General features: G+C 36.5%; 3 protein-coding genes across 3 annotated transcripts in view; 1 reads left to right on the forward strand and 2 right to left on the reverse strand.

Moving 5' to 3' along the window:
* Positions 1–19,424: 19,424 nt before the first annotated feature.
* LOC311618647 (olfactory receptor 6C68-like) lies at positions 19,425–38,212 on the reverse strand (the record flags this gene model as incomplete). The annotated part of the gene is made up of 2 exons (XM_084876210.1): positions 19,425–20,101; positions 37,900–38,212. 2 exons carry the CDS (start codon positions 38,210–38,212, stop codon positions 19,425–19,427), a joined length of 990 nt encoding a protein of 329 aa, XP_084732336.1.
* A 10,320-nt stretch (positions 38,213–48,532) lies between these two features.
* Positions 48,533–49,516, reverse strand: LOC311618648 (olfactory receptor 6C2-like; the record flags this gene model as incomplete). The annotated part of the gene is made up of 1 exon (XM_084876211.1): positions 48,533–49,516. One exon carries the CDS (start codon positions 49,514–49,516, stop codon positions 48,533–48,535), a length of 984 nt encoding a protein of 327 aa, XP_084732337.1.
* Positions 49,517–72,053: 22,537 nt separating this feature from the next.
* The window catches only part of LOC311618746 (olfactory receptor 6C6-like), a gene marked incomplete at both ends in the record, with an annotated part of 957 nt that continues 921 nt past the window's right edge, over positions 72,054–72,089 (forward strand). Inside the window, one exon of the mRNA XM_084876326.1 lies at positions 72,054–72,089. This exon is cut by the window's right edge and continues 921 nt beyond it. Within this exon, the coding sequence (XP_084732452.1) occupies positions 72,054–72,089 (36 nt within the window).

Raw genomic sequence — 72,089 nt, forward strand, 5'->3', positions numbered from 1 at the left:
GCTGGATGCACATGAATAGATGTTTGGGGACCAGAACAGAGGATGGATACTGACACCTTCTTATCACATTGAAATAATGTAATTGTTCCAGAACCAAGCTGAACCTGGGTTGAGGGAGGCATGAAAATGATTCACTAGAGTAGGTAACTAGAGTTCATAGAATGGGAAGACTGATATTATGTTAAACATATTTAGTTTTTTAGAGTGAAATCAAGATTTGTAACTGAAACCTTAATTTTAATTCTTTCACTCACTCTTTTTTGCCCTTATTATAAAACTTAAGCTTCTTAGTTAGCATATGGAGAGCTTTCTAATATTTCTGCTATCAGTCCACAAAATTTCCCTCATTTCTTGTTCTTTCCTACTAGGGTACTTGCATTGGCTCATACCATATGCCAGGAAGGGACAGAATAGCATAGTGATTAAAAAAGTATGACCTATAGAGTCGGGCTGTTGGTGTCACCTCTCCTGATTCAATTTGCTTCCCTAGACTTATCTACTAGTGGTTTCCATTAGAGGTGATGCTGAAAATTACCTCTGGAGATTCTCAGATGATGGTCCTTGTGTTTTTAAAATCTCTACATTTGTAGTCTATAAGTGCTCTATCCCTATTTTAAGTTTTGATTTAGGCATTAATTCCATCAGGATTCTATAACTTTTTAAGTTAGATGTATCAATTCTTCTTACTCTTCCCATTGTAACTTTGATTACTATTTATTATTCTCTGATGACTAAATTGTATAAACAAATTTTATTTTGACATTGTTTTGTCCCAAGCAGCCAGCTTATCTCCACAGGCAAACTAAAAGTTCCTTAAAAGTTTGTGGAAATAAAGAAAGAATGACTATCATATTTGCCTCATTTGAAAAAAAAGTATTTTAAAGGTATTTTTGTTTCTGGAATAAGACTGCGGAGTTCTCATTTCCCTTTTCTTCCTTGGGTTCAGTTGCCTCTATAATATTTATGTGGTTCTCCTTGTAGAGATCTAGGAGAACAATAATTAAGTTGCTCCTTGAACTCAGGCAAAAAAGGCTTAGAAAGTCACATAGGCTTCCCATTGCAAAGGTTGGTATAGAATTATCAAAAGGGTATTCTCCTGTGTTCATGGAATCCTTGTGATTGTTGATTTCTGTAGTTCAGGCAAAGTCCCTGGCTGATAGTAAGTTAAAGTTTTCTCTCTTTTCACTTCCTCCTGCTCTATCCTCCAGCTCCTCCCCACCATAACCTGCTGTAATACTTGTGGTAATGTGTGGGGGCACTCAACAGTGACCACTACACTATTGTTTTTTCTGCATCCTCTTGTTTGTTTGTTAATCCTCACCATAGACTATTTTTCCATTGATTTGTAGAGAGAGTGGAAGTGAGGGAGAGGTGGGAAGTGAGTGAGAGACACACATGCATTGGTTGCCTCTGGCATGTTCCCTGTCTCAGGCCTGGGATGATCCTGCAACCCTGATACCACCCTTCACCAGGAATCAAACCCCAGACCCTTTACTCTAACCGCTGAGCAACAATGACTAGGACAGTTCCTGCATTCTTTATAAGCTTATAAATTTTGGTGCCTCTTATAACCTGTTTAATGTCCTGTGAAGAAATACTAAAGGCAGAGTTTAGAGCCTGCAATTTTGAACATGAGGCAATAGGTCCTTCACAATTCTTTCTCAACCCCCATTAACACTTAATTATTTCCATTTGTAAAGAGTCTATGTCTATTGATTTCTCTGCATTTCAAAGAGAAAAGAATTTTCATTGAGAAACTTGATTAGTTTGGTATATTAATGGCTTCACTTATTTGTAGCAATCTCTACCCCATAAGAAAGCTACATGTGTGTTTTTTTGAGGCAGGTGAATGAGGCAAGTTATTTCAATCAAGGCAGTAAAAACAGCATAAGATTGCTGGAGGCAAAGAATTACCTAGGACAGTGGTCAGCAAACTCATTGGTCAACTGAGCCAAATATCAACAGTACAAAGATTGAAATTTCTTTTGTGAGCCAAATTTTTTAAACTTAAACTTCTTTTAATGCCACTTCTTCAAGATAGACTCTCCCAGGCCGAGGTATTTTGTGGAAGAGCCACACTCAACAGGCCAAAGGGCCACATGTGGCTCAAGAGTTGCAGTTTGCTGACCAGGGCCCTAGGCAGGGTTTACAGGCATCTCTGCAGAAAAGGAGCACTCACTAATCTAGGCTGATGTTTAGAAATAATTTGCTGTTAATCAGGTGCCTTTTAGATAGGATCATATAGGCAGTAACCTTTTGAACCAAACTGAGAAAATTCTTCAGCTCTCAAACATTCACTGTAGCATTATAACACAGAGCACTGTCCACATTCCAAAATTCTCCTCCCTTTCCAGTCACCAATACTTACTTTATGTGATACCAATATTTAAGTGAATATTCTAGTAGACGACTTTCATTCAGGTGAATTTTCTATTTATTATATTTAAGGGAATATTTTCAAATATGATGAATCATTGATCTCTAATAGCAACATTTCTGATAATAATGTGTATAATGTTGCTATGAATACTCATGCATTCATTCAGAAGGCATTTATTGAGAATCTATGATATGACAGGTAGTGCTACAGATATTAAAGATAAAGAGTGAGCAGGTACTGATCTCTTTCTAGTGATGCATGTAATAAATATTTCAAATGTGTATAATCCCTTCAGATTTCTTTTTTATAATATAAAATAATATTAGAAATACTTTTATTTTTCAGAGATACCCTATATTACCATCTCTGATTTCTCAGCATATTCATCCTATTTTCCAGGACTAAGGAACTGGAACTTTGAATGATGAAAGAAACTGAAATTGCCAAACAAGAACATACTTACTCTTACGGAAGGCAATCCTGGCTTCAGTTGACTGTGTAATCCTGATTGTCCTGAAGGTGAAACTGAAAGTACAAGTAGGGTCAGTTAAGGTGCCCAGATGCTCCTCTCATGAAGACACACACATTCATTGATAATTATTTTCTAGTAGAAAGTATCAAAAGACTCTCACTAAAGATTCTATTTCATTTTCAACCCAGAGAACAATTTCTTATATAGGAAAACTGAAACAAAAAGTCATGTATTTTAAATGTCTGAGAAATATAAGGTAATTTTAAAAGAAGATTTTGAAAGAGACGATTTCTGATTTCTCTGGGAAAGATTTTTACACAGAAGGAAGACTAAGATGACTTTTAAAATCTCAGACTCATGGATATACAGGGGCCCTCTGTGACCAAGTTCAAACATGACTAATGATTTTAATATGCACTGAATTTTGGCAAAATACCTAGAGGAAGCAGTGGGAATAGTGTCCTTGGAGACAATAAGATGCAACAATTTTAAGAGACACATTCCAAGTGCAGAACAATAATTGTATGATGAAAAGATTTCTGGCTAGTCTTCAACCCATAGATAACAAAGTGTTAACAAAAGACAACAGAATTGCTTTGTCTGCTTTTTCAATTAAAAAAAAATCTTGAAAGTAATATAGAACCAACTTCTAATCTGACAACTGTATGTACTTTCTCAGGGTAAAAATATATGTTTATTTCATAGTTTTTCTGTATTGAAATCTTTTTATGTGTATGCCATTATCTTTTAAAGCTTCCCAAATTTCATTATTAAATTTGTATATTAAAAATCTCATTCTTAATGAATATAATTTTTTTTCTTTTTAAAGATCATAAGGGGAATTTCTAATGTAAAACCCACTTTATATTAGAATTTTGAAGTGTATTCCCACATTTTCCTTCAAATGTGTTATTCTGCATCTTATACACACAATTTTTGGGTCTCTCTCTGTCACTATTGGCACTCTGGGATCTGAAGGAATTTCACACTTATTTCTTGCTTGAGTTTTGAGTCAATAAGAGAGCAAAAAGTAGACAAGTAAATGGAGATTAAAATACCAATTTTATTATAGATAGAAATATTTAAAACGTGGCTTTGAGCATCCTCATAAGAACCTCCCGAGTTAGCCATTTTTCTCAGATAGACAGTTCTAGAAACCAAACTTTACCCCACCACTTGGGGCAGACCCTCTTGTTTCCTGAATTTGAACAATCAGACATCTATCTGTCTGTAGAAAAAAGAGAATATAAAACAGGAGAGGGAATACTGTAGTTCACAATCCACCTTTCAGATAAGTCTATTTTCAACCGCAGGCGGAAGATAGTAGGAGAGTGGCCAGGAGGATACACAAATAAATTATTGATAAAAGCCTTCCAAGTTTTAGAAATAAATCAGAAGAGTCACTTAATGAGTATAACATTTGTAGTAAATAGCTGTAAATATATTAATTAATTATGCAGGAAAATGCACAGGCATTTAACTTGGCTATGTACTTTTGACTAAACTTCAGACATTGTGAAGTGAAACTGTAGCTGTAGGTTTGTGTTCAGTAGAAAACATAACCTAAAGATCATAGTTTTAATGCACTATTGAATATTAGCCAGTTCAGTATCTATCAGATACCGAACAGCAGTCTTCTATTTAAAATTTTTATCTTTATTATTGAAAGTATTATCCATGTTCCACTCTTTTTAACATTGACCCCCCACTACTTAGCCCTGTCTACCCTCCAGGCCTTCATCACACTATTGACTGTGCCCATGATATGCACATATGCATATAAGTTCTTTGGTTTATCACTCCTCCCCCCCCCCTCGCCCCATTCCCATCCCCCCAATCATCCCCTATCTTCTCTATGAGAATCATCACTCTGTTATATTCTTCTATGTCTCTGGATCTGTATGGTTCATCAGTTTATTGTGTTCATTAGATTCCACATATAAGTGAGATCAGGTAACACTTGTGTTTCTCTGAATGGCTTATTTCACTTAGCATAATAGTCTCCGGGTCCCTTCATGCTGTCTTAATGTGTAAGAGATTATTTTTATTTAAAGCTGCATAATATAAATGGTATAAATGTACACCATGGTATAAATGTACACCATTTTTATTTTTTTATTTTTATGTTAAATTATTATCTGTGTACATATCTTACCACTGCCTCCCCCAATCACATACTTGCCCTCCCTTCCCATAGTTTTGTGTCCACTGGTTGTACTTATATGCATGTATACAAGTCCTTCTGTTGATCTCTTATCTCCCCGAGATCTTCCTACCCTCCCTGCTGTAATTTGACAGTCTGTTTGTTGCTTTACTATCTCTATATCTATCTTTTGGTTCATCAGTTTATAATGTTCTTTATCGTCCATAAATGAGTGAGGTAATGTGGTGTTTCTCTTTTATTGACTGGCTTATTTCACTCAGCATAATGTTCTCCAGTTCCATCCAGGTTGCTGCAAACGATGAGAATTTTTTTCTTTTTTATTGGTGCATAATATTCCATTGTGTAAATGTACCATAGTTTTTGGATCCAATCATCTGCTGATGGGCACTTAGGCTGTTTCCAAATCCTAGCTATTGTAGGTTGTGCTGCTATGAACATAGGGTTGCATATATCCTTTCTGATTGGTATTTCTAGTTTCTTGGGATATATTTCTAGGAGTGGGATTACTGGGTCAAATGGGAGTTCCATTTTCAGGTTTTTGAGGAAACTCCACACTGTTCTCCACAGTGGTTACAGCAGTGTGCATTCCCATCAGCAGTGCACGAGGGTTCCTTTTTCTCCGCAACCTCGCCAACACTTGTCATTTGTTGATGTTGGCCATTCTGACAGGTGTGAGATGGTACTGCATTGCTGTTTTGATTTGCATCTCTCGGATAATTAGTGACTTTGAGCATGTTTTCATGTGCCTTTTGAACTTTCTTCTGTCTTTTTCTGAGAAGATTCTATTTAGGTCCATTGCCCATTTTTTAATTGGCTCATTTATCTTCCTTTTTATTAGGTTGTATAAGCTGTCTGTAGATGTTGGAGATTAAACCTTTATCAGTGATAACATTTGCAAATATGTTCTCCAATACAGTGGGTTTTCTTGTTGTTTTGCTGATGGTTTCTGTTACTGTAAAAAAGCTTTTTATTTTGATGTAGTCCCAATTGTTTATTTTCTCTTTAGCTTCCATTGCCCTAGGGGCAGTATCAATGAAGAAGTTCTTTTGGCATACTGTATTTTCTGGTGTATAGGATGACTTTTGAAATGAAAAAAAGTCAACTGAAAATCGGGGGCAAAAGACCAAAATTGCACAAAAATTACCTGCAGATCTTGAAGGCAAAGTAAGTCTTTTCTTTGAAGTGGGGGTAGTCTTATACAGCGAATATAGGCCTAAACCTATGTTTTAACTGTAAGATTAGGGGGTCATCTTATACGCCGGAAAATATGGTATGTCTGAGATTTTGCTGCCTGTGGATGCCTCTAGTATTTTCATGGTTTCCCATCTTATGTATAAGTCCTGTATCCATTTTGAGTTAGTTTTGTGTATGGTGTAAGTTGGTGATCTATTGATAGTTTCATTCTTTTGCATGTATCTGTCCAATTTTCCCAACACCATTTATTGAAGAGACTGTCTTGACTCCATTGTATATTCGTGCCTCCTTTGTCAAATATTAATTGAGCATAGTGACTTGGGTTGATATCTGGATTCTCGATTCTATTCCATTGTTCTATATGTCTGTTCTTGTGCCAGTACCAGGCTGTTTTGAGAACAGTGGCTTTGTAATACAGCTTGAAATCTGGTATTGAGATCGCTCCTACTTTACTCTTCTTTCTCAAGATTACTGTGGCTATGTGGGGTCTTTTATTGTTCCAAATGAATTTTTGGAGAGTTCTTTCTAGGTCAGTGAGCTTTGCTGTTGGTATTTTAATGGGGAGTGCATTGAACCTATAAATTGCTTTGGGAAGTATGGACATTTTGATGATGTTGATTCTACCAATCCATGAATATGGTATGTTCTTCCATCTGTTTACATCTTCCTCTATCTCTTTTTTCAGTGTTGTGTAGTTTTCCACTTATTGGTCTTTTACCTCCTTAGTTAAGTGTATTCCTAGGTATCTTAATTTGTTTGGTGCGATGGTAAATGGAATTGCTTTTTCAGTCTCTGTTTCTGTAAGTTCACTGTTAGTGTATAGAAATGCCATAGACTTCTGGGCATTAATTTTGTATCCTGCTACATTGCCAAATTTATTTATTAAGTCAATTAGTTTTTTGATGGAGTCTTTTAGGTTTTTTATGTACAATATCATGTCATCTGCAAATAAGGATAACTTTACTTCTTTTCCAATTTGGATGTCTTTTATTTCCTCTTCTTGTGTAATTGCAATGGCTAGTACTTCCAGTACTATGTCAAATAGGAGTGGCAATAGTCGGCATCCCTGTCTTGTTCCTGTTCTTAGAGGGAATGGTTTTAGTTTTTGCCCATTGAATATGATGTTGGCTGTGGGTTTATCATATATAGCTTTTATTATTATTATTATTATTATTATTATTATTATGTTGAGGTATGATCCTTGTACTCCCACCTTGTTGAGAGTTTTTATCAGGAAAGGGTGTTGGATTTTGTCAAATGCTTTTTCTGCATCAATTGATATGACTATATGATTTTTATCTTTCAATTTGTTTATGTAATGTATCACGTTTATTGATTTGCGGACATTGTACCATCCTTGCATTCTCAGAATAAATCCTATTTGGTCATTATGTATGATCTTTATGATGTTCTTCTGGAGCCCATTTGCTAGAATTTTGTTGAAGATTTTTGCATCTATGTTCATGAGGGATATTGGCCTGTAATTCTCTTTCATTGTGTTGTCTTTATCTGGTTTTGGTATTAGGATGATGCTGGCTTCATAGAAGGAGTTTGGAAGTATTCCTTCCTCTTGAATTTTTTGGAATAGTCTGAGGAGGATAGGTTTTAGTTCTTCCTTGAATGTTTGGTAAAACTCTCCTGTGAAGCCATCTGGCCCTGGGCTTTTGTTTGCTGGAAGCTTTTTGATGACTGCTTCAATTTCTTCCCAAGTCACTGGTCTATTGAGATTTTTAGATTCTTCCTGATTGAGTTTTGGAAGGTTGCATTTTCTAGGAATATGTCCATTTCATCCAGGTTGTTCTGTTTGTTGGAACAGAGTTGTTTGTACTATTTTGTAACAATCCTTTGTGTTTTGGTGGGGTCTGTTGTTATTTCAACTCTTTCGTTTCTGATTTTGTTTATTTGGGTCCTCTCTCTTTGTTTCTTGGTTAGCCTGGCTAGAGGTTCATCAATCTTGTTTATCCTTTCAAAGAACCAGCTCTTGGTTTTGTTGATCTTATGTATTGTTTCTTTGGTCTCTATGTCTTTTATCCCTGCTCTGATTTTTATTATTTTCTTCTTTCTGCTTACACTGTGGTTTTCTTTTTGCTCTTTTTCTAACTCTTTGAGTTGTAGAGTTAGATAATTTCTTACCATTTTTTCTATTTTTTTGCAATAGGCTTGTAGGGATATGAACTTCCCTCTCAAACTGCTTTTGCTGTATCCCATAGATTTTGGATTGTTGTGTTTTCATTGTCATTTGTTTCCAGGATGTTTTTAATTTCTTCCTTGATTTCTCTGGTAACCCAGTCCTTGTTTAATAGCATGCTATTTAGTCTCCATGTGTTTGATTTCTTTGGATTATTTTTATTGTAGTTAATTTCCAGTTTATGCTCCTATGATCTGAGAAGATGCTTGATATGATTTCTATCTTCTTGAATTTGAAGAGACTTTGCCTATGTCCCAAAATATGGTCTATCTTTGAAAATGACCCATGTGCACATGAGAAGAATGTATATTCTATGGCTTTGGGGTAGAATGTTCTGAAGATGTCGATTAATTCCATCTGGTGTAGTGAGTGATTTAGGATTGATATTTCTTTGCTGATTTTTTGTTTAGATGATTTGTCCAAAGGTGACAGTGGGGTATTAAAATCTCCTACTATGATTGTATTGCTATTAATCTCTCCCTTAATGTCCTCCAGCAGTTTAAAAAAAATGTATTTAGATGCTCACATATTGGGTTCATATATGTTTATCAGGGTTATTTCTTCTTGTTGGATTGCTCCCTTTAGTATTATGAAGTGGCCTTCATTATCTCTTGTTATGTCCTTCACGTTGTGATCTAATTTGTCAGATATAAGTATTGCTACCCCAGCTTTTTTTTTTTTTTTTTTTTTTTTTCATTTCCATTTACCTGGAAAACCTTTTTCCAACCCTTAACCCTCAGTCTGTGTGCATCTTTTTTTCTGAAGTGGGTTTCTTTTAGACAACAGATATATGGGTCTTGTTTTCTTATCCAATCTGTTACCCTATGTCTTTTGATTGGAGCATTTAATCAATTTACATTTAAAGTTATTATTGATAGGTACTTATTTGATGCCATTTTTATTCTATACCCCTGTATTCCTTCTTTGCATCATATTTCTTTATTTTTACAGTAGACACTTCAGCATTTCTTGCATTGCTGGTTGTGTGATGATAAATTATTTTAGTCTTTTTTTTCTCTGTGAAGTTCTTGATTTCACCTTCAATTTTGATTGATAGCCTTGCTGGGCACAGTTTTCTTAGATTCAGACCCTTCGTTTGCATGACTTTGTATATTTTATCCCATTCCCTTCTGGCCTGATGAGTTTCTGTTGAGAAATCAGTTGCTAGTCTGATGGGGGTTCCTTTATATGTAACTTTCTGTCTCTCTCTGGCTGCTTTTAAATTCTTACTTTGTCGTTGATGTTTTTCAATTTGATTGTAATGTGCCTTGATGTTGGTCTTTTGGGATTCATTTTCTTTGGGACTCTGCGAGCTTCTTGTATTTGTGTGGGTTTTTTTTCTTTGCTATCTCAGGAAAGTTTTCTGTCATTATTTCTTCAAACAAATTTTCTATGCCTTCCTCAGTTTCCTCTCCTTCTGGAACCCCTATTATTCTAATTTTTTTTTTCTGTGTTGTCCCAAAGTTCCTTTAGGCTCTCCTCCTGCTTTTTAATTTTTTTTTCTAGAAGCTGCTCTACTTTGGTATTTTTTTCCATCTTGTCTTCTAGCTCACTGATTCAGTCCTCTGCTTCTTCTAGTCTAGTTTTGATGATTTCTATTGAGTTCTTTACATTAGAGATGTCATTTTTCATTTCTTCTTGGTTCATCTTCATTTCCTCTTAGTTCTTATTCATATTGTCAAATTTGTCTTCCATTCTTTTTAGCCATCTTATGATCATTACTCTGAATTCTTGCTCTGGTAGGTTGCTTGCCTCTAACTCATTTACTTCCTTTTCTGGTGATGCCTGCTTTTCTTTAATATGTGGGCTGTTTCTTTGTCTTCCCATGGTCTCTCTTTTCAGGATGTCTGGTTTTGTAGTTCTCTTTCTCCTGCATTGATTTAAAGGCACAAAATACAACACAACCAGGTACAACACACAAGGCACTGAACAGAAATGTACTTGCGATATTAATAACCTCCAATAAAAGTGACCACAAGGGAAAGGCAAATTAGGGGATAGGATAGAAAGTAGAAGAATAAAAAGAGAAGAGATAGGGAGAAAAAGAAAAAATAGGAGGAAAAAAAAGAAAAAAAAGGAGTGTCAAAATGAAATTTGGAAATAGGGAGAGAGAGAGAGAGAGAGAGAGAGAGAGAGAGAGAGAGAGAGAGAAAAGAGACTAAGAGAGAAAGGGGGACCAAACTATATATATGGGGAGAGAATTTCAATAAAACAACCACTCACCCCAGCAAATGATGTCAACAGTACCCGGAGAATAATACAAACTACAACACCAACTAATATCCAAGCAAGGGAAAACAGAAATAAAAGAATGAACAAAAACAAAGCAAATAAAAAATACTAGGCAATAGCAATAACAAAAGAATAAGCAAAATAATCTCACTAAAAAGCATAAAAATACAATATAATCAATCAATCTTCACGGAATCAGCATCAAAAGGACAGAGAGGAAATCAATTTTGTTTTGTTTTGTTAGTTAATACAGCTACAGGGGAGGTGTATATGCACTTGGGACAGGGGATTGGAAATTAGATATATAAGTAGGGTAGAAATTTTAGCAGGAGGAAGACAGAAAGACTAGGGAAAATCTAAAGCAGGAAGTGGTTAAGATAAATAAAACAGCAAAAGAGAAAATGTTAGAAAGAGAGTGATGGTGTAAAGATCGTGTTGAGATAGGGTTAAACTATGCTAAAGGAGAAATGACAATAGAATGAAGAACACTAATTCCAATGTAAAATAAAGAGAAAATAAAATGGCACTTAAAAAAGAAAAAAAGAAAAAAGGAACCAAAAAGGTTAAAATAGCAGTAGTACGAATGCTGATTGAACCTAAAAATGTAATAACTAAAAAGTTAAAATCAAGTGAGGAAAAAAGGAAAAAATTCGTTTCTTAAGTAAAAGATGCAAAAATGAAAAAAAAAAATTAGCTAAAAAGTGTGCCATTGTGAAGGTCATCACTTACTCCGTTATTCTGTTTGGCACGCCTGTTTTGCAGTCCAGACAGTAATGCAGTTCCCTGCATCCTGCTGCACCTCAGTTTTGTAAGCTAGTCCTTAATTTTTAAGATGGCAATTTCTTAGTTCCTTGGTTTTTGCTTAAATAAAACTAATAATAAACAGTCAGTTTGTACTCCAGCCCCAAGGTGGTAGTGTTTCTGGATTGATGTCCCTATCTTTTTGGCTGCTCTAGCCTTCTTTCTCTATGGCACTCAATACTGATTTTGCCTCGGAGCTGAATCCCAGATGGTCTCTCCCTTCTCAGCTTCCCAGCTTCCAGAAAAGCAGTTTCCTCCTGCCATCTCTCAAGGCCAGCCAATCTGGGTGGTCTCTCCTTTGTAATCAGAAGCAAAGGGTTGCAGGGGAACCAGGCCAGGTGCATGATGGGCCAGCCTGTGTGCAATTACAAACAGACTGCACATCTTTCCAACTCCTCTGTTCTCCCACTGCATAAGATCAGAATGGGTTGCTCCCTAGAGAATTCCACTATTAGCAACCTTGTGGACCCCCGTCCACTCTCTTGGATCACAGCAGACCCAACAACGAGGGGCTTTTGTGGACACAGATTCCCGCAGTCCCAGCACGGGTACTTTTGTCTCTGTCTCCACGGTGGCCGCAGCTTCTGCTGCCACAGATTCTGCAGTTGCTGCCTCCGCTGCCGGGACCCAGACACCCCAAGTTATCCCCAGCAAAATCCAACCTTTCTATGGAATCCATGTGTCCGCACCGAACGGGCCCCTACAGCTGCTCAGTGGTCTCCACAGTTGTGGTTTCCTCTGGTCTCAGATAAGGTCCCCAGTTGCAGCTCTGATGTGGATGTGAGAGGCAGCAAGTGCAGGTGTTTACCTATGCTGCCATCTTCCCTCTTCCCTGTCCACCATTTTTAAATCCACTAATCTATTGATGGGCATTTGGGCTGTTTCTAGATCTTAGCTATTATAAGTAGCACTGCTATGAACATATTCTTTCTGATTGGTGTTTTGTCTTTCTTAGAATATATTCCTAGAAGTGGGATCACTGGCTCAAATGCCAAGTCCATTTTTAATTTTTTGACTAAACTCCATATTGTTTTCCATAATGGCTATATCAGTCTGCATTCCCACCAGCAGTGTATTAGGGTTTGCTTTTCCCCATAACTTTGGCAGCACTTGTTATTTGTGTTTTGTTGATGGTAGCCATTCTGACATGTGTGAGGTGATACCTCCCTGTTATTTTGATTTGTATCTATCTGATGATTAGTGACTCTGAACATTTTTTCATATATTTCCTTGCCATCTTTACATCTACTTTGGGGAAGTATCTATTTATGTCCCTTGCCCATTTTAAAATTGGAATGTTTGTCTTTCTGATGTCAAGTTTTATGAGTTCCTTATATATTTTGGAAATTAATATCATATATCATTGGAAAATATGTTCTCCCATGTTGTAGTCTTTTTTATTGTTTTGTTGATGGTTTCCTTTGTTGTGCAAAAGCTTTTTATTTTGATGTAGTCCCATTTTTTTAAATTTTTTTATTTAGTTTCCATTGCCCTAGAGCAGTATCAGTGAAGAAGTTCCTTCAGTGGATGTCTGAGATTTCACTGCCTGTGGATTCCTGTAGTATTTTTATGGTTTCCTGTCTTATGTTTAAGTCTTTGATCCATTTTGAGTATGGTATAAGTTGGTGGTCTAGTTTCATTTTTTTTGCATGTGTCTGTCCAATTTTCCCACACCATTTATTGAAGAGACTGTCTTGACTCCATTGTATGTTCATGTTTCCTTTGTAAAATATTAATTGAGCATAGTGGTTTGGGTCAATTTTTGGGTTCTTTATTCTATTCCATTGATCTATATTATTGTGCCAGTTCCAGCTGTTTTGAGCACAGTGGCTTTGTAATACAGCTTGATATCTGGTATTGAGATCCCTCCTACTTTGTTCTTCTTTTTCAGGCTTGATGCAGCTATTTGGGGTCTTTTTTAAAATTCCAGATGAATTTTTGGAAAGTCCATTCTAAGTCTGTGAAATATGCCATTGATATCTTAATGGGAATTGCATTGAATCTATAGATTGCTTTGGGTAGTATGGACATTTTGATGATGTTGATTCTACCAATCCATTAACATGATATGTTCTTTCATCTATTTTTGCCTTCTTCTATCCTTTATTTTCAGTGTTCTGTAGTTTTCTGCATATAGGTCTTTTGCTTCCTTAGTTAAGTTTATTTCTAGGTATCTTAATTTTTTTTTTGTGCAATGATAATTTGAATTTCTTTTTTAGTCTCTTTTTCTTTAAGATCACTATTGGTGTAAATAATTGTCATAGATTTCTTGGAATTTATTTAATATTCTGCTACATTGCCAAATTCACTTATTAAATCTAATATTGTTTTGATAGAGTCTTTAGCATTTTCTATGTACAGTATCATGTCATCTGTGAATAAAGACAATTTTACTTATTTTTTTCCAACTTGGATGCCTTTTATTTCTTCTTCTTGTCTGTTCGCAATGGCTAGTACTTCCAGTATTATGTCAAATAGAAATGGTGAGAGTGGGCATCCCTTTATTTGTTTCAGTTTTTAGGGGAAATGATTTTAGTTTTTATCCATTGAGTATGGAGTTGGTCGTGAGTTTGTCATATATTGCTTTTATTATGTTGAGGTCTGATCCTTCTCTTCCCATCTTGTTGAGAGTTTTTCAACAAGGTTGTTAGATTTTGTCAAATGCTTTTTCTGCATCAATTGATATGACTATGTGATTTTTATTTTTCAATTTGTTTATGTGATGTATCACATTTATTGATTTGTGAATATTGTACCATGCTTGCATCATTTGGGATAAATTCTTCATGTCATCTGTGAATAAGGACATTCACAGATACATGAAGGATTTATCCAGATCTTTCTTGATCATACCAACTGATCTTTCTGATATACTGCTGGATCTGATTTGTTAGATTTTTGTTGAGGATTTTGGCATCTGTGTTCATGAGGCCTATAATTCTCTTTCATTATGTTGTCTTTATCTGGTTTTGGTATAAGGGTAAATGTAGCTTCATAGAATGAGCTTTGAAGTGTTCCTTCCTCTTGAATATTTTGGAATAGTTTGAGGAGGATGGATTTTAGTTCTTCCTTGAGTGTTTGTTATAACTTCCCTGTGAAGCCTTCTCTCCTTGGACTTCTCCTTGGAAGTTTTTTGATGACTGCTTCAATTTCTTCCTTATTTATTGGTCTATTGAGATGTTTATAATCTTCCCAATTGAGTTTTGGAAGGTTGTATTTTTCTAGGAATATGTCCTTTTATTCCTGATTGTCTAGTTGTTAGCATAGGGTTTGTCATAGTTTTTTTTTTTTTTTTTTTTTTTTTTTTTTTTTTTTTTTTTTTTTTTTTTTTTTAACAATCCTTTGTATTTCTGTGGGGTCTGTTGTTATTTTGCCACTCTTATTTCTGATTTTGTTTATTTTAGTCCTCTCTCTTTGCTTCTGGTGAGCCTAGCTAGAGGTTCATCAATCTTGCTTTTGCTTTCCAAGAACCAGCTCTTTTTTTTTTTTTTGAGGTAGACCTGTAGAACTATAAACTTCCCTCTCAGGACTGCTTTCATTGTGTCCCATAGATTTTGGATTGATGTGTTTTTATTGTCATTAGTTTCTAGGATATATTTAATTTCTCCTTTGATATCATTTGTAACTCAATCATTATTTCATAGCATGCTATTCAGCTTACAAGTGTTTGAGTTTTATGGGTTGTTTTCATTGTAGTTTATTTCTAATATTATGCCATTGTGGTCTAAGATGCTTGGTATGATTTCAATCTTCTTGAATTTGGGTAGACTTTGCTTGTGACCCAATATGTGGTCTATTTTTGAAAATGTCCCACGTGCACTTGAGAAGAATGTATATTCTGTGGCTTTGGGTGAAATGTTCTGAAGATGTAAGTTAATTCCATCTGATCTAGTGAGTCATTTAGGATTGCTGTATCTTTCCTGATTTTTTTTTTTTGTCTAGATGATTTATCCAGTGATGTAAGTGGTGTATTAAAGTCCCCTACTATGATTGTATTGTTATCGATCTCTCCCTTGATATCTTCCAGAAGTTGTTTCTATTTATTTATTTATTTATTTATTTATTTATTTATGTATGTATGTATTTATTTATGTATGTATGTATTATACGTATATATGCATGTATGTATGTATTTATGTATTTGGGTGCTCCTGCATTGTTGCATATATGTTTATCAGTGTTATATCCTTTTGTTGTATTGATGCTTTTAGTATTATGAAGTGGCCTTCATTATCTCTTGTTATGGCCTTCACTTTGAGATCTATTTTGTCAGATATAAGTATTGCTACCCCAGCTTCTTTTCTTTTCCATTTGCCTGAAAGATATTTTTCCATCCCTTCACTTTCAGTCTGTGTGAGTCCCTTGTTCTAAAATGGGTCTCTTGTAGACAGCATATATATGGGTTATGTTTTTTTTTTTAATCCAGTCAGCTGCTTGATGTCTTTGGATTGGAGCATTTAGTCCTTTTACATTTAAAGTTATTACTGAAAGGTACTTGTTTGTAGTCATTTCTATTTTCGTGCCTGTGTTCTTACCTTTTTATTTCTTCTTTTTTACAGCATTACCTTTAGCATTTCTTGCATTGTGGATTTGGTGGTGATAAACTCTGTTAGCCTTTTTTTTTTTTTCCCCCCCCTGAGAAACTCCTTATTTCCCTTTCATTTTGATTGATAGTCTTGTTGAATCAAGTATTCTTGGATTCAGTCCTTTGCTTTGCAACACTTTGTATACCTCCTTCCATTGCCTTCCAACTTGATGTGTTTCTATTGAGAAATCATGTGATAATCTGATGGGGGATCCTTTGTAGATAATTCTCTTGTAGCCTTTAAGATTCTTTGTTTGTTGTTAATATTTGCCATCGAAATTATGACATGTCTTGGTGTGGGTCTTTTGGGATTGATCTTGTTTGGGCCTCTCTGTGTAATATTTTTCTTCCCCATATCTGGAATGTTTTCTGTCATTATTTCTTCACATAGATTTTCTAATTTTTACTGCACTTTTTGTTCTTCTGGCAGCCCTATTATTCATATGTTTCTTTGTTTCATGTTGTGCCAAAGCTTCCTTAGGCTTTCCTACTGGTTTTTCATTTTTTTTCTCTAGTTGCTGTTCAGATTGAGCTTATTTCTCTACCTTATCTTCTAACTCACTAATTCAGTCCTCTGTTTTTAGTCTACTGTTGAAATTTTCCATGGTGTTTTTTTAATTTTTTTTATCATAGCTATATCACTTTTCATTTCTTCCTGATTCTTACATAGGTTGTTGATTTTCTCATCCATCCAATACATGATTGCACAACCATTACTCTGAATTATTTTTTGGTTATGTTCCTTACTTGGTAACTCCTCATTTTCTTTTATCTCCCCATTCTGACCCTGACCATCACCAGAAAGTTCAAACATCAAGTTGCGTGGACCTGGGCCATGTGCAGTTGAAGCTTTGCACCACCCAGGTGGTACTGAATTGTTTTGACACTAAGATGTGTGGCTGCCGTGTGTTGGTGGGATCTAGGCTCAGCAGGGTCTGTGTTACCAACACTCAGTATGGTCTAGTGTGCGCACCTAGAATCAGGAACTCTGCCTGCACTGTGCTGAAACAGAGACCCTGTTGGCGTGTGCTGAAAATCAGAATCCCCATGTGTGCATGGGGAGTCAGAGTTCCCCAGTGTCTTCACCAAAAATTTTGTATTAGAGTCTCTGTTGAGTCCTGCAGCCTCTTGGTGAGATTCAGGGTCCCTGTGTGTGTATGCACCAAGAGTCTGAGTCACTGTCTTTTAGTGTGAATGCACTGGGAGTCATGGATTCCAGGCGCATGAGATAAGAAATAGAGTCAAGTCAGTGGTGCTCAGTGCTGACTCCTCCCAGGAGAATCAGGGTTCTGGTCAGCTTGGGGGGCTGGGATGCACAGTAGCACTGTGTTGGAAGGAGGTCTGTTCCTGTACTGCAGAAAACAGACTTCCATGTATGCTTGCCCAGAATCAAAGTCAGATGGCACTGCCTCTCTGTGTGGGCTTAGGGTTTGGTTGCCCTTTTGCATTGCAAAGAATGTATTGATATTTTCAATGTCTGTGCTCCCAGGTTCAAATTCCTATAGTGGCCCTGTGACCAGTCCTAGAAGCGAGTCTATCAGTTACTATGGTGCTGTTTGTGAGCCTGCAGTGAGGGTGATAGGCTCCTGACTCACAGAAATCTGCAGCTGGGAGGTCTGGATTCTTATTATCTGTTGGTCTGCATTTGTGGTGACATGTCTCTTTCCCCAGTGGCTGTAGGGTCCTGGTTTGCATCTAAGACCAGACTGGGTGGTGCTAAGGCCAGGATCATAGACTCAAGTAACTCTGTTTCTCAAGATGGCGTGGTCTCTGTGTCTGCACTGGCCACCTAGAAGTGTCCTTGTTGCATGCTGGGCTCGGCCATCTAAGACTGCCTGGTTTGGCAGCCCCTTGGAAGACCTGCAGAATCTAACTGTCCCTAGCTTATACACACACACACACACACACCACACATCCACACACTCCTCTTTCACTCCCTCAGTCTCTCACACTCTCCCCTCCCTACCTTCCTGCTTGTCTCCATCTTCCAACATTGGTTACTTTAAACAGTGATTGAAAAATATTGAATAGCTAACCCTAGCTTATTTGGCTCAGTGGATTTAGCATTGGCCTGCTGACAGAAGAATCCCAGGTTTGAGTTTGCTCAAGGGCATTTGTTCGGTTTGGGCTTGATTCCCAGTAGGGAGAGTGTAGGAGGCAGCCAATCAATGATTCTTTTTCATCATTGATGTTTCTATCTCTCTCTCCCTCTCCCTTCCTCTCTGAAATCAATAAAAATATATTTAAGAAATATTAAGTAGCTAACATTTTATTTAGCTAATTTCTACCTCAGTGAATATGAGAGAAGTTTCAGTGGAACTTCCCTGGAAAGGTTATAAGACAGGAGATTGAAAGAAGGGTGAGTTGTATTAAAAACTTCTGTATATTATTTTTAATACTATTTTTCCTTATATGATTGTCTTGGCCAAAGTTTGAATTTATGGCTGGCTGAGTAAGAGTATGCCAATGGTCAAGACGTAATATACCATACAATTTAATTGTATGGCCTGGGCAGTGTCGGTAAGTGGTTGAGCATTGACCCATGAGTCAACAGGTCAGAGTTTCATTACTAGTCAGGGCACATGCCAGGGTTATGGACTCCCTCCCTAGTTGAGGCGAGCAAGAGGCACCTGGTCAATAATTTTCTCTCATCATTGATGTTTCTTTCTGTGTCTCCTTTCAGATCTCTGAAATCAATAATACTAAAAAATAAAAATAAAGGCATATTAAAATTGTTAACAGAATGTATTTCTAACATAATTTGGGGTTGGGTCATAATTGTACTCATGTAGACAAATATCGATAGGAATTAATTCTGAGTATTGCTCCTTTAGTAAGTGGCAAGGATAGCTCTGTGATACTTTATGTGTCAAATCAGATGACAGCTGACTGGAGTTGCAGTAGAGGAGAAGCTTTATCAAACTTGCTGTGGTAGCCTGTCCTTTGGTTGAAGACTATACCAGAGATGGAAGATCAAGCTCATTCATTATCAACATGAAGCTTACAAAGGTATTAAAATATGAACACCTGACCAGTAGATGGGGAAAAGTGTTGGTGGACCAACTATTGAATATTGGCGTAGCGCAGGTCTAGAAACAGTGCATATTGCTTCCACACCCATTCTGTCAGCTACAATACAGGCTTCATAGTCACATCTGACAATGTACAGATTTGGTAGAAAAATGTGTGCTACTGTGTTTCAAGGGATAGCAACCAAAATGTTTGGCAAAAAGAGAAATTTCTGCCAGATAGCAAGGAGAAATACCTTAGAATTTAGTTTTAATGGGGAATAAAAATTGAATAGACAAGATTCACAGTAAAGAAGTCTAACCAGAAAGTGAGAATGCTGATATGACTAGAGAATGTCATGCAGAGACAAATAATATTAGAAGCTTCAGGTTTTTCTGCCTATTTATCTTTCCTTTTAATTGAATTCAGTGACTCCTTTTTCCTCTGCATCTTTAAGAAGCATGCGATTTTTTTAATTGAGTCATGGAAAGCTTGTTTTACTTGCTTGTTTCTCAGTGTGTAAATAAAGGGGTTCAACATGGGTGAAATGGAAGTAATAAGGAGTAAAACACCTTTATTTATAGCTACCTCGTCCTTGGCTGAAGGTTTGACATAAATGAAGATGCAGCTTCCATAAGTAATGGAAACCACAACCATGTGGGAAGAACACGTGGAAAAGGCCTTTTTCCTTTGCTGGGCAGAGGGAAACCTTAGAATAGTCCTGATGATATAGATGTAGGAAAGAACCACACATATGAGGGTCATGATGAATGTCAACACGGCACACACGATAACCATCTGTTCTATCAACCAGGTGTCTGAGCAAGAGATCTTCAGGATAGGAGATGCATCACAGAGAAAATGGTCAATGATGTTCGAATCACAGAATTCCAGACCCAAACCCAGACTGACTGGTGGGAGAATGATGGTCAGTGCTGCTACCCAACAGGAGAAAATGATGTTCTTGCACACTGTGCTGCTCATGATGGTGGTGTAATGCAGGGGTTTGCAGATGGCCACGTAGCGATCATAGGACATGGCAGCCAGAAGAAAAAATTCCGTTACTGCAAAGAGGTCTATAAACAAGAGCTGACTGGCACAAGCATTATAGGTAATGGACTTGTCACCAGATACTAGGCTATATAGGAATCTGGGAACACAGGCAGTTGTGAAAGAAATTTCCAAGAAGGAGAAATTTTGAAGGAACAGATACATAGGTGTCTTTAGGTGGGAATCAATCAGAGTGAGGGTGATGATGGTTAGGTTTCCAGATAGACTCAACATGTAGGAAAGAAACAGAAAGATAAAAAGCAATATTTTCAGTGGAGGGTCCTCAGTCAGTCCTAGCAAGATGAAGGTTGTTACTGTAGTTTTGTTTTTCATCCTTGATTATTGTCTTTTGCCCATTCTGTTTCAAATAATAAGACTTTGTATGAGGAACTGTAGAGTCCTGGCCATCTTCTAACCTTAAGAGAAGTAAATCTGTGAGTGATTCCTAGATCAGTGGGGAAGTAAGCATATCATACATGCCAATGTTTGATTACCTCTTTATGTCACATAATTGGACTGTTCATAATTAAATCACATATTTGCACTACTGCTTATAATTATAATTTAACTGTAATTGATGTCACTTTGACATATCCTATCTAATCTCTCTATATAAAAGCCTAAGTGACCATTATGCCTGATGACCAGAATAATCGGTGCAACCAGTCCACCGGTTGCTATGATGTGCACTGAACATCAGGGGCAGATGCTCAATGTAGGAGCTGCCCTCTGATGGTCAGTGTACTTCCCTTCCTCCTCCCCCTAGTTGGCCACAATAGGGGGGCCTGGCTGGCCAGCCTCCTGTGGGCTCAACCTCAGCCTGGCCAGACATTTCCTGTAGCCCTTCCACCCCACTGGCTCCCTCTCCTACAGTCCTTTCCCCTACTGGCCGGCCAACCTCCAAGGCATCTTCCCATGGGCTGCCAATCCCTCGGGGTTCCTTTCTCCTGCTGGCCATGCCCTCACCCCCCATTCCTCACCCCATAAGCCTTGATCACTGGCCAGACCAAGCGACCCAATTGTGCGTGTTTTCGTGCACTGGGCCTCTAGTATGTAATAAAGAGGGAATATGCAAACTGACCATCACACCTATGTGAGTGCCCATAGCCTTAAGATGGCAGCTCCCATTCCCCTCAGCTTCACTGGAGTTCCACAGTTCTTCCAGCCCAGTAGTGGGGGGTGAGTGTGGGGAGGTGGAAGGTGAAAGGTATGGACAGACCTGCCCTAAGTATCCCAGCTGCATAGGGCTGGCAGGAGGAGCAGGTACTCCTCAGATGGCGGCTTCCCAGTCACCTATGGCCAGCCTCAGATGTTGGTTGTTCAGTTGCCCAGGGAGGGTCTGAGGTGCAGGCAAGTGTAGGATGGTGGCTGCCCAGGCACCCATGGCCACCTAGGCTCAGGTAACTAGCGATGGCCGAGGCTTGCACAGCCTGCAGTGGTGGAAGCACAGCCGTGATGGGAGCATTGCCTTTCCCTGGCCGCCAGGTCACTTCATGGCCCCTCACCGCCCCACCACGAGAGCTCCCAAATTGTGAGAGAGAGCAGGCCAAGCTGAGGGAACCCCTCTCCCTGCCAATGCATGCATTTTCATGCACTGAGACTAGTTATATTATAAACAGCAATGAAAGCAAGTCTTAAAAATGGCTTTTGGATCTACTATTCTTACTTTCCCTACTTCCTATAACTTGCTTTGTGTCTACTATTCTGACTTTCCTCTACTTCTGAACTCCAGAAATGCTTCTAGCAGAAAAGTCCCTGGAAAAACTAACAATGGCCTTTGCTAAGAAAATTTTTGCATTAAAATTTATATGTGCATTAGCAATTAAACTGACAACAAATGCTTATTACATAGTTTATTCTGTTTCAACTTATCCAGTGGAGTTTCTCTGAGGTGTGCCTAAAATATTTTTATTGGATACCTGCTCTCAAAGATTCATTAAATATGTTACAATCCAATTTTTTTGAGGTTTTCCTCACAGAAAATTTATTTCAAATATATTTATTTTATATCATTAACATTACCCATGCTTATTTTACTTCTGCTGTTAGAATACCTGTGTTATACATTTTTATGCTTTTTAGGATATCAGTGCTACAAAGAAATTTTCCCCAGCATATAAGCAGAAATCTGTAACTGTATACTCTGGTTAATTAATTTCTTTTTAAATTCGTTTCCTTTAACAGTGAAAACCTTAATTCCCTTTAAGTATCTGCTTTGTTTCTTCAAAAAATTAAATATGGAACTCATATTTGACCCAGTAATCCCACTTCTAGGAATATATCCCAAGAAATCTGAAGCACCAATAAGAAAGAATATATGCACCCTTATGTTCATAACAGCATGACTTACAATAGCTAAGATTTGGAAACAGCATACCTTCACATCAGCAGATGAGAGGATTAAAAAACTGTGGTACATCTATAGTTTCATTTTTTTCCCTAGATTTTGAGAGCCCTTTTCCTATCAAAGCATTATAAGTAAGACCAGCTCTTTGATATTGAATTTTTTCTTATTTATTTTTTTCCATTATTTCTTTCTAAAGACATTTGACAATTACATATTTTTATTTCTCACTGCATATATTTACTGCAAAATTTGTGATAGACAAATAAAGAAACATTTGAAGTATATTTATAGAGCTGAAGAGCAATATCTTGATTTTTTAATGTTTTGGGTCAGGCTATTTCAGCTGGAAATACACACTACTACCCATTTTAAATATCAGTTAGCAATTTTTAATAAGATTTAGCAATTTTTCAAACATACTTTAACTTTCTCTCTTAAATTTTACCTACTTGGTAATTGTTTTCTCTCTTATTAATCACTTATTCATCAAGTAATGAGGTCCTTGGATCATTTAAACTACTCTAACCAACATCACCACTAGCCTCCCTCTTGATTCAATTATTAAACAAACTTTAGACTTGATTTAATTTAAGTTCTCTTCTGCATATAAACTGTGAACTTATGAAAATCTTTACAGCTTAATTTCTACCATCTCACATTATCCTGAATTTCTCCCTATCATTTTGTTTATTTTTTTCCATCCTCATTCATAGCTCCTTTTTCTCTTCTAATTTGTTAGTGCTCCTGAACTATTTTTTCTAGGCAATATCTCATTTACTCTGCCTTCTCTCTAGGAAGCTCTAATAAATGAGGTGATTTCAAGTAGGCTGATGATCCCTGCATTTACATCTGCAGGAAAAAGTTACAGTATTCTGACTTCAACTTATTCTTAGTCATCTAGATCAGACTTAGATGGTTTGATCTTACACTTTTCTTTAATTCTCTCTGAGAGTCCTTGAGCAATTTGATTAATTTTTTATCTTGTGTATTTATTTGTTTGTGTACATGTGCAAACTTCAGATAAAATAATATGTACAACTTCATGTTATAATGAAAACTTTAGATAATATAAATATAATATATACAACTGCATTAATAGTAAATAAATACATTAATTACTATTCAGTATTGGGCATTCTTATTTTATCTTATGATTTCCTATTGATACTCCTCTAGTTGTGCATATTTAAGGTCTTTCATGTGGCATTCATGAATGTGTTCCCTTCCCTGTCAACAATAAGTCTCATTTAAAAATATTGCTTATTGTTATTTTTTTCTCTCCCATTTTCAATTGTTGGCATGTGTTGGCATTTCTGTTTTATTTTTAATTTGTTCCTTTTATTCTCTCACTCACAACACTACTTTTACTCTTGGCGTCTTTATCTCATAGCTGAAAGATTGCAGAAACATGTTAACATAGGATTAACATATATCTTTGCTTTTTCCCATTCAGTATTTTAAAATCAATGGAATCAGAATCAATTTTCTAAGCCCAGATATGATTAACTCTCCGATTTGTGTTGTGGACAATATTTTTTAATTGACACATACACCATGCTATATATTTCTCTGAAACTCTTGATCTACCTCTCAGTTAAATGCAAGTCAATTGATTTGGCTTTAGGTAAGAGTTGAGAAGAGGAGAAAGAGGAATGCATTAATGGGTTTGAGTTTCAAATGGATCAAGCATTTAGGTTAATGAAATATTCCAGGCAATAAATATTTTATCCAGAGTAATGAGGAAGAACAAAATTTCTCACCCTTAGAGAATTTATGAAATTTCTTTATCAGGGTATAAGAGAGTAGCGGAATAGGTTAGATGATTTAGTGGTTCTGAATAGGATTTCTATATTTAGGGACCTTTGCTCTCTTCTACTAACATGGAGTGGGAATAGCAGAAAGAAAGAAAATGCAATAGATTTCTCCAATTTCTTCTCCTTGTAGAGATCTAAGGGGAACAATAATTAAGTTGCTCCTTGAACTCAGGCAAAAAAGGCTTAGAAAGTCACATAGGCTTCCCATTGCAAAGGTTGGTATAGAATTATCAAAAGAATATTCTCCTGTGTAGTGTGTTGTGAAACTAAAGACAAACCTTACACACCGGACAAATTTCCTGCACTGAAATTTGCCACAGTAATACCATAGGTGTCTTATAACTTATACAGAGAACTACTCAATCTTAAGAGTAATATGGGCAAGGGAAAGAAAAGATCCCAGGCTGGATGCACATGAATAGATGTTTGAGGACCAGAACAGAGGTTGTAATTGTTCCAGAACCAAGCTGAACCTGGGTTGAGGGAGACATGAAAATGATTCACTAGAGTGAGGTAACTGGAATTTTGCAGAAAGGGAAGACTGATATTATGTTAAAAATATTTATTTTTTAGAGTGAAATGGAGTTTTGTAACTGAAACCTTAATTTTAATTCTTTCACTCACTCTTTTTTTTGCCCTCATTATAAAACTTAAGCTTCTTAGCATATGGAGAGCTTTCTAATATTTCTGCTATCAGTCCACAAAATTTCCCTCATTTCTTATTTCTTCCCTACTATGGTACTTGCATTGGCTTATACCATATACCAGAAAGGGACAGAATATCATAGTGATTAAGAGTATGACCTATAGCGTCCGGCTGCTGGTGTCATCTCTCCTGATTCAATTTGCTTCCCTAGACTTATCTACTAGTGGTTTCCATTAAAGGTGATGCTTAAAATTACCTGTGGAGATTCTCAGATGCTGGTTCTTGTGTTTTTAAAGTTCTCTACATTTGTAGTCTCTAAGTGTTCTATTCCTATTTTAAGTTTTGGTTTAGGCATTAATTCCACCAGGAATCTTTAACTTTTTAAGATAGATGTATCAATTCTTCTTACTTTTCCCATTGTAACATGATTATTATTTATTATTCTCTGATGACTTAATTATATAAACAAATTTTATTTTGACATTGTTTTTGATAGATCTTCCCTTCTGTCTCCCCATCAGCTGGACAGGAACCTGTACTCTCATCTATCTCTCACCCAAGTAGATGCAGCCTCAATAATCAGTCTTTACCTGTCCCCGTAACTACTGCTCTACCTACTTTGAAACCCTGTCTCAGGAACTACAAGAAACATGTGGATGCCCAGCAAGGGGCAAAACTGGAAAAACAAGAACCTACTTCCAAGGGTAACCCATTTCCCCTTTCATATCACTAGTGAGGCAATTAAGACCCCTACTCTTTCCCCCCTAAAAATAACATCTAGGTCTCAGTTATCTTTCAGCTCCAGATCTTTCTTCCACTCACCTGGACAATCCTGCCCCAGGGGTTCAGAGACAGCCACCTGTTTGGCCAGGCCTTACCCAGAGATCTCCAAGAATGCTTGTTAGAACCCAGCACTACACGTCTCAGAGGCATACAGCTGGCCTCCATTGGTAGGATTTCTCCATCATTGGACCCCAAATTTTTTTCTCCTAGCTAAGCCCTTATACCAGGTCTCCTCATCCTCCCTCATTTGCCAAGATTTTTCTAACTCCGGGACACCCCTCTGGTCACTGTTTCTCTGTCTCTGTTTTTTTCTCTCTCTCTGAGACATCTCTAAGCCTTTCCAACTACTTACTGATGAAAGACAGGGAATAGCCATCGGGTCCTCACCCAGCCCCTAGGGCCAGCCCTCACCCCCATAGCCTACGTGTCCTGACATCTTGATCCCACAATTTTGGGGACTGCAGCCCTGCCTCTGGGCTCTGGCTGCAGCTGCCGTTCTCATCAAGGAGGCCCGGAAGATCTGCCTCCAGCAACCCTTACAGGTCTTCTCCACCCATAGACTACAGGATTTTCTGTCACACAGATCCTTATCTCTCCTTGCCCCCTCTCACGTGCAGGAACTCCATCTCCTGTTCCTCGAGAGTTCTGACGTCTCCCTAACCCAGTCCCCAGCCCTGAATTCAGCCACTCTTCTTCCTGCTGCCTCCAAAAAACTGCAGCAAAGCACTCTTGCCCAGAAGCCCTCACTCAACCTTGGGCAGGACTCTCAGATTCCTCTCTCTAATCCTGATTTAACTCTGTTTGTGAATGGAAGCACATGTCTAGACCCCCAGGAACGGAAAGCCTCTTACACGATTGTAACACTCGAGCGGACCCTGGAGATGGCCTTCATCCCTCTTCACCTCGCCCACACTGCGATAGGCAGTCAGTGCCTGCTCCTCTGATCCATGTGTGCAGTTGCCTCATTCCAGGGAGAAATGAACTACCCATCAAATGAAGGGGACACCTCCCAGGGCAGGACTGGCAGGTAGACTTCACCCATATGACTCCCCACAAGAAGACCAAATATCTGCTCACCATGGCAGACACCCTGACAGAGTGGGCAGAGGCCTTCCCTTCCTGAAAGGAAACTGCTGAGGCTGTGGCTGAGACCTTGATAACACACATAATCCCTGGCATCTCCTGGAAACTGCACATACCCTACCGCCCACATTCATCGGGTAAGATCCAGAAGAGCAACAGCTTCTTTAAAGACCATTTAACTAAACTCCCTCTTTCTAGAAATTCGCAGCTACTAGCCGGACCTTCTGCCCATGGTCCTGACTGGAATCCGGGCTACACCAAGGAGCCCCAGCTGTTTACCTCCCCAAGAATTGTACCCCTCAGGTTGTATTTGAGCTCCAGGTCCAGAAAAGCAGCAAAACCAGACAAGTGATGCTGTGGCAGCCTCAGGACCAGCTTTTACCTCCTAAGTGACTCAACAGAATTGCTCTCAACACGTCACCGACCAGTCTCTTGGAGAAATCATGCTGCTGCGCACCCCTCGACCAGCGTGGAAAAACGCTACCTGTATTTTGCTCACTTACTCCATAGCTCCTCCCACTATAAGGCCCACTGGTATCTATACTCTTAATCTTGCTCTTGGCCCATGTCTCATGCATTGTTTCACTAGTTTCTTGCAGAACAGAATGCAGGCGTTCGCCAACCAGAAGGTGGGAAAGATCTATCTGGCACTGAATTCAGAACCGAACATCAGAATCTTTGAGACCCCGGGTAGACGCCCCTAAAAGACGACGCCCCTCACTGCTGGAAGTAGCTATGGAAGACTGACCTTCGCCCCCTGACCTTGCCCGGACTCTCATTTTATTTATTTATTTATTTATTTTTTAAATATTACCAGAAGCCTGGAATGATAAATCCTCCCCTTCTCCAGCTGATGGGCAGACGTAAACCCCACCTGCAGCCAGACATTCCTGAGCTCTGAATGACCAATCAGCACCTGCCAAATACCCTAAGCCCCCAATTCCTAAGGCCCTAGGTCCCTAATCACCAATCAGCATGTGCTGAGTGCCCTAAGCCCCGGCCCCTATCCTTAAAGGTGCTTGTACGCCCCTCCCTCGCTCTCTTCCACTCCTCTCCGTGGAAGCAGCCAGCAGGGGTACACTTCCCTCCAATAAAGCCTGTGTGTGTCCTGCCATCCCAATCTCCGGTCCAGGGGTCTTCAAACTACGGCCCGGGCCACATTCGGCCCGCAGAGGAGTCTGATCCTGCCCGCCAGGTTTTTTGGGCAGGGAGCGCAGCCGAGGTGTTACAGTAGGAATTAGTAGTTCATATAGTCCGGCCCTCCAGCTCTCTGAGGGACCGTGATCTGGCCCCCACGTTAAAAAGTTTGAGGACCCCTGAATCTATCAGTTTTGTCCCAAGCAGCCAGCTTATCTCCAGAGGCAAAGTAAGAGTTCCTTAAAAGTTGGTGGAAATAAAGAAAGAATGACTATCATATTTGCCTTATTATTTTTAAAATGTGTTTTAATGGTATTTTAGTTTCTGGGATAAGACTGTGGAGTTCTCATTTCCCTTTTCCTCTTTAGGTTCAGTTTCCTCCATAGTATTTAGTTCAGGGAATCTTTGTGATTGTTGATTGCTGTAGTCCAGGCAAAGTCCCCGGCAGATAGATAGTAAGTGAAAGTTTCCTTTCTTTTCACTTCCTCCTGCTCTCCGCTCCAGCTCCTGCCCACCATAACCTGCTGTAATACTTGTGGTAATGTGTGAGGGCACTCAACAGTGACCACTCCACTGTTGTTTTTCTGCATCCTCTTGTTTGTTCGTCAATCCTCACCATAGACTATTTTTCCATGTATTAGTGGAGAGAGTGGAAGTGAGGGAGAAGTGGGAAGTGAGTGAGAGAGACACATGCATTGGTTGCCTCTGGCATGTGCCCTGTCTCAGGCCTGGGATGAACCTGCAACCCTGATACCACCCTTCACCAGGAATCAAACCCCAGACCCTTCACTCTAACCGCTGAGCGACAATGACTAGGACAGTTCCTGCATTCTTTATAAGCTTGTGAACTTTGGTGCCTTTTATAACCTGTTCAGTGTCCTGTGAAGAAATACTAAAGGCAGAGCTTAGAGCCTGCAATTTTGAACATGAGGCAATAGGTCCTTCACATTTCTTTCTCAACCCCCATTAACACTTAATTATATGGGCAGCTATATCTGTTTTTAAACAGCTGTAAAGTGTCTATTTCTATTGTTTTCTCTGCATTTCAAAGAGAAAAGAATTTTCCATGAGAAATTTAATTAGTTTGGTATATTAATGGCTTCTCTTATTTCTAGAAATCTCTACCCCATAAGAAAGGCTACACGTGTCTTTTCCCGAGGTCTGGTTGAGGCAAGTTGTTGCAATCAAGGCAGTAATAAATAACAGCGTTAGAGTGCTGGAGACAGAGAGTTACCTCGGGTTTACAGGCATCTCTGCAGAACAGGAGCACTAATCTATGCTGAGGTTTATAAATAATTAGCTGTTAATCATAGTCATATAGGAATTGACCTTTTGAACCAAAATGAGAAAATTCTTAAGCTCTCAGTCCTTCATGTGGCATTTTACCTCAGAGCATTAACCACATTTCTAAACTCTCCTCCTTTCCAATCACCAATACTTACCTCATGTGATATCAATGTTTAAGTGAATGTTCTAGTAGACAACTTTCATTCGGGTGAATTTTCTATTTATTATATTTAAAGGAATATTTTCAAATATGATGAATCATTAATCTCTAATAACATCATTTCTGATAATAATATGTATAATGTTCCTATGAATACTAATGTATTCATTCAGAAGGTATTTATTGAGAATCTATGATATGATAGGTAGTGCTACAGATATTAAGGATAAGTAGTGAACAGGTACTGACCTCTCTCTAGTGATGCATGTAATAAATATTTCAGATGTGTATAATTACTTTAGATTTCTTTTTTATAATACAAGTTAACATTAGAAATAACTTTCATTTTTCAGAGATTCCCAATATTGCCATCTCTGATATTTAAGCAGATTAGTCATATTTTCTAGGACTAAGAAACTAGAACTTTGAATGACCCAAAATACTGAATTGCCAAACAAGAACATACTTAGTCTTTTTTATTAAATTATTATCTGTGTACATATTTTAACATTTCCCCCCACCCCACATACCCTCCCTTTGCAGAGTTTTGTGACCATTGGTTGTACTTATATGCATGTATATAAGTCCTTATATGCATGTATATAAGTCCTTCGGTTGATCTCTTATCTCCCCCAGATCTCCCTACCCTCCCCACTGTAATTTGACAGTCTGCTTGTTGCTTTACTGTCTTTATATCTGTCTTTTGGTTCATCAATTTAATATGAAGAACATACTTACTCTTACGGAAGGCAATCCTGGCTTCAGTTTGCTGTGTAATCCTGGTTGTCCCAAAGGTGAAACTGAAAGTACAAGTGGGGTCAGTTAATGGTACCAAATGCTCCTCTCATGAAGACTCACACATTCATGGATAATTGCTTTCTAGTAGAAAGTGTCAAAAGACCCTCACTGAAGATTCTATTTCATTTTAAACCCAGAGAACAATTTCTTATATAGGAAAGCTGAAACAAAAAGTCATGTATTTTAAGTGTCTGAGAAATAGTAGGTAATCTTTAAAGAAGATTTTGAAAGAGATGGGAAAGATTTTTACCCAGTGAAAGAAGATTGAGATGACTTTTATAACCTCAGATTCTCATGAATGTACAGAGGCGCTCCGTGTGGATAAGTAAAGGGTCCTTAGTGACCAATTTCAAACATGACTAATGATTTTAATATGCACTGAATTTTGGCAAAATACCTAGTGGGAGCAGTGGGAATAGTGTTCTTGGAGACAATAAGATTCAACAAATTTAAGAGACACATTCCAAGTGCAGAACAATAATTGAATGCTGAAAAAATTTCTGGCTACTCTTCTATCCACAAATAACAAACTGTTAATAAAAGACAACAAAACTGCTTTGTCTGCTTTTTTATATAAAAAAATCTTGTAAGTAATGTACACACAATTTCTAATCCAACAACTGTCCATCTATTCCCAGGATACAATTATATGTTTAAATCATATTTTTTTCTGTATTGTACTCTCTTTACATGTGAACCATTATCTAATAAAGCTCCCCAAATTTCATTATTAAAATTTATATATTAAAAATCTCATTTTTAATAAACATCAGTTTTTTCCTATTTAAATGATCACAAGAGACATTTCTAATGTAAACCCCACTTATATATTAGAATTTTGAAGTGCATTGCCACATTTTGCTTCCAATGTATAATTCCGCATGATATACACACCAGGTTTGGGTCTTTATCTATCACTATTGGCACTCTGGAATCTGAAGGAATTTCACACTCATTCCTTGCTTGGGTTTGAGTCAACAAGAGAGCAAAAAGTAGACAAGTAAATGGAGATTAAAATACCAATTTTATTATAGATAGAAATATTTAAAACATGGCTTTGAACCTCCAGAGTTAGCAATATCTTTCAGATAGACAGTTCTAGAAACCAAACTTTATGGTTGGGGCATACTCTTGTTTCCTGAATTGGAACAGTCAGACATCTATCTATCTGTAGAAAAACCCCAATATAAAACAGGAGAGGGAATATTGTAGTTCACAATCCATCTGTCAGGTAAGTCGGTTTTCAACCTCAGGGGAAAGATAGCCAGGAGGTTGCACAAATAAGTTATTGATAAAAGTCTTCCAAAGTTTAGAAATAAATAAGAAGAATGACTTAACGAGTATAATAGCTGTAAATACATTATTTAATTATGCAGGAAAATGCGCAGGCATTTGACTTGGCTATGTAGTTTTGCCTAAACTCCAGACACTGTGAAGTGAAACTGTAACTGTAGGTTTGTGTTCAGTGGAAAACATACCCTAAATATCACAGTTTTAGTGCATTATTGGATATTAGTCAGTTCAATAACTATCAGATACTGAACAGCAGTCTTCTATTTAAAAATTTTATCTTTATTATTGAAAGTATTATCTATGTCTCCTCTTTTTCCCCATTGACCCCCTCTGCCCAGCCTTGCCCTCCAAGATGTCATCACACTATTGACTGTGTCCATGGGTTATGCATATGTGCATATAAGTTCTTTGGTTTATCACTCTTCCCCTAACCCCATGCTTCTCTCTGAGAATCATCACTCTCTTCCTTGCTTCTATGTCTCTGGATCTGTATGGTTCATCAGTTGATTGTGTTCACTAGATTCCACATGAGTGAGATCATGTGACACTTGTCTTTCTCTGAATGGTTTATTTCACTTAGCATAATAGTCTCAGGTCCCTTCATGTTGTTTCAAAGTGTAAGAGGTTTTTTTTTTTTTTTTTTTTTTACAGCTTCATAATATTCCATGGTGTAAATGTACACCATTTTTAAATCCATTAATCTATCGATGGGCACTTGGGCTGTTTCTAGATTTTAGCTATTGTAAATAGCACTGCTATGAACATAGGGGTGCATATATTCTTTCTGATTGGTGTTTTGGCACTTAGGATATATTCCTAGAAGTGCAATCACTGGCTCAAATGGCAAATCCATTTTTATTTTTTAGAGGAAACTCCATACTATTTATTCTTATTTATGGTGTAAGTTGCATGTATCTGTCCAAATTTCCCCAACACCATTTATTGAAGAAATTGTCTTTACTCCATTATATGCTCTTGCCTCCTTTGTCAAATATTAACTGAACATAATGGCTTGTGTGAACTTCTGAATTCTCTACTCTGTTCCATTGATTTATATGCCAGTTCTTGTACCAGTACCAGGCTATTTTGAGTATCATATCTTCGTGGTATAACATGATATTTGATATTGTGATCCCCCTCACTTTGTTCTTCTCTGTTAAGAAGGCTGCAGCTCTTTGGAGTCTTTTTTGGATCCATATACATTTTTGGAGTATTTGTTCCAGATCTGTGAAATGTTCCATTAATATTTTAATGGGGATTGCACTGAATGTATAGATTGATTTGGGCTTATGGCCATTTTATTTATTTATTTATTTATTTATTTATTTATTTATTTATTCAATTGTTTAAAAATTACTTACATTTTCTTTTTAAAAAAATCTGTAATTTTTTATTTTATTTTATTGATTAAGATATTACATATGTGTCCTTATCTCCCTATTGCCCCAATCCACCCACTCATGCTCTCACCCTTCAGTTTTCTGTATCCATTGGTTAGACTTATATGCATGCATACAAGTCTTTTGGTTGATCTCTTCCCTGTACTGACACCCTCCCCTGGCTTTCCTCTGAGGTTTGATGGTCTAAAAGATGCTTTTCTGTTCCTGGATCTCTTTTGTTCATCAGTTCATATTGTTCATTATATTCCATAAATGAGTGAGATCATGTGATATTAACATTCTCAAACTGATTTATTTTGCTTAGCATAACGCTGTTGCAATTGGTAAGAATTCCTTTTTTATAGCAATGTAGTATTCCATTGTGTAGATGTACCACAGTCTTTTAGTTCACGTATCTACTGATGGGCACTTAGGCAACTTGCAAATCTTAGCTTTGGTAAATTATATTGCTATGAACATAGGGGTGCATGGTATATCCTTTCTGATTGGTGTTTCTAGTTTCTTGGGATATGTTCCTAGAAGTGGGAACACTGGGTCAAATGGGAGTTCTATTTTTAGTTTTTTGAGGAAATGCCATACTGTTCTTCACAGTGGCTGCACAAGTCTGCATTCCCACCAGCAGTGCACAAGGGTTCCTTTTTCCTCCCATCCTTCCCAGCACTTGTCCTTTGTTCATTTGTTGATGTTGGCCATTCTGACAGGTGTGAGATGGTACCGCATTGTTGTTTTGATTTGCATCTCTGGAGTGATTAGTGTCTTTGAACATATTTTCATACGTCTCTTGGTCTTCTGTATATAAACATTGGAAAAGTGTCTATTTAGTTTTTTTGCCAATTTTTTGATTGGATTATTTATCTTCCTTTTGTTAAGTTGTATGAGTTCTCCGTAAATTTTGGAGTCTAAATCCTTCTCGGAGATATAATGGGCAAGTTTTCCCGTGTATGGGGACTTTCTTCCTTCCTTCCTTTCTTTCCTTCTTTCTTTCTTCCTTTCTTTCCTTCTTTCTTTCTTTCTTTCTTTCTTTCTTTCTTTCTTTCTTTCTTTCTTTCTTTCTTTCGTTTCTTTTGCTGTGCAGAAGCTTTTTATTTTAATGCAGTCCCATTATAATATATATATATATATATATATATATATATATATATATATATATATATAATTTATTTATTTTCTCTTTAGTTTCCATTACCCTAGGAGCTATATTGGTAAATATATTGCTTCAACACATGTCTGCTATTTTTGTCTATGGAATCCTTTACAATTTTTATGGTTTCCTATCTTATGCTTATGTCCTTTATACATTTTGAGTTTATTTTTGTGTATGGTGTAAATTGGTGACCTAGTTTCATTTTTTTGCTTGTATTTGACCAATTTTCCCAACACCATTTATTGAAGAGACTGTCTTGCTTCATTGTATGCTCTTTCCTCCTTTGTCAAATATTAATTGAACATAATGGCTTAGGTCAATTTCTGGGTTCTCTGTTTTGTTCCATTGGTCTATATGTCTGTACTTGTGCCAGTATCAGGCAGTTTTGAGAACAGTGGCTTTGTAATATAGCTTGATATCTGATATTATGGTTCCTCCAACTTCGTTCTTCTTTCTCAGGATTGCTGTGGCTATTCAGGGTCTTTTTTTATTCCACATGAATTTTTGGAGAGTTTGTTCTAGGTATTTGAAATATGCCATTGGTATTTTAATGGTGATTGAATTAAATCTATAGATTGTTTTTGGGCAGTATGGACCTTTTTAATGATGTTGATTCTACCAATCCTTGAACATGGTATATTTTTCAATTTTTCAATGATTTCCTCTATTTCTATTTTCAACATCCTCTAGTTTGCTGAATATTGATGGTTTATTCCTAGGTATCTTCTTCTTCTTATTTTTTGCAACAGTAAATGACATTTTTAAAGTTTCTTTTCTGAGAGATCATAATTGAGGTATTAAAATGCCACCAATTTCTAGGCGTTACATTTTTATCCTGCTACATTGCCAAATTCCTTTTTTAAATTTAGTAGTTTTTGATAGAGTCTTTAGGGTTTTCTGTGCACAATAGTATGCCATCTTCAATCAAAACAGTTTTCCTTCCTTCTTTACAAGTTGCATGCCTTTTATATATTTTTTCGTATCTAATCTCTGTAGCTAGGACTTCCAGTATTATGTTGACTAATGGTGAAAGTGGACATCCCTGTCTTGTTCCTGTTTTTAGGGGGAATGCTTTTAGTTTTTCCTCACTGAGCGTGCTGTTGGCTGTCAGTTTGGATATATAGCCTTTATTTTTCTATTCCCACTTTGCTGAGAATTTTTTTTTAATCTGTAAAGGGTATTGGATTTTTTTGAATCATTTTTCTGCATCATTTGGTATGATAATGAAATTTTTTAATGTTATGTTTATTGATTTGTGAATATTGTACTGACCTGCATCCCTGGAACAAGTTTCATATATGATCTTTTAAGTATATTGGTGGATTTGATTAGCTAATATTTGTTGAGGATTTTAGCATCTATGTTCATCAGGGATACTGGCCTATAATTCTCTTCCTTTCTTTCTTTTCAAAATACTCACCTGAGTATATTTTTCCATTGATTTTTAAAGAGATTGGAATAGAGAGGGAAAGTCAGAGAGAAATACATCAAATGACTTCCCCCTTCAAGGGCTCTGGTAATACTTTTAACTTTGTCATATAATCTTTTTGGTCTGATATTAAGATAGCCAGTTCAGATCTCTTTTGGGTGGCATTTTTTTATCCTCTTATTTAAAACCTACTTGGGTTTTGAATAAAATTGGTAAAGAGTAGACAGTGTAGAATAGAGCACTTAAAAATGCATTCTGTTCTGGCAAGTGTGTCTGAGTGGTTACAGTGTTGTGCTCCTGCACTGAAGGGTTGCAGGTTTGATTCCTGGTCAAGGGAGTGTGCCTGGGTTGTAGGTGTGAGTGTAGGAGGCAACCAATCCATGTTTCTCTTTCACATTGAGGTTTCTCTGTCTCTTTCTTTCTGTCTTTCTCTCCCCCTTCATCCCTTCTACTCTTTCTAGAAATCAATGGAAAAAATATCCTCAGATGAGGATTAACAACAACAAAAAAATGCCTTCTTTCAATCTCTGCTTTTTTTAATTAGAGATTTTATTCCATTCATATTTAATATAATTACTGATAAGGTAGGTTTTAAGTCCAACATTTTGCTGTTATGTTTCTGTGTGTCTGCTATTATTTTTGTTCCTTTATTCTTTTATTACTTATTTTTTTTGCATTAAATTAATTTTTTTTTTTTTAGTATTCCATTTTAATTCTCTTGTTGCTTAAACTGTATGTTTTTGAATTATTTTCTTAGTTGTATTCCTGGGTATTACAAAGAACATCTTAACTTTTAACAATATAGTTCTGAATAAACAAAATTAATTTTAATAGTGTGCAAAACTGATCAAATACAGATCTGCTGCCTCCTCTTACCTTGGTACTATTATCATTATACAAATTATGTCTTTATGTGTTATAAGTCTGCAAGACAGTTTTATTATTACTTTATTAAGTACAGTTGATAATCTTATATTGGTTGTATTAGTTTCAGGTCTATAATATAGTGGTTCAACATTTTTATACTTAAACCTGTGACTGTGGAAACATTTCTAATTTTTTAATTTTACATATGACTTATAGATTTTAAAAACTTTGTATGAGTCTCCAATCAGGGTTTTAAGTTACATTAGGGAAACTTTTCTGCTCTTTTCATTTTTTAAGCTGATAGCCGAAAATGTTTAAACTTAGCTGTGAATATGTAGGTAGGCAGATGGTTTTTAAAAATTTCCCTTTCATTAGATGTACATCAAGATGGTAATTTTAGTTTCAGGTTGCTGTGCTAGTTCTAAAATTTTTTCATCATGTGGCTGTTGAAATCTCATATTCCATCTTTATGTTCATCCATATTTAAATTAATTCTTGATATATTCTGACATATCTTTATTTACTTTTCTGTAATCTATGCTAGTTTATATATGACAGTTTATATGTAGGCTTTGGCTGTCTGTTTTCAGTATCCTCTTTATATCTGCCACCTATTTGCTATAAGATAACATTGAAAATAATAGTTATTAAATTGTATTGACAATTTTCAAGGTGTTTGTATTGGTAGTACTTTCCCATTTTTTACTATATCATATTTTTCTCATTCTGGTATTATATTTGCATAAAAGCTTGTGCTTTTTATTTCTGCATTACACATTATTTATAACTTTTAACCCAAATTTTATTAAAGAATTATATCCATGTGAATGAAATTGTTAAATTAGATTTGAAATAGAGGAATTAATTTGTAAGACTACCCCATCAGTATAGTAAGAAAAATTATAAAATGTTAATAAAACTGAAAGAGAAGTTATTAAGACAAAATATGATTAGAATTTTATCCCAAAAGTTGAGGGAATATTCATCCTTTATTTTAATTAATTAACTACTTTTTCCTTTTCTTTAAGAAGAATGCAATCCTTTTGATTGAGTCTTTCAAGGCTTTCTTCACCTGCTTGTTTCTTAGGGTATAAATGAATGGGTTCAACATAGGTGAAATATAAGAAATGAGCAGGGAAACTCCTTTGTTAAGAGCCATCTCTTCCTTTGCCGAAGGTTTGATATAAATGAAGATGCAGCTGCCATAGGTGATAGAAACCACAATCATGTGGGAAGAACAGGTAGAAAAGGCCTTTGTCTTTTGTTGAGCAGAAGAGAGTTAGAATTGTCATGATGATATAAATGTAGGACAGAACAACACATAAGAGGGTCATGATAAAAGTCAACACAGCGCATCCTAAAATCATTCGCTCTATGAACCAGGTGTCTGAGCATGAAATCTTTAGCAGAGGAGTGGCATCACAAAAAAAGTGATCAATGATGTTAGAGTCACAGAATTCCAGATCGAGGCCCAGGCTAAGAGGTGGGATTATGATTAACAAACCAACCGCCCAACAGCTGATGATAAGTCTGTTGCAGACTCTGTTATTCATGATGGTCATATAATGCAAGGGTTTGCAGATGGCCACATAGCGGTCGAAGGACATACTGGCGAGAAGAAAGAATTCTGTTATACCAAAAAGATAAGTAAAGAATATTTGAACAGCACAAGCCTCATAGGTAATGACTTTGTCACCAGTTGATATGTTGTACAAAAATCTGGGGATACAAGCGGTTGTGAATGAGATTTCTAGGAAAGAGAAATTTTGGAGAAAAAAGTACATGGCTGTTCTAAGATGGCAATCTATGACGGTGAGGAAGATAATGGTCAGGTTCCCAGCCACACTAAACATGTAGGTAAAAAAAAGAAAGATGAAAATCAGAACTTTCAGTTGTGGGTCATCAGTCAGTCCCAGCAGGATGAAGGTTGATATGGTGTGATTTCTCATCACGGATTCCTAATTTCTGCCCCAGCCTGCATGAAAAATTCAGAGACACTTAGATAGAGTGCAGTGAAACCAAAATGAGCTTTCAATACTGGCTATAAATGCCAAGCAAAGTGACTTGACTATGTTGAAGTGGTCATCTTGTCTATGTGTGATATTTTTATTGTGGATATGAGCAGTAACTGTATTTTCATCCTTACCTTGTCTTCCATCTTATAGTTTCATCTTGTTACCAATAGTTTTAGCTTAGCATACTACCCATGAGTAATGGAAGCATGTGCTCAAATACTTTGTAATATTGAGAAATTTTCCAAAGTTATTTAAAAAAATATTTTATCAATTCATTATAAAGAAATGTAATTGTTTTTAATCTGTAGTCAGTGTCTCTAGGGCTTGGAACCCCTATGTCAATGAACAATTAAGATCTTCCACTGCAGAACTGAATTATTTGATGTGATTATACTTTTACAGTCTTTATATAAAATACACTCTTCCTACTAATGTGGGACCAGGATCAAAAAATTTATAGTGTCCTCAGTTAAACCTTAATGTTTATAGACACTATCAGAGAGAAGGAAATTGTTTTGGTTTTAATCTTTGCTTGAGGGCTGAAAGCTTCCCCTAAATTAAGAGCTACTCCCAGTACAACCACAGTAGATGAGTTTGGTAGGCTGCTAAGAACACTTCTACCTCTATTTTACTTCCTCTTCTCCTAACGTCATGGGCATATAGGCACAGAATCACTGTGATACTGAACTCAGGCTTTCACATTCCAGTCAGGTTTCAGTGTTCTAAAACAAACATGGTTTCTCTTTCAATCAGTGCAGTTTATCCATGAAACTCAGTTTATCCTAGAAGATACAAATCAGGAATTTAGAAAGTAATTTTGACCCTTGAATGTGATTGATCCATTTCTGTTTATTTAACATACTAATGAATCAGCATTTGTAATGGAGGGAGAGGTGTCAAATGAGAAGATAAACGATGACTATTATCACTATATTTTACATGGGTGTATGATCATATTATCTGCGAGTGAGTGAATGTGTATGTTCTTTCTTGTTATGATTGAGCAGAAAGGAGGAGTTTATTGTCTTGATATGTCTCAAACTACCCTATATTAACTATTGCATAAATATCAACCCGCGACAATTTTATCTATTCTAGTAAAATAAAATTTAAAGATCACATAATAAATAATATTCGGTCCCATTACAAAATATCAAAATTACTAACAGCTTTTGTTTGATAAAGACAGATACAAGGCATTTTTACACAGAAATTTGTGACATTTTACAAAGGGAGCACTAAAGAAAAATTTCATTGTACTTACTTTTTTTGTCAGTCAATCATAACTTCAGGTTGTTGTTTAGCAACATTAGTTCATAAGACTAAAATTTACTTTTGCATATTTGTCTTCTATTGTTCATTGTTTCACTGTATGTTTATGTGTGGTTTGGAAATGCACAGATCTTTCAGATATCAATAAAAGTTATGAAAACTTTTATCATAAAGGACTCTATTCACTATAAGCCCAAGGAGTATTTCCTCATGCTGCCTATACTTGGAAATATAAAGCTGTTCTAAGAGTTGAGAATTACCAATAACTCTCTCTGGTTTTAAAGATCATGATATTCTGACTTCCCTGAGCGAAGGTTTGTGCATTAATAAGGTTGGTGTTTATTTAGCATTAAATCCTTTGTGTCATAATCTTGGCAAAAAGCCCAAAGCATGCAACTCTGAGGAGAAGGATATTCTCAGAGGAAAGAAGATGTAATATCTTAGAGACTGCAAAACAGGCAACAAGAATGAGATAATGCACTATTCTACATAATTTTGATTTAAATTTATATCATCCAAACCACATTGAAAATCAAGAACTCTTGATTTTTTCTTGTATTTACCTATTACTTTATTAATAAAACATATTTAAAAAATTAATCAGATAAAATGTATAATGCAGTAATAATGTTACCCCTTTGGGAAATATTCTTTCAGGTTATAAATCAGCAAACTTGTTTAAATGTTATATGCATCAATTAAAAATAGGTGAATATAATAACTGGTATAATTGGCTGAATAATTTGTAAAGATGACTATAAATAAAAAAATGTATTGGAAAAAGATAATTTGTTGGTCCCAACAGGATTAATATTGTTATTGTGTGGTTTCTCATTATGTATCTTTATTTCCTTTCCCATGTGCATGAAAAATTCAGACACTTGAATGAGCTTTCAACACTGGCTACAAATGCCAAGCAAATTGACATGACTATCTTGAAGTGATCATGTTGCCAATGTGACATAGAGACTAAAAAAAAACAACACAAAAGGTCAATGAAACCAAGAGCTGGTCCTTTGAAAAGATAAACAAGATTGATGAACCTTTAGCCAGACTCATTAAGAAACAAAGATAGAGGACCCAAATAATTAAAATCTGAAATGAAAGAGGTAAAGTAACAACTGACTTCACAGAAATACAAAGGCTTGTAAAAAAATATTATAATATATGCCAACAAATTGGGAAACCTGGGTGAAATGGATAAATTCCTTGAAACATATAATCTTCCAAAATTCAGTTCAGAAAATATGAATAGACCAGTAACAGCTACTAAAGTTGAAGCAGTAATGATTAAAAAAAACACAAAAGTCCCAGCAAGCGAAAGCCTGGATTGCCAGGCTTCTCAGGCAACTTTTACCAAACATTCAAAGAAGAATGAAAATCTATCCACCTCAGACTATTCCAAATAATTCAAGAGGAAGGAACACTTGTAAGGTCATCATTATCCTAATTCCAAAACTAGAGAAAGACACTACACAGAAAGAAAATTATAGGTGAATATCCTTGATGAAAATAGATGCCAAAATCTTCAACACAATATTGGAAACTGAATCCAGCAATATGTTAAAAATCATATGTATACTAATTAAAGTCTGATGCACTGAAACAAAGAAGGTAAAATACTGAAAATATAGATTTAAAGCTTGTAGGCCAATGTTAAATGATCTAATGCATGTGTAATTGGATTTGAGAACAAAGACTGCAGGGCCTGGGGTGGAGGTCATAAAAATATTTAAATGAATAAAAATGCATGAAGTGATACAAATTTGATGATAATAAAAGTTTGGTAATTATCAAGAAGGAGAAATACAAAAGAAATCACACCAAAGAACACAAAAATAAAATACCCAAGAACAAATAATAAAAAAAACCCCAAAAAGCAACTACTGGGATAAACATAAGACTGATCACAGATTCATCATCAGAACAAATGCAAGCCAGAAAACAGGGAAAAAAATCATCTTTAAAGTTGAGATTCCCTGAAAGGGAAACATACTCTAAATTAATCTAGTTCTGAGTTAGATGGGAGAATACCCTGATTAGGTTAGATGGGAGAATACCCAGGATTATCCAATTTAGGGAATCTTATATAATAAAGAGGTAATATGCAAATTGACCATCATTCCAACACAAAGGATGGCTGCCCCATGTGGTCAAAAATGGCCACTCTCATGTAGACCCAAGATGGCCACCACAAGATGGCCAGCAGGGGAGGGCAGTTGGGAAGGACCAAGCCTGCAGGGGAGGACAGTTGGGGGCAACCAGGCCTGCAGGAGAGGACAGTTAGGGTGACCAGACTGGCAGGGAAGGGCAGTTCGGGGCAATCAGGCCAGCAGGGCAGCAGTTAGGCATTGATCAGGCTGGCAGGGAAGTGATTAGGGGGTGATCAGGCTGGCATGCAGAAGCGGTTAGGGGCAATCAAGCAGGCAGGCAGGCAAGCAGTTGGGAGCCAGCAGTCCTGGACTGTGAGAGGGTTGTCCAACTGCTCATTTAGTCCTTCAAAGGGTCCCAGATTGGAGAGGGTGCAGGCTGGGCTGAGGGACAGCCCTCTACTGCCCCTGTGCACAAATTTCATGTACTAGTAGTGATAATAATATCTAACATTCAGCCACTGTCTCCAACTGTTAACACTGATAATATACTTCCATGATTTAGGGATCACTTCCTTTGAAAAATTATCTTCAGCCATTTGTCTGGGTTAAGTGCCTCTCTTTTGTGCCATCTTGGAACATTGGTTATTACTCTGTTAGCATTCAGCAGAAAGAAGTACTTTGTTGAGATTTGGGACTATGATTTATTTAAATTATACGATTCTATTAGCAGAATTCCAGATTTACAATCAAATTCTCAAAAAAATGTTTATCCTATAACATGTGATTTGATTGTGTAACTTACTGACTTCAATATACTTCTAGGTTTCTCCATTAATACAATTGGTACTCTCTTTTAAAATATCTTTATAATAAAAGTTTTCCATGTCCTTGACTGAACATGGCAGCTATTAATATAGTTTTGCTTTGGTGGAGGAGTTATCGCTAAACCTTGAGCAATTATACTGATTCTGAGAACTCCTTCCAATGACCAAAGTGATAGATCCTTTCCTCTTTCTATTTTATTAGTTTTATCTTTTTTAAGATGCCACATATCTTCTCAAAACAACTCATTGAGATATTAAAGCAGAATCTAAGGCTTTGCAATCCTGTTTTCACTACTAGCTGTTTCCTATTTGATGCTAACATATAACTAATTACTCACCCTTGAATATTCAAATGTTTTGTCTCTGCAGTTGGTATCTTAGGGTTATAATTTTCCTAAATTGCTTATAAAAAAGCATTCAGTGGAGGCTCTATAAATAGTTTCACTTAGTTTCTTTTATCCTACTAAAGTAAAGCCCCCAATCAGTCCCCCTTGGTGTTCAGCTTCCACCGTTCAACCTCAAATGTTTAAGACACCATGTTATGGAAACAGAACTAAGTTAATTCTGGAGAGGTAGTATTTGAAGATGACAGGGAAACCAACTAAAGCAGCTCATATTGAGTTATAGAAATGAAATGTATCTGAAGCCTGGTAACCTCTTCTCAGTTCATCTCTTCTTAACTCACACTTACCTTTCCTCTATGGGCACACTATTTGCAGTACAGTGTTCCTTGTTGCAAAATATTTTGTGTTTGAGTCATTTTTATTCTACATATGTATGCACATTATTTTGCCTTGATATAGAGAGCACAATTTTGACAAATTAATTGATAGTAAAGTGTAATTATTTGATGTTTATCTTGCAGAAATGACTCCCTTTAAATTTATAAGTGAGGAGGGGAGAAACTGTTGGAACACTAATAAATATGTCATTTTATTGAGGAAAGTGTATGTCTGTATTTATGTACACACATATATAACATATGTGTTTCTCTCTTTAGATATATATTTTCAGGTATGAATAACATGTTGACAGGACTATTTCTGGTTACACTGAGATATCTTTAATTTAACAAATGCATAATCAGGCATCTATTAATTTTTTATATGTATATATATTTTTATTGATTTTTTACAGAGAGGAAGGGTGAGAGATAGAGAGCTAGAAACGTCAATGAGAGAGAAACACTGACCAGCTGCCTTTTGCACACCCCTACTGGGGATGTGCCCGCAACCAATGTACATGCCCCTGACTGGAATCGAACCTGGGACCCTTCAGTCCGCAGACCGATGCTCTACCACTGAGCCAAACCGGTTTTGGCGAATCTATTAATTTTAATATATATTTTATTATCTAAATACTAGTGACCTGTTGCAGGAATATTCCTGCAAGACTTCTGCCCCACCACGCCCACCATCACCACCATCTCTGTGGCCACACACACACTGCCAACATTGCTGCACACCCCGCCCAACCCACCCGACACGCCTTGTCCACCGACCCGTTGCCGCCACATGCTTTGCCCCGTACACACTGCCAGTGCTTTCCCTCCCTCTTCCTTCTATGCTATCTTCAGTCTTCACTCCTCCCTTCCTCCACATATGCAAATTAACTGTCATCTTTGTTGGGTAATTTGCATACTCACTCTGATTGGCTGGTGGGAGTGGCTTGTGGGTGTAATGGAGTGACGATTAATTTGCATATCACTCTATTATTAGGCAGAATTCCTTGCCTTGCCCTGGCCAGCATGGCTCAGTAGTTAGAGGATCTATATGGGCACTGTAAGGTGATGGGTTTGATTCCTGGTCAAGGGCACATAATTGGTTTAAGGGCTCATTCTCTGACCTGGTTGAAGGCAACCAGTTGATCTGTTCCTCTCACATTGATGTCTCTCTCTCTCTCTCTCTCTCTCTCTCTCTCTCTCTCTCTCTCTCCCCCTTCTTCTCCCTTTCTCCTTCCCTTCCACTCTCTCTGAAAAACAGTGGGGGAAAAAACACAATAAAAGCCCTCATGTGAGGATTTAAAAAAAGAAGAAAAATAATAAAAAAATTACTTGCCTTAATTTACTAAGGAATTTTTTAAAAAAATATCACATCATATTAGTTTTCAAAAACAAACATCATTGTATGTAGATGATAAATTACAAAGATAAAACACTCTTCTGACAATCATAACCTCAGCTGGTCACTTAATCCCCAAATTCCTCAGAGTGACAAAAGCTGACAGACATGTGTCAGCAGAGATAGGTAGTTGCACTGCCAATCACTCATTTTTTTTTTTCTGAACCCTAATTCACACTCAAAGGCAGGATTTCTCTGACTGTTCCTTCTTTAACATATTTTGCAGATTTTTATCAACATGATTTTGATCTCACTTCAAATCAAAGCAATATGTTCTTGTACTCCCTTTAAGTAAAATGCTAAACAAATAAGCAAGCCAATTACAAAATGGGCAAAGGTCCTGACAGATATTTCTTCTAAGAAGACATACAAACAGCCAAAAGATAAATGAAAATATGCTCAAGTTCACTAGCTATCAAGGAAATGCAAATCAAAACTACAATATAATAGCCATCTGTTAAAAGGGCTATTATTAACAAGGCAAGTAATAACATTTGTTGGAGAAGTTGTGGAGAGAAAGGAACCTATATTCCATGCTCTTGGTAATGTCGACTGCTGGAAGCCAATTCCAGCATGTCAGCAGGGCTGAATCATAGAGGTGGCTGAGGGCATTTCCTCAAACCTGAAAGGGATGCATGAATGATTGCTTACTGCCAGCTGAGGGCATCTTAATCTACATGTTATTGCCTCCTCCTGGCCTAACACCTGAACAGCCAGAGGTAATTCTTCTAATCTGACAATGGATTCTGTGTACTGAACCCTGGCCTTTGAAGTGTATATCTACCTTGCCTTAGGACAATTTGTGTTAAGAAAAAGCAAGGGGTCCGGAGACAAGGGAGCACTTAGTTGCTTTAGCTAAGTCTTCTCTGACTGCCCAAAATGCCTTTCAAAATTATGTTTCATCTATGGATTCTTTAATCAATTTACACACAGCACCTTCTCCAGATTCCTGAACCTTTCTAGATATTAGATTAAGACCACCAGCATTAATTGACTGGTACAGCCACTATGAAAAAATAGTATTGTGTCTTCTCAAAAAATTAAGAATAGAGTTTATACATGATCCAGGATTTCCTCTTCTGGGTATCTACCCCCCAAACTTGAAAGCACTTATTTGCAAAGATGTATGCACCCATATGTTCATTGCAGCATTATTTATGGTGGCCAAGACATGGAAACAAGCAAAGTATCTCTCAATGAATGATTATATAATGATGATGTTGTATTTATACACAATGGATTACTACTCAGGCATAGGGAAAGATGAAATATTGCTGTTTATGACAATATGGACCTTGAGAATATCATGCTAAGCAAAATAAGTCAGACAGAGTCAAGTACCACAAGATTTTACTCATATGTGGGATATAAAACTGAGGGCAACAAGTGAACAAACCAAACAAACAAACAAAAACTCATAGACACAGACAACAGTAAGGTGGTTACCAGGGGAAAAGGAGGTGGAGGTGGTAGTAAAGAGACAAATATATCATGATGGAAGATGATTTGGTTTTGGGTGGTGGGCACACAATGTAATATACAGATCAGGTTTTATAGAAAAGTACACATGAAGCCTATATAATTTTATTAATCACTGTCACTCCTATAAATTTAATTAAAAGATGAAAGTAAAAAAGGAAAAAAAAAAGCTAGAATGTGTAGAACCTCCTTTTGGTTTTTAGAGAACTTGAAGATATGATGCCCTTGGCACACTAGCACATTTTAAAAAATGAACTCAGTAAGCAAATAAACACTCATGTCCTTGGTGACTGATTCAAAAGTGACTGAGAATTCTAGTGAGTAAATAACTTTTGGCATAAGAAATGCTCTTAAAGGCAGCAGTGGGGACTGTGTTCTAGGGCAGTGTTTCCCAACCTTCTCTCATGATGAGAATCACCTGGTGGAGTTGTTAAAACACAGATTCCTGAATCCCAACTAAGAAGTGCTAAACTAGGATTTTTGGGAACATATAGGTAAAATTGTATACTTAACTAGTGCTCTAAGACAGATGTTATATACAGAGCACTAAGTTAGGTATGCAATTTTACCTATATGTTCTCAAAAATCCTAGTTTAGCACTTCTTAGTTGGGATTCAGGAATCTGTGTTTTAACAACTCCACCAGGTGATTCTCATCATGAGAGAAGGTTGGGAAACACTGTTCTAGGGGACAGAAGTAGACATGAGCATCAGAAACAGGGAATGTGCAAAATACATCACCATAGGGCTTTAAACATTAATAGGAAACAACTTCCCATACTTACTAATTTTTTAATTATAAAAACAAATCTGATAAGAAAGTACATGTAAAATCACACATGGCAGAGAGATAGATACTTTGAATATGTGCATTCATACATTTTCATATTCATGTGGATATTTGTTAAGTATATTTAAAATATAGGAGCAATTTATAAAAGTAAAACATGAAGTTCTATATTTTAGATTTATAAACATAGGGAACTAAAAGTCACTTTAATAAGCCACAAAAGCTTTAGCATAAAAATTCCTGTATATAGTGCTTACTTTATGAATGTTTTATTACTTTTTAAAACAATCTACATTTTTGCATATTTTAAAAACTCTTTATTAAAGTGGCTGCAATGTAGTTATTTGAAGTTATATACCTGACCTCTAGAAACACATACATTTTCAGAATAATGTGAAAACAGATTATTTATTAATATGTCACCAAAGAATTAATAGTGAAATATCAATTGTTGGGTGTGAGAAAACTACTTTAGCTCCACATACACATTTCAAATTTATTCCATTTATCTAGCCTGTAAGAATTCAGATGTATTGGTTACTGCAATATAAAATAGCAAATTTTTGTACATGGAGCTAAATTTACTCCCTCATTTAAGCTTATGGAATCTGAAGGAGATTGACTGAGGGCTCAGCATTTTCTGCACAAAAGTTTCTAGGACATCTTAAATATACTTCAGATAAAAATTACATAGTTTACTGCTACCAATGTACATAGAGTCAAGAAAAACTAAATATTACAGAGCCATGTTTTTTCCACAATGTTCTCAATGCGATAGACTCATTAAAGAGTGAAAAGGGTAATGTAAACATTGGTTATTTTAAACAAGTGTTTGAAAAATATTAAATACCTAAAATTTTATTTAGCTAATTTCTACCTCACAGCGAATATAAGAGGATGTAACAGAGGAACTTCACTGGAAATGAAGGGTAGGTGGTATTACAATTTCGTGTGTATTACTTTCAATACTATTTTTCCTCATATGATTGTCCTGGGCCAGGTTTGACTTTATGGATGGCTGAGTGGGAGTATGCCAATAGTCAAGACATAATGTCTATACCATTAAATTTAACAGGATGTATTTCTAAGTTGAGGGTGGTCATAATTGCACCCATGTAGCCAAATTAGAGTTCACTCTCAATATTGCTCCCTTACTAAGTGGCAGGGATAGCTCTGTGATACTTTACCTGACTGGAGGTGGAGCAGAGGAGAAACTTTATCAAACTTGCTGTGATTGTCTGTCCTTTGGTTGAAGACTATTTCTGAGTTGGAAGTTCAAGGTCATTCATTATCAACATGAAGCTTACAGTCATTGAAGCATGCATATCTGGCCAGTAGGTGGAGAAAAAATGAAAATTTGCTAGAGCAGGTGTGGATATGGTGCACATCACTTCCACACTCATTCTAGGCTGCATAGTCACATCTAACAGGGTAGAAATATGGCAGAAAAAATATGCCCTACCGTGTTTCCAAGGGTAGCAACCAAAACGTTTGGCAAAACAGAAACTTCGGCTAGATAGTAAGTTAGACATCTTAGAATTTACTTTTAATGGGGAGTAAAAAATTAAAGAGTCAGTGTTGACAGTAAGCAAGTCTAACAACAAAGTGAGAATGTCAGTATGACTAGAGAATAAGTCTTGAAGAGAAAAATAATAATAGAAGCTTCAGTTTTCCAGCCTATTGATCTCTCCTTTTAGTTGGATTCATTGACTCCTTTTTCCTCTGCATCTTTAAGAAGAATGCCATTTTTTTAGATGAGTCATAGAAAGCTTGTTTTACTTGCTTGTTTCTCAGTGTGTAAATAAAGGGGTTCATCATGGGTGAAATGGAAGTAATAAGAAGCGAAATCCCTTTATTTATAGCTACCTCGTCCTTGGCTGAAGGTTTGACATAAATGAAGATGCAGCTTCCATAAGTAATGGAAACCACAACCATGTGGGAAGAACACGTGGAAAAGGCCTTTTTCCTTTGCTGGGCAGAGGGAAACCTTAGAATAGTCCTGATGATATAGATGTAGGAAAGAACCACACATATGAGGGTCATGATGAATGTCAACACGGCACACACGATAACCATCTGTTCTATCAACCAGGTGTCTGAGCAAGAGATCTTTAAGATAGGAGATGCATCACAGCAAAAATGATCAATGATGTTCGAGTTGCAGAATTCCAGACCCAAACCCAGACTGACTGGTGGGAGAATGATGGTCAGTGCTGCTACCCAACAGGAGAAAATGATGTTCTTGCAGACTCTGCTGTTCATGATGGTGGTGTAATGCAGGGGTTTGCAGATGGCCACGTAGCGATCATAGGACATGGCAGCCAGAAGAAAAAATTCCGTTACTGCAAAGAGGTCTATAAACAAGAGCTGACTGGCACAAGCATTATAGGTAATGGACTTGTCCCCAGAAAATAAGCTATATAGGAATCTGGGAACACAGGCAGATGTGAAAGAAATTTCCAAGAAGGAGAAATTTTGAAGGAACAGATACATAGGTGTCTTTAGGTGGGAATCAATCAGAGTGAGGGTGATGATGGTTAGGTTTCCAGATATACTCAACATGTAGGAAAGAAACAGAAAGATAGAAAGCAATATTTTCAGTGGAGTGTCCTCAGTCAGTCCCAGCAAGATGAAGGTTGTTAGTGTAGTTTTGTTTTTCATCCTTGATTATTGTCTTTTGCCCATTCTGTTTGAAACAATAAGGTTCACTGGTTATCTTCTAACCTCAAGAGAAATAAATCTGACAGGTGATCCCCAAACAATTCACCTGTCGGGACTCAAAGCACCTAACACATGCCTCTTTGTGTCAAACAAACTGTTCATATTTAAGTCACTTATTCGCACTGCTGCAATTTAGCCATAATGGTTGTCAGTTAAACATATTATTTTACAAACGTTATTGAAAAACAAGTCCTAAAAGTTACTTTTTAATCTACTGTTCTTTCTTCCTCCTACTTTCTAATTTCAGACATGTTTCTAGCAAACCCCCTCCCCCCACCCACCCAAACTAAATAATGGTCTTTGCTAAGGAAATCCTTGCAATAAAGTTTACATTGTATTAGCAATTTAACTGACAACGAATGCTTATCACATAGTTTATTATGTTTTATCCTCTCTAATGCAGTTCCTCTGAGGTGTGTTTAAAACACTTTTTTTTTTTTTACTGGATACAGGTTTTTTTTTTTTTAAGTTATTGTTTTTATTTATTTAGTTATTACTTGTAAAAATCCTCATCTGAGGATTTTTTTCCCATTGATTTTAAAGAGAGTGGAAGAGAGAAGAAAAGACATAGAAAGCATTCATATGAGAGAAACATATGGATTGGTTGCCTCTTGCATGCCTGCCCTAATCAAACCCATGACCCTTTGGTCCCCAGGCTGACTCTATCCACTGAGGCAAACTGGCTAGGGCTGGATTCATGATCTTAAACATTCATTTAAATGTGTTACAGTCCAAACTTTTTGAGGTTTTCCTCACAGAAAATTTATTTCAATTGTATGTATTTTAGATTATTAATGTTATTCTTGACCATATTTTACTTTTACTGTTAGAATATCAATGAATACTCTAATAGAATATACATTTTAATAGAATGTATATTCTATTAAATGTATAAAATATACATTTTATTAGAATGTATATTCTATTGAATGTATATTCAATAGAATATACATTTTAATGCTTTTTAGAATATTCTAGTGCTACAAATAAAATTTTTCCCCCCAGCATACAAGCAGAAATCTGAAACTGTATTCTCTGGTAATTAATTTCTTTTTAAATTCCTCTGACAGTGAAAACCTTAATGCCCTTTAAGTTTCTGCTATAGTTTCATATTCTTTGGATCTTAAAAGTTTTTTTTTCCTATCAAAGGCATTAAGTTAAGGCCAGATTTTTTTAATATTAAATGTTTTCTTATTTATGTGTTTCCCTTATTTCCTTCTAAACACATTTGTCAATGACATATTTTCACTCCTTAAATGTATTGCAGGAATTAAATTCAAATAAGCAGACATTTAACATATGTTTAAAGAGAAATATTCTGGTTTTTAAATGGTTTTGGTCAACTTATTGTAGCTTGAAATACACTCTACCACCCATTATAAATATTTAGCAATATCAGGTTTAACAAGGCTTAGCAATTTTTCAAACATTCTTCAACATTCTCTCTTAAATTTCACCTACTTGATAATTTTCTTCTCTGTTTTATTAACCACTTATACATCAATTCATGTGGTCTTTGCATCATTTAAACTACTTAGGCCAAGGTCATCACTAGCTTCGGTCTTGTTTCAATCATTAAACAAACTTCAGACTTGATTTAACTTAAATTCTCTTCTGCATATAAACTGTGAATTTATGAAAGTCTTTACAGCTTAATATCTACCATCTTACAGAATCCTGAATTTCTTTCTCACTTTATATTTTTCCATCCTCTTAGCTGCTTTTTCTTTTCTAATTTCTAGGGCTGTTGGTACACCTGAAATCTTTTTTTTCTAGGTAATATTCTTTTTCACTCTGCTCTCTCTCTAGGAGGTCCTAATAAATAAGGTGACTTCAAATAGGCTCATGATTCCTAAATCTATATTTACAGGATTCTGACTTCAACATTTAACTTATTCTTGGACATCTAGATCAGACTTAGAGCATTTGAATTAGTGTAAATGTGTATTTCCTCTTCCTATCTGAGAGTCCATGAGCAATTTGATTAATTTCTTTATCTTGTGTTTCTTTTTTATTTGTATGTGTATGCATGCAAACTTCAGATAAAATAATATGTACATCTTAGGGTTTTAATGAAAAATTTAGGTAATATAGATAAAATATGTATAGCCATATCTGAAATGAGGTGGACATTCATTATTATTCACAGTATTGGGCATGCTTATTTTATCTTATGATTTCCTATCGAGAGTCCTCCAAATGTGCACATTACATGATTTTTAATGTGGCACTCATGACTATTTTTCCTTCCCTGTCAACAATAAGTCTCAATTAAAAACATTATTTACTATTATTTTTTTCTTTACTCCAATGTTCAGTATATCACCAAGTCTTGCCATTTCTGTTATCTTTTTAATTTGTTCCTTTTTTCTTTAACATATTTTTATTAATTTCAGAAAGCAAGGGAGAGGAAAATAGAGATAGAAACATCAGTGATGAGAGAGAATCATTGATCTGCGGATCCCTGCACATCATTCCTCTTTGCATTCATTATAAAACTTAAGCTTCTTAGCACATGGAGATCTTTCTAATATTTTCAGTATCAGTTCACACAACTTCCCTCATTTCTTGTTCTGTCCTACTAAGATACTTGCATTGGCTGCCAGCGAGAGATAGGACACTATAGTGATCAAGAGCATGACCTATGCAGTGGTCAGCAAACTCATTAGTCATCAGAGTCAAATATCAACAGTACAACGATCAAAATTTCTTTTGAGAGCCAAATTTTTTAAACTTAAACTTCTTCTAATGCCACTTCTTCAAAAGAGACTCACCCAGGCCGTGGTATTTTGTGGAAGAGCCACACTCAAGGGACCAAAGAGCCACGTGTGGCTCAAGAGCCGCAGTTTGCCGACCATGGACCTATGGAGTCAGGCTGCTGGTGTCATCTCTCCTGATTCAATTTGTTTCCCTAAATTTATTTGCTACAAGTTTCCATTAAAGGCGATGCTTAAAATTACCTGTGCAGATTCCCAGATGCTGCTGCCTTTGTCTTTAATGATCTCTCCAATGTTAGTACCCCTCTTTTAAATTTTGCTTTAGATACTAATTCCGCCAGGAATCTATCTATAACTTTTTAAGATTAGAGATAGCTTTTCTTTTACTATTTCTTTTACTATTTCTTTACTTTTACTATGATTTTTTTTAATTATTATTTTTTTAATTAAATTATTATTTGTGTATATATTTTAACATTGCCCCCCCCCCTTCCCATACATACCCTTCCTCCCAAGAGTTTTGTGTCCATTGGTTGTGCTTATATGCATGTATACAAGTCCTTCGGTTGATCTCTTATCTCCCCCAGATCTCCCCGCTGTAATTTTACAGTCTGCTTGTTGCTTTACTGTCTTTATATCTATCTTTTGGTTTGTCAGTTTATAATGTTTTTTAATATCCATAAATGAGTGAGCAAAAAACTGTGGTACATCTACACAATGGAATACTATGCTGCCATAAAAAAGAAGGAATTCTCATCATTTGCAGCAACCTGGATAGAACTAGAGAACATCATGCCGAGTGAAATAAGCCAGTCAATGAAAGAGAAATACTATGATTTTTAAAATTTATTATTGCACTTATGACTAAATTGTCAAACTGTATAAACAAAATTTATTTTGACATTATTGTGTTCCAAGCAGCAAGTATAACTCCAGGGGGCATAGTAGATGTTCCTTAAAAGTTTGTGGAAATAAAGGACTATCATATTTTACTTATTTTCTTTAAAAGTTGTTTTAAAGGTATTTTCTTTAAATTGATTTAGTAGGTTTTTAAAATGACTTTACATACTTGTTTTAGTTTTTACTTAAGCTGATTGGTAAAAATGAGCTGATTTATAAAGACTGCCTTTAGTGCTATGTAGGTATGATTGACTACTGTTTTCATGTGGCCAGGTGCCCAGTAGAGAAAATATACTTCCTGTCTTTCTTACACAGTCCCTGGAATATGACTGGGAAGTTCTCATTTCTCTTTTTCTTTTTGGGTTCAGTTTCCTCCATAATATGTAGTTCATGAAATTATTGTGGTTGTTGATTGTGATAGTCCACACAAAGTGCCTGGTAGATGATAAATAAACGCCATTACCTCTACTTTCTCTCCTTCTTTCACCTCCTTTTTCTTTCTTTTTTTCTTCTCTATAGTCTGTTCTAGTATATTTATGATACTGTGTGAGGGCACTAATTAGTAACCACTACAGCTATTGTGTAGTGGTTACTATTTTTTTTTCTGTATTCTTTTTTTGTTGTTGTTAATTCTCACAAATTTTCCATTGATTTTTGGACAGAGTGGGAGTGAGAGAGACATGAACGAGAGAGGGACACCTCAATTGTTGGCCCCTGGCATGTGCCACACCTGTGGCCCTGGCTGAACCTGCAGCCTCGGTATGTGCCCTTCACCAGGATTCCAATCCAAAACCCTCCAGTGTGGGCTGATGCTTTAACCACTTCGCAACACGGACCAGGCGTTTTCTGCATTCTTTATAAAGTTTATGAAGTTTGGTGCCTCTGATTACCTGTTCATTATTCTGTGGAGAAATTCTAAGGGAAGAGCTTAAAGACTGGGGTTTTGGACATGAGGCAATAGGTACTTCACATTTCTTTCTCAACTCATTAACACTTAATTACATGGCAGCTATTTCCTTTTATAAATAAAGACTCCAAGTCTTTTGTTTTCTCTGCATTCCAAGTAAGAAAAGGATTTCCCATGAAAAATTTAAGTAGTTTGGTATATGAATGGCTTCACTCATTTCTAGCAATCTCTATCCCACAAGAAGCTACAGTGGTGTTTTCCTAAGGTCTGGTGAATAGAGGTCAGGTGAATAGAATGCTGTTATTTGTTACTATCCAGACAGTAACAAATAACAGCATTAGAGTGCTGGAGACAGAGAATTTCCTAGGGTTTACAGGCATCTCTGCAAAAAAGGAGCACTCACTAATCTAGGCTGAGGTTTAGAAATAATTAGCTGTTAATCAGGTGCCTTTTAGATAGATTCATATAGGAATTGACCTTTTGAACCAAACTGAGAAAATTCTTAAACTCTCAATCCTTCACTGTGGCATTTTAACTCAGAGCATTGTCCACATTCCTAAGCTCTCCTCCCTTTCCAAACACCAACACTTACTTCATGTGATACCAAAATGTTATTGAATGTTCTGGTAGAAACTTTCATTTAGGTGAATTTTCTATTTAGTAAATATAAAGGAATATTTGCAATTATAAATGAGCCCATTGAACACTAACAATAACATTTCTGATAATAATGGAAAATATATTTATATATAGAGAGCCTCTTGCTATGATTACTCATGAATGCCTTCAGAACGTATTTATTAAAAACCTATGATATGACAGGTAATGCTGTAGATATTAAGGATTAAAAGAGTGAACAGGTACTGACCCCTCTCTAGTGATACATGCAATAAATATTTCAAATGAGTATAATCCATTCAGATTTCTTTTTTATAATACAAACTAACATTAGAAATAACTATTTTAGTTTTCAGAGATATCCAATATTGCCATCTCTGATTTTTAGTCATGTTTTCTAGGAATAAGGAACTAGAACTTTGAATGACCAAAAAAAACTGAATTGCCAAACAAGAACATACTTACCCTTACAGAAGGCAATCTTGGCTTCAGTTGACTGTATAATCCTGGTTGTCCCGAAGGTGAAATTGAAAGTACAAGTGGGGTCAGTTAAGGTGCCCAAATGCTCCTCTCATGAAGACACACACATTCATGGATAATTGTTTTCTAGTAGAAAGTGCCAAAAGACTCTCATTAAAGATTCTATTTCACTTTAAACCTAGGGAACAATTTCTTATATCTGAAAGCTGAAATAAAAAGTCATGTATTTTAAATGTCTAAAAATATAAGGCAATTTTTAAAGAAGATTTTGAAAGATGATTATTGATTTTTCTGGGAAAGGTTTTTACACAGTGAAGAAAGATTGAGATGACTTTTATAACCTCAGCCTCTTATGGATGTACAGGGCTCCTCTGTGACCAAGGTCAAACGTGACTAATGATTTTAATATGCACTGAATTTTGGCAAAATACCTAGAGGGAGCAGTGGGAATAGTGTCCTTGGAGACAATTAGATGTAACAATTTTAAGAGACACATTCCAAGTGCAGAACAATAATTGTATGATGAAAAGATAACAAAGTATTATCAAAGGACAACAAATTGCTTTGTCTGCCTTTTCTATGAAAAAATGAACAAACAAACCTTGAAAGTAGTATAAACACTTTCTAATTCAACAACTGTACATTCTACTTTCCCATGGTAAAAATATATGTTTGTATCATAATTTTCTGTATTATAATCTTTTTATGTGTAAGCCATTATCAAATAAAGCTTCCAATATTTCACTATTAAAACTTATATATTAAAAAATGTCATCCTAGAGGAGCTTGAAGATGGCGACCGAACAGTCGGACTTGTTCTGACTCTGGTCCCAGAACAGATAAAAGTAACATCTGAGTCGCTCAGGGAGGGTTGATTGGCAGCTGAGGGGCAGCAGAGGTTTCAAGGAAGCTAGGCAGCGATCCGCTGGACAGGATTTCCAGCCGGGTGGCCAACACTGCCACAGCAGCGGCCGCGGCGGAGCGGCAGTGGAGGCGGCGGCAGAGGCAGCGGCGGCGGCGCTGTGAGAAAGGAGTGGCTTCTCTGAGGCCTGGAAAGCCCACTGCGGAGAGGTCCATCCAGTAGCTGAGACGCCCGAGTTGGCGCTGGCGCGTGGATTCAAAGGAGTTCTTCGGTCACCCACGGAAAGGTCAGAATTTGCGGGGAAAGCCTGAGAGATCGCGGTCCCGCGGCGCCGGCAGCCGGGGAGTTCCGGCCCTGCCTCCATGCAGCGCCCGCAAAGCTGAGCCCTAAGAAGGCTGCAGCGACATCTAGTGCTGGGTTTGGCATAAGCTTCCCCAGAAGCGGGAATTTTTTTTTTTTTTTTTTTTTAAAAAGCCAGGGGACACGGGACAGAGTGTTAAGAATCGCGGCTGTCCCGCCAAGGGCGGAACATCTGGACACCTCGGCGCCTGATCCCTTTCACCCCCTAGCTTCGGAATACTAGGGAAGAACAGCCTAGTTGGGCATATCCGGGGAATTTGCAGGGAGAAAGTGCCTCCCTGGAAACAAGGGATCGGAGCCAGAAGAGATAGTCTGGGAGCCAGCTGGCACCCTGCCAGCTAGAGCCATAGAGAAAGAAGGCCGGAGCAACCAAAAAGACTGGGAGGTCAAACCGGAAACACTGACACCTAAGAGCTGAATTACAAACTGCCCTTTTTTTTTTTTCTCTTTTTTTTTTCCTTTCTTTTCTTTTGTCTTTTAATTAATCAAAAATAAATGGACACAAATATCTAAGATATAGTCTACTAAAAATTAAGGATTACCTTACAAAACTGAGGTGCAGTGGAAAGCTGGGAACTGCAAGACTGTCTGGTCCGAGAATCAGAAGTGCCAAATACATTAACTGAGGAAGTGAGTGACCAGTACTGGTCATTTTTATGCTAATTTTGCTATACTTTATTTTATTTTCATTTTTTACATCTTTTATTTAATTTTCATTTTTCATATCTTTTACTTAAGAAACAATTTTTTTTCTTTTTTCCTTACTTGATTTTACCTTTTCAATTACTACATTTTTCAATCTCTATCACTATTACTACTGCTATTTTGCAATTTAAAAAAAAAAAAAATTTTTTATTTATTTATTTTTTCTTTCTTTCTTTTCTTTTTTTTCTCTCTCTAGTACCATTTTATTTTTTCTTTATTTTACATTGGGAGTAACCTTCATTCTATTTTAATCTCTACTATAGCATCATTCAACCCTATCTCAACTCAACCTTTACACTATCACTCTCTTACTAAACTTTACCCTTTAGTCTACAGTTTATCTTATCCCTTTCCGGCTTTAGTTTTTCCTCTATTCTCTCTGTATACCCCCTGCTAAAGCTCTCACTATACTTATAGACCTAAGTTCCAACCCCTGATCCAAGTGTATAAATACCAATCTCTGCACTATATTAACTAGTTAAAAAAAAAAAAAAAATCCATTCTCCCCTCTATCCTTTTCGCATTGTATGTGTGAAGGTTGATTATTGTGAATTTTTATGCCTTTTAGTGAAATTGTTATGCTTATTCCTGTATTGTTATTGTTGCTTTGTATTTTTTTTTAAATCCTCTGTTTTTGTTTGTTTATTTTACTTCTGTATATCATAGCCTTACTTAATAATAGTGGATATTGTAGTTTGTATTAATCTCCAAGTATTGTTACTGGCATTGGCTGGGTCCAGAGGTTTTTCTATGGCAATTTTCTCCACATATATATAGTTTGTTTCCCATTTCTCTTTTAGTTGGCTTCTTCTCCTCTTTCTCTCTCTCTCTCTCCCTCTTCTTTTTTTCCCTGTTTTCCAACTTCATTTTGTCATTACTTTTTTCTTCTTCTTCTTTTTCTATCTCTTTATCCCTCTTTTTTTTTAATTTACTTAACTTTTTTTTTAATTTTAATTTTATTTTTTTTTAATTTTTCTTTATTTTATTTTTACCTTTATTCCTTCTCTCCTATCCCCTAAGTTGCCTGTCTCTAGTGGTCACCTTTATTAGAGGTTATTAATATTGTAAATACATTCCTGTTAAGTGCCGCTTGTGTTGTACCTGGTAGTGTTGTATTTTGTACCTCAAAATCAACGCAGGAGAAGGAATACCACATAACCAGACATCCTGAAAAGAGAGGCCATGGGGAGACAAAAACATAGTCCGCACTTGAAAGAAAAGCAGGCATCACCAGAAAAGGAAGTAAACGAGCCAGAGGTAAGCAGCCTGCCAGAGCAAGAATTCAGAGTAATGATCATAGCATGGCTAAAAAGAATGGAAGAGAAATTTGACAAAAGCCAAGAAGAAATGAGAAAGAACCATGAGGAAATGAAGGAGAGCCATGAGGAACTGAAGAAGAACCAAGAAGAAATGAAAAGTGACATCGCTACCATGAAGAACTCAATAGAAAGCATCAAGAGTAGACTAGATGAAGCAGAGGACCGCATCAGTGAGCTAGAAGATAAGATGGAAAAAAATACCCAAGTAGAGCAACTTCTAGAAAAAAAGATTAAAAAGCAGGAGGAGAGCCTACGGGAGCTTTGGGACAAAACAAAACAAAATAATATTCGAATAATAGGGGTTCCAGAAGGAAAGGAAACTGAGGTAGACATGGAAAAAGTATTTCAAGAAATAATGACAGAAAACTTTCCTGAAATAGAAAAGAAAAAACCCACACAAATCCAAGATGCCCGCAGAGTCCCAAGCAAAATGAATCCCAGAAGACAGACTCCAAGGCACATTATAATTAAATTGGCAAACAACAACGACAAAGTGAGAATCTTAAAAGCAGCCAGAGAGAGACAGAAAGTTACATACAAAGGAACCCCCATCAGACTAGCAACTGATTTCTCAACAGAAACTTATCAGGCCAGAAGGGAATGGGATGAAATATACAAAGTCATGCAAAGGAAGGGTCTGAATCCAAGAATACTGTACCCAGCAAGGCTATCAATCAAAATTGAAGGGGAAATCAGGAGCTTCACAGACAAAAAAAGACTGAAGGAATTTATCTCCACCAAACCAGCAATGCAAGAAATGCTAAAGGGTCTACTGTAAAAATAAAGAAATAAGAAGTGAAGAAGGAACACGGGTATAGAATAAAAATGGCGTCAAATGAGTACCTATCAATAATAACCTTAAATGTAAATGGATTAAATGCTCCAATCAAAAGACATAGGGTAACAGATTGGATAAGAAAACAAGACCTATACATCTGTTGTCTACAAGAAACCCACCTCAGAAAAAGAGATGCACACAGACTGAGGGTGAAGGGATGGAAAAAAGTTTTCCAGGCAAATGGAAATGAAAAAAAAGCTGGGGTAGCAATACTTATATCTGACAAATTAGATCTCAGAGTGAAGGACATAACAAGAGATAATGAAGGCCACTTCATAATACTAAAGGGAACAATCCAACAAGAAGAAATAACCCTGGTAAATATATATGCACCCAATACAGGAGCAACCAAATACATTAAAAAACTGCTGGAGGACATTAAGGGAGAGATTAATAGCAATACAATCATAGTAGGAGATTTTAATACCCCACTGTCACCCTTCGACAAATCATCTAAACAAAAAATCAGCAAAGAAATATCAATCCTAAATGACTCACTAGACCAGATGGAATTAATTGACATCTTCAGGACACTCCACCCCAAAGCCACAGAATATACATTCTTCTCAAGTGCACATGGGACATTCTCAAAGATAGACCACATTTTGGGACATAGGCAAAGTCTCTTCAAATTCAAGAAGATAGAAATCATATCAAGTATCTTCTCAGACCATAATGGCATAAAACTGGAAATTAACTACAATAAAAATAATCCAAAGAAATCAAACACATGGAGACTAAACAGCTTGCTATTAAACAAGGACTGGGTTACCAGAGAAATCAAGGAAGAAATTAAAAACATCCTGGAAACAAATGACAATGAAAGCACAACAATCCAAAATCTTTGGGACACAGCAAAAGCAGTTTTGAGAGGGAAGTTCATATCCTTACAAGCCTATTGCAAAAAACTAGAAAAAATAGTAACAGATGATCTAACTCTACAACTCAAAGAGTTAGAAAAGGAGCAACAAGAAAAACCCAGTGTAAGCAGAAGGAAGGAAATAACAAAAATCAGAGCAGAGATAAACGACATAGAGACCAAAAAAACAATACATAAGATCAACAAAACCAAGAGCTGGTTCTTTGAAAGGATAAACAAGATTGATGAACCTCTAGCCAGGCTAACCAAGAAACAAAGAGAGAGGACCCAAATAAACAAAATCAGAAATGAAAGAGGTGAAATAACAACAGACCCCACCGAAATACAACGGATTGTTACAAAATACTACGAACAACTCTATTCCAACAAACTGAACAACCTGGAGGAAATGGACATATTCCTAGAAAAATACAAACTTCCAAAACTCAATCAGGAAGAATCTATAAATCTCAATAGACCAGTGACTTGGGAAGAAATTGAAACAGTCATCAAAAAGCTTCCAGCAAACAAAAGCCCAGGGCCAGATGGCTTCACAGGAGAGTTTTACCAAATATTCAAGGAAGAACTAAAACCTATCCTCCTCAGACTATTCCAAAAAATTCAAGAGGAAGGAACACTTCCAAACTCCTTCTATGAAGCCAGCATCACCCTAATACCAAAACCCGATAAAGACAACTCAATGAAAGAGAATTACAGGCCAATATCCCTCATGAACATAGATGCCAAAATCCTCAACAAAATTCTAGCAAATCGGCTCCAGCAGAGCATCACAAAGATCATACACCATGACCAAGTAGGATTTATACCAGGAATGCAAGGTTGGTACAATATCCGCAAATCAATAAACGTGATACATCACATAAACAAGTTGAAAGATAAAAATCATATAGTCATATCAATTGATGCAGAAAAAGCATTTGATAAAATCCAACACCCTTTCCTGATAAAAACTCTTAACAAGGTGGGAGTACAAGGATCATACCTCAACGTAATAAAAGCTATATATGATAAACCCACAGCAAACATCATACTCAATGGGCAAAAACTAAAACCATTCCCTCTAAGAACAGGAACAAGACAGGGATGCCCACTATCGCCACTCCTCTTTGACATAGTACTGGAAGTACTAGCCATTGCAATTAGACAAGAGGAGGAAATAAAAGGCATCCAAATTGGAAAAGAAGAAGTAAAGTTATCCTTATTTGCAGACGACATGATATTGTATATAAAAAACCCAAAAGACTCCATTAAAAAACTAATTGGCTTAATAAATGAATTTGGCAATGTAGCAGGATACAAAATTAACGCCAAGAAATCTATGGCATTTCTATACACCAACAGTGAGTTTATAGAAACAGAGACTAAAAAAGCAATTCCATTTATGATCGCACCAAAAAAATTAAGATACCTAGGAATAAACTTAAGTAAGGAAGTAAAGGACCTATTTGCGGAAAACTACACGACACTGAAAAAAGAAATAGAGGAAGATGTAAACAGATGGAAGAACATACCATGTTCATGGATTGGTAGAATCAACATCATCAAAATGTCCATACTTCCTAAAGCAATCTATAAGTTCAATGCACTCCCCATTAAAATACCAACGGCATATTTCACTGACCTAGAAAGAACTCTCCAAAAGTTCATTTGGAACAATAAAAGACCCCGAATAGCCACAGCAATCCTGAGAAAGAAGAGTAAAGTAGGAGGTATCTCAATACCAGACTTCAAACTGTATTACAAAGCCACTGTTCTCAAAACAGCCTGGTACTGGCACAAAAACAGACATATAGATCAATGGAATCAAATTGAGAACCCAGATATCAACCCAAATCACTATGCTCAATTAATATTTGACAAAGGAGGCATTAATATACAATGGAGTCAAGACAGTCTCTTCAATAAATGGTGTTGGGAAAATTGGACAGATACATGCAAAAGAATGAAACTAGATCACCAACTTACACCATACACAAAAATAAACTCAAAATGGATACAGGACTTAAACATCAGACGGGAAACCATAAAAATACTTGAAGCATCCACAGGCAACAAAATCTCAGACGTATGCCAAAAAAACTTCTTCACTGATACTACCCCTAGTGCAATGGAAGCTAAAGAGAAAATAAACAAATGGGACTACATCAAAATAAAAAGCTTTTTTACAGCAAAAGAAACCATCAACAAAACAACAAGAAAGCCCACTGTGTGGGAGAACATATTTGCAAATGTTACCACTGATAAAGGTTTAATCTCCAACATCTACAAACAGCTTATACAACTAAATAAAAGGAAGATGAATGATCCAATTAAAAAATGGGCAATGGACCTAAATAGAATATTTTCAAAAGAAGACAGAAGGAAGGCCAAAAAGCACATGAAAACATGCTCAAAGTCACTAATTATCCGAGAGATGCAAATCAAAACAACAATACGGTACCATCTCACACCTGTCAGAATGGCCAACATCAACAAATCAACAAACGACAAGTGTTGGCGAGGTTGTGGAGAAAAAGGAACCCTCGCGCACTGCTGGTGGGAATGTAGACTGGTGCAACCACTGTGGAGAACAGTGTGGAGTTTCCTCAAAAAACTGAAAATGGAACTCCCATTTGACCCAGTAATCCCACTTCTAGGAATATATCCCAAGAAACTTGAAACACCAATCAGAAAGGATATATGCACCCCTATGTTCATAGCAGCACAATCTACAATAGCCAGAATTTGGAAACAGCCTAAGTGTCCGTCAGCAGATGATTGGATCCAAAAACCATGGTACATCTACACAATGGAATACTATGCTGCCATAAAAAAGAAGGATTTCTCATCATTTGCAGCATCCTGGATGGAATTGGAGAACATCATGCTGAGTGAAATAAGCCAATCAATGAAAGAGAAACACCACATGACCTCACTCATTTGTGGATAATAAAGAACATTATAAACTGGTGAACCATAAGATAGATATAGAGACAGTATATCAACAAGTAGACTGTCAAGTTACAGTGGGGACGGGAGGAAGATCTGGGGGAGATAATAGATCATCCGAAGGACTTGTATACATGCATATAAGTGCAACCAATGGACACAAAACTCTGGGGAGGGAGGGGATGTGTGGGAGGGAGGGAGGGGGTAAAAAAAAATCAATAAAATATATTTAAAAAAAAATAAAATAAAAAAAATAAAAATCTAAAAAAAAAAAAATAAATAAATAAAGAAAAAAAAAAAAAAAAAAAAGAACCATGGGGAGAAAAACATTGGGTTCTGCCCTTTCATCTTTGTAACAGAAACCTGCCTCTAGCAATGAGCTGGTAACATTTCCATAAGCAGGTGCACAGAGCACAGAATTGCAGCCCCACACTCACTGCTCAATAAAGGTGTTGCATAGTCAAAAAAAAAAAAAAAAATGTCATCCTATATAATAAAGAGGGAATATGCCAGTTTTTTTTTTTATAAACGTCATTGATTTTTTTCTGTTTAAATGATCAGAAGAGCAATTTCTGATACAAAGCCCACTTACATATTAGAATTTTGAAGTGTATTGCCACATTTAGCTTTCAATGTGTAGTACACACCATGTTTGGGTCTCTCTGTGCCACTACTGGTATTGTGGAATCTGAAGGAATCCCACCCTTATTCTTAGCTTGAGTTTTGAGTTAACAAGAGAGCAAAAAGTAGGCAAGTAAGTGGAGATTAAAATACCAGTTTTATCTGCCTGGTACTGGCATAAGAATAGACATATAGACCAATGGAACAGAACAGAGAACTTGGAGATTAACCCAAGCCATTATGCTCAATTGATATTTGACAAAGGAGGCAAGAGCATATAATGGAGTTAAGACAGTCTCTTCAATAAATGGTGTTGGAAAAATTGGACAGATACATGCAAAAAAAAAAAAAAATGAAACCACCAAGTTACACCATACACAAAAATAAACTCAAAATGTATAAAGGACTTAAACATAAGATAGGAAACCATAAAAATCCTAGAAGAAGCGATAAGCAGCAAAATATCAGACATTTGTCATAGCAATATATTTACAAATACATCTTCTAGGGCAGTGGTCAGCAAACTCATTAGTCAACAGAGTCAAATATCAACAGGACAATGGTTGAAATTTCTTTTGAGAGCCAAAATTTTTAAACTTAAACTTCTTCTAATGCCACTTCTTCAAAATGGACTCACCTAGGCCGTGGTATTTTGTGGAAAAGCCACACTCAAGGGACCAAAGAGTCACATGTGGCTCACGAGCTGCAGTTTGCTGACCATGGTCCTAGGGCAATGGAAACTAAAGAGAAAATTAAAAAATGGCACTACATAAAAATAAAGAGCTTCTGCATAGTGAAAGAAACTATCAACAAATCAACAAGAAAGCTTACTGCATGGATAACATATTTGCCAATGTTATGTCTGATAAAGTTTTAATCTATAAAATCTATAGGGAAATCATACAATTTAACAAAAAAAGATAAACAATCCAATATAAAAATGGGCAAAGGACCTAAATAGACATCTTTTGAAAGAAGACATACAGAAGGCGATGAGACATAAAAACATGCTCAAAGTCACTAATTGCTGGAAGCTTCCCATTGTGTACACACACTATCATGAAAGTGCAGTAGGGAACACAGAAGGCTGATGGACTTTGGGCTTTATCAAGGGCTAAAAGCCATGCACTGATTGTTCTGTTGAGACAAGGGTGGCTCAAGGTAGTCCCCATTAGTCAACAGAGCCAAATATCAACAGTACAACGATTGAAATTTCTTTTTAGAGCCAAATTTTTTAAACTTAAACTTCTTCTAACACCACTTCTTCAAAATAGACTCACCCAGGTCATGGTATTTTGTGGAAGAGCCACATTCAAGGGGCCAAACAGCTGCATGTGGCTCGTGAGCCACAGTTTGCTGACTTCGGCCCTAACCTGATAATCTTTGACTGTTTACCAAACCTTTGCTTTGCTAAAGGACAAATGTATATTCCAGTTAATAAAAAGCTATGGGTCTGGAGATTCGGGGGACCTCTCCACTGGAGAGTAAGGTCTCTGCCTCGCTCCCCCCATGCCTTCTAAGTTTATATTTCTTATCTATTGTATCCATTTATGCACAGCCCCTTCTCCAGATCCTGAATCCTCGCTGCAAAAGGTTGTGGCAACTAATCATCAAGAGATGCAAATCAAAATGACAATGAGATACCATCTCACACATGTCAGAATGGCTATCATCAGCAAATCAACAAATGACAAGTGCTGAAGAGGATGTTCATTCTTTTAAAAATAGCTTATTGAGATATAACTGATATTTTATTTATTTTTGATAACATCAGAATCTTTTATTATTATTATTTAAAAAAATATATTTTATTGATTTTTTACAAAGGAGAAGAGAGAGGGATAGAGAGTTAGAAACATCAATGAGAGAGAAACATTGATCAGCCACCTCTTGCACACCCCCAACTAGGGCTGTGCCCGCAAGCAAGGTACAGATAAGACTATCTAATTTTCAATAGTACAGATAAGACTATCTTCTTCATGATTTTTGTTCACATATGCAGACATTGCTAGTGATAACATACCTAAATTAAAAAACAAACTTTATTTATGAGAGAGAGAGAGAAAGCATCAATTTGTTTTTGCACTTATTTATGCATTCATTGGTTAATTCTTGTACATACCCTAACCTGGGGTTGAACCCACAACTTCGGCATATCATATTGACACTACAACCAACTGAGCTACCTGGCTAGGATCTATACCTAAAATTTTAATTGTTAGTGAATGTATTCCATTATGTGAAGTACCTGAAGTTATTTTGCTTATTCTCTTTGCTTTTTAAATAAAAATTATTGTGATATAATGTATACATAATAAAATAATCCATTTTAAGAGTAAAGTTTGAGAAAGTTTGAAAATATTCATCCCAGTAATCGACCCCCCCCCCTCCACTAGGTGTATAATATCTTTGTTATCTCAAAACATTCTCTCTCTGATCTCCTTCAATTACTGACCTGCTTTCTGTCACTATAAATTTGTTTTTTCTGTTGTAGGATTATAAATGTATGGAATGCAGCATGTATTATTTTGTGTCTGAAATATTTCACTCAGCATAATGTTTTTAAAATTTTTTATTTTATTCGTTCTAATAGTTTATTCCTTTTTGTATGTAGCTAGTAGTTTTTTATTATATGAATACTAGAGGCCCAGTGCACAAATTTGTGCAGTGGAGTCCCTCTGGGTGGCCTGCAGGGATCAGGCTGAAACCTGCAGTCCAACACTGCCTGCAGCTCCTTCCTGCTGCTCCAGCTCATCCCAGCCCCCCTGTGCCTGCCATGGGCTTGCACCCAATCAGTCCCAATTGGGAGAGGCTTGCTCTGCCACAGTAGTGCTCGCCAGCCACGAACCCTGCGTCTGGCACCCTCCCAAGGGGAGTGGCCTGCGGGATCAGGCTGAAACTGGTTCTCCAACATACCCCAAAGGGTCCTGGATTGTGAGAAGGAACAGGCCAGGTTGAGTGACCCCATTGGGGCATGATTGGACCAGGGAGGGATGGTGAGAGGGCTCCAGGGCGTGTCTGGCTCATCTCGCTCATTCCCGATCGGCTGGACCCCACCAGCAAGCTAAGCTACTGGTCAGAGCATCTGCCCCCTGGTGGTCAGTGCATGTCATAGTGAGTGATTGAACAGCCTTTGCATATCATTAACATATTATGCTTTGATTGGTTATTCTGCCATTTAGTCTATTTGCATATTACCCTTTTATTATATAGGACTAGAAGCCTAGTGCATGAAATTTGTGTATATGGGGGGCAGGGGAGATGTCCCTCAGCCTGGCCCACACCCTCTCCAATCCGGGACCCCTCAGGGAATGCCCAACTGCCAGTTTAGGGATAGGGCTTAAGCTGGCAGTCAGACATCTCTCTTGCAATCTGGGACCACTGGCTTCTAACTGCTTACCTGCCTGCCTTCCTGATGCCCCTAACTGATCGCCTGCCTGCCTGATTGCCTCTAACTGCCTCTGCCTGCCTACCTGATCACCCCTAATCTCTCTGCCTGCTGGCCTGATCACCCCTAACCACCCTTCCCTGCCAGCCTGGTCACCCCTAACCACCCTCTCCTGCTAGCCTGGTGGCCCATAACCGCCCTCCCCGGCTGGCCTGATTGTGCGTAACTGCCTCTACCTGCTGGCCTGATTGCCTGTAACTGCCTTGGCCTCTGCCACTATGGCTTTGTCTGGAAGGACGTCCAGATGGATGTTCAGAAGACATCCAGTCTAATTAGCATATTACCCTTTTGATAGTATAGATACCAAAATACATTTCCCCATTCAATTTTTAAATTTATCTTTATTGTTGAAAGTATTACATATGTCCCCCCCCCTTTTTTTTTTATCCCATTGACCCTGTCCACCTCGCTCCCCTCACCCCCCATTCCTCCCCACTTTGGCCTTCACTGCACTATTGTCTCTGTCCATGGATTATGCATCTATAATAATAAAAGTGTAATATGCTAATTAGACTGGACAGCCGGATGACTTTCCAGACATCATTCTGGACATTCTTCTGGATGAATTCTTGGTGGCAGGGGCTGAGGCAGAGGCAATTAGGAGCAATCAGGCAGTCAGGCTAGCAGTTAGGAATGATCAGGTGGGAAATAGAGTGGTTAGGGGCAATCAGGAAGGCAGGTGAGTGGTTAGGGGTGATCAGGCAGGCAGGCTGAGGGATTAGGGGCAAATTGGGCAGGCAGGCAAGCAGTTAAGGGTGACCAGGCAGGCATGCAGAGTGGTTAGGGGCTATTATAAGGTGACCAGATTTTAACTTTGGTAAAGCGGGACACCATTGACTGGGGGGTAAAGAGGGAGTTTGATTATAAATTTGGTCTATATGGAGCAACAAAAATTTTCATAGAAAGCAAAAATAGAATTGTAATATTTTTAAAACACCGCGGGACGTGGGACAAATTGTTAAAAATCAGGACTGTCCCACCAAAAGTGGGACATCTGGTCACCTTAGGCTATTAGGCAGGCAAGAAAGCAGTTAGGGGCAATCAGGCAGGCAGGCAGAGTGATTAGGGGTGATCAGGCAGGCAGGCAAGAAGGGGGGAGCAGGCAGGCAGGCAGGCAGGCAAGCAGAGGGGTTAGAGATGATTAGGCAGGCAAGCATAGTGTTTAGGGGCAATCTGGCAGGCAAGTGAGTGATTAGGGGAGACCAGACTGGCAGGCAAGCAGTCAGGGGCATTCAGGAAGAGGAAGTTAGGGGTGATCAGGCAGGCAGATTAGTGGTTAGGGGCAATGAGCCAGGCAGGCAGAGGAGTTACAGGCGATCAGGCAGGCAGGCAGGCGAGTGGTTAGGAGCCAGCAGTCTCCGTTCGGAGAGGGATGTCCAACTGCCAATTAGGCCTAAACTGGCAGTTGGATGCCCCCTGAGGGGTCCTGGATTGCGAGAGGGTGCAGGCCATGCTGAGGGACCACCCCCAACACTCCTACCTTCACCTTCCCTGTGAGATTCATCAGTCTGTTTCATGCTTTTATGTCTCTGGATCTATTTTGTTCATCATTTTATTTTGTTCTTTGGATTTCACATATGAGTGAAATTATGTGATACTTCCCTTTCTCTGACTGGCTTATTTTGCTTAGCACAATACTCTCCCGTTCCCTCCAGGCTGTTGCAAATGGTAAGAGTTCTTTCTTTTTTACAGCTGCATAGCATTCCATTATGTAAATGTATTACAGCTTTTCTTATGCACTCATCTGCTGATGGGCTGTTACCAAATCTTAGCTATTGTAATTTTGCTCCTAGGAACATAGGGTTGCATATATTCTTTCTGACTGGTGTTTCTGAATTCCCATTTGACCCAGTGATCCCACTTCTAGGAGTAACTGATTTTTAAACAAGAATTTAAATGAGTTGAAAAACTATAAGTTTCTATAGACATTGATCTGATGTTGTGTTTGTTGTATAAGAGCAATGTTTGGGCTGCCTTTCAAATCTGTGAATTCTGATAGTTGATTTGAAGCTTTCTTAAGAAATTTTCTTAATATTGATGTAAGTTTGCACATTGACAGATGATAACTAGAATTAGTTGGGCAATCACATTGTAAAGTATAAACATATCAAATCCCAATATTGTACACCTAAAACTAACATATTAATTTAATATTGTATATTAACTATACTTAAAATTTTAAAAATTTTAAATTAAAAATATTTAAAAGAAGAAATTTTCTTCACATTTAAATACCAATAGCAAGTGTTTTAAAACTTCCTTTTGACAACTTTTATTTGGATCATGACAAAACCATCAGGGAATTTGTTTCATAATAATTTGCATATCTATTGTAATATATGTAAACAATCCACTTTGCTTAACTTGAGCAGAATCTTTTATATCAATACAGTTCAATACCTTAATCAATAAAGAAATTCAAAAAAGCTTCAGATATAAAAGTAATGGTGACATCATATATTTGTTTCCCCCATATTTCTAAACAACAACTATAACAAAAACACTCCACTCTCTTAAAGTTAAAAGAACAACTTCAGAAATATTTTAGTAATATACAGTTAAAATTCTTATTCAAATTGAATTTCTTTGCAACATTAAAATCTGATATGGGCCTATTATTATTATTATTACTATTATTATTTAAGTTATAGCGAAAGAAAGTTTCTTACTAAAGACCAGAAGGTTTTCCTATATTGTCTTTAGACTAGACTATGAAATAATTCATATTTTTGTTTCTTATTTCCCAGATTAAAAACAAACAAACAACTGAGTGGAATTCTTTTTTATTGGCACATAAATTATACTTTCTGAATACGTCTTTAGGGGAATATTGTTTGCTGATTTCAATAGGTTCCCTTGGGTCTTTATTGAGCCAAAAGATAAAATTTAGTTTGAATCATGGGATATGTTAAATTTCTGTACTTAAACGTATTTCTTCTTAGATTTTAATCGCCTGTGATGTAACACTTCAGTTAAAGACTAAGAAAAACTTAGTAAAAATTTAACAAAACTGGAAGGGATAGTAGAGAAACATCAATGTTCTTTAGTATCCGAATAATGAGCTATGTTGTGAGTGTGAACTTAAGTGAAAAATGGAAAATATTTTTAAAAAGAAATAAAAAACATTTCACTTTTTATTTGAATCCTTCTGAAGAAAACATTGATTTTTTAAAACATCCTTTTAATAATTGAATGAAGTCCTGAAATGATTATCTGATTATCATCACTCTAAATTTAATTAGCTTATATATTCTATTATATACCATAACTAAAAAGAAAATCCCAATATGCCCTGTGCAAGGTAAGTCAAATTTTAATTTTAACATGTCTTGTTTTAAACCAGAAATTAAGAAAATATTTTGGAAGTACAAGATAACTGAACTTGTCTTTAAATTGTCTTACTGATCCATTCTTTTTGATGGAGAAATAAAAACTTCTATAAAGTTTTGCTATGAATATATATAAATATAACATCTATTTTCATAGATAAATGACTAACTCATTTTCTTTATCTAAGAAACTTTAACTGCATTAGATAAATTAGAAGGAGCTGTTTTTCATTTCTTAAGGAAATCTAGCAAAACATTTACACCCAGTTCAAATTAAAAAAAAAATTGGCATGTTTAAAAAAACTGAAGATTATTAAAACTAGAAAATGATGAAATAATGTCTTTACTAGTAATAGCCTACCATGTCATAAAATTCCACAGGTAATGAATAAGAAATGTAGATTTATATTTTAATGAAAAAAAGTGATTAATGGAAAAACTTAGGGAACAATCAAATAGAAATATTTATGTGGAAATTCAAGGACTAACATTATTCATAGACAATAAACAGATTAAACTTGTGGGAAGCATTCAGATATGTTTAACAAAGATTCTAGAGATTTAGTAACTTTAAAAAATATGTGTGATAAAATAATATCAGGTTATCTAGAAAAGTAGAGGAATATATTTGAATAAACTTAGTTGATAAGAAATAAAAATGCTTATGTGACATTTGATTTTTTTCTATTATAGTTTATATTTTTAAAACATGGGGGAAAGAAGAAAATTGGTTAAGACAAAGAATCATGCTTCGTTACAATGTAATTAACAGAAAACAAATTGTAATTAGTAACTATGGAATATTGTTATAACACTAGTCAGTAAGAACTGTGACTGTGCTTAAGATCATTTTATATGCAAACAGAAAGCTACAGCTTAATGTAATCTGCACAATGATAAAGGAGGTTATGTAAAACTACTATAATTGAATAAAATAAAAATAGATTAAAATATAGGAAGACTTATTCCAGTTTTTCTTTTGTTTATTTCCTAAGTCATCCAGATTTGAATAATTGTTACTGATTTATTGGGAATTTTCTAAGTGTTGAATCTAAAGACCACTGGTAAAATGTATGAATAAGCAAGCAGATGGAGTTGAAAAAAGGTAAAAGAAATGCTACAAAAAAATAAAATAAAATAAAATAAAATAAAGGACATATAAAATGGAACTTAGTGATGAATAAAAGGAATAAAAATTACTTAAAATATTTTCTAATTTCAGAAAATAAAACATCTGAACTATTTAAATAGTCTATTAGGGTAAAGTCTTTGAAAAGATGATATAGATCAATGTTAAATTGTGGAGGTAAAGTTTGAATGACTAATAAACCACAGTAAGACTTATTTCAATCTTGTCAAAGGAAAATACTCAGCATTTTTATAAAGATGACTGACTTTAGAGGTCATGCTCATTTTGATGAACTCAAAGTAGATTTGTGAAAATATATACACATTGGTAAGTTTCTGAATATGAAACATTCTATGGCTGAGAATAAAGAGACCTATTTTCTTACTTGTGCTTTAAATTTTTTTTTTTCTAGCTTTGATAGGAAAACAAAAAAGAAATGAACAAGTCAACAGAAATAGAGTTCATTTTGCTT

Source organism: Pipistrellus hanaki (assembly GCF_964339955.1).
Source record: "Pipistrellus hanaki genome assembly, chromosome: 3".
Lineage (NCBI taxonomy): Eukaryota > Metazoa > Chordata > Mammalia > Chiroptera > Vespertilionidae > Pipistrellus > Pipistrellus hanaki.